We start from the raw sequence: 71695 nt of genomic DNA, 5'->3' as shown, positions 1-71695 counted from the left end.
CAAATATGGTGATCTTACCATCATATAACGGCACACAACAGCTCAAACACGATCATACTTCACAGCAAACACTTATAGACACAGAACAGAGTACTTGACAGGTCCTAATCTAGCGTCAGAGTGGTAAGGCGCTTGCCTAAACCTGGGGGCAGACTCACCAGGTCCAAAAGCAGTATTCAAACGCTTCCTAGAGGCCATCACATCAGTGAGATATGCATAAAAGTAGTGTTTATCAGCCTCCTAGAGGCCAGCACAACCAAGAGGATCAGACATAAACAGAGGGGAGCGATGGAGCAGCTACACCTTACTGGCGAGGATCAGCAAAAGGTCCCTCGGGTGCCTCTTGTAGCCAAAGACGCTGGACACAGACGTCTCCTTCCTGAAGACGACGACCTTGAAGCCGTCGTCGTGAGGTGTGAAGACGAGCGTGTCGTCGACGTGTAGCAAAATCCTGGTGCAGAACTCGCTCCAGGTAAAGGCAATGGCATGCACAATCACAAACATGCAATGGCAATGGCAATGACATGCATAAGCTCAAGCAGTAATGCCAATGGCATGCACGATCACAAACAAGTAATGACCATGGCATGCACAATCACAAACAGGCAATGTCGCAATGACAATGGACTTGACATTAACACAAACAGACAATGGCAATGTCATGCACAATCACAAGCATGCAAGCCAATCATGGTGCTTGAGCTCGGCATTGCCAGCTGCTTGAGCTTGGCATTGTCAAGTGCCATGGACTTGACATTGTCATGTCCATGATGGTTCTTGACCTTGGCATTGCAAGCATAATGATGTCTACGCACGCTTCTATTCCTGTAGACAGTGTTGGGCCTCCAAGAGCAGAGGTTTGTAGAACAGCAGCAAGTTTCCCTTAAGTGAATCACACAAGGTTTATCGAACTCAAGAAGGTAGAGGACAAAGATATCCCTCTCAAGCAACCCTGCAATTACGATACAAGAAGTCTCTTGTGTCCCCAACACACCTAATACACTTGTCAGATGTATAGGTGCACTAGTTCGGCGAAGAGATAGTAAGATGCAAGTGATATGGATGAATATGAGTGGTAATAGCAATCTGAAATAAAGATGGCAGCAAGTAAACATGCAATGGAACAGTAAGTAAACGGTGATTCGATGCTTGGAAACAAGGCCTAGGGATCATACTTTCACTAGTGGACACTCTCAACATTGATCACATAATAAATAAATAACTTCTCCTCACTTGTGCTACATACACTCTCTTGTTGGATAACAAACACCATTCATTGTGTAGGGCTACAAGAGCTCCCTCAAGCCGGAGTTAACAAGCTCCACAACATTCGGAGTTCATATTTAAGTAACCTCTAGAGCATAATAGACCGTTGCAAATTAGACCGAGTACTAACATAGCATACACACCGTCACCAATAAGCTATGAAAGGGGGAATAGATCACATCAATACTATCATAGTAATAGTTAACTCCATAATCTACAAGAGATTACAATCATAACCTACGCCAAGTACTACATGATGCACACACCGTCACCTTTACATCATGAAGGAGGAATAGACTACTTTAATAACATCACTAGAGTAGCACATAGATTAATAGTGATACAAAGCTCATCATATGGATCTCAATCATGTAAGGCAGCTCATGAGATCATTGTATTGAGGTACATGAGAGAGAGATTAACCACATAGCTACCGGTAGAGCCCTTAGCCTCGAGGGAGAACTACTTCCTCCTCATCATGGGAGACGGCATCGGCGATGAAGATGGCGGTGGTGTCGATGGAGATGGTTCCGGGGGCAATTCCCCGTCCCGGCGGCGTGCCGGAACAGAGACTTCTGTCCCCCGAACTTGGCTTCGCGATGGCGGCGGCTGCGTAACTTTTCTCGTCTCGTGGCTTATTGTTTTAGGGTTTTCGCGACAGAGGCTTTATATAGGCGGAAGGGCAGCCTCGGAGGAGTCCTGGTGGAGCCACACCATAGGGGGGCGCCCCCCCTTGGCCGCGCCACCATGTGGGGTGGGGCCCCCAGGGCTCCCCTCTGGTCCCTCTCTGGCTGTCTGGAAGCTTTCGTGAAATATAAGACCCTGAGCATTGATTTCGTATAATTCCGAGAATATTTCCTTTGTAGGATTTCTGAAACCAAAAACAGCAGAAAACAGGAACTGGCACTTCGGCATCTCGTTAATAGGTTAGTTCCGAAAAATGCATCAAAACGATATAAGGTGTGAACAAAACATGTAGGTATTGTCATAAAACTAGCATGGAACATAAGAAATTATAGATACGTTGGAGACGTATCACATAAGCACATTGCAATGAAACATATGTACATTCAAATGTACAAGCGACAAGGAGATTGAATGTACTTACGATTGGGTGGATCGCCAGCGCCCTGCTCTGAGGAGGAAGAGGAGAAAATCCCGGTGGAGGAGGTGGCGGCGTAGCCGGTAAGTAGGTCCTCAGCTCCGGTCGTGGTGCAGCGGTCGGGAAGCTGGGCACCGATGGTGCTGACGTCTGGCGCCGAGCACGAGTCGGGTGAACCCCGGCGGCGGCGGGACGGGAGGCGCGCCATAGGGGCAGGCGGACGCGGCATGCCCCATAGCATCGCCGGCTGCATCGGGGTGGACGCGAACCCCGTAGGGGGCTCCATCTCCCTGCTGGAGCTCGGACCACCGCCCGCCATTGCGGCCGCCCTCGCGGTCGGAAACCCTAGTGGGTACGGGGAAAAAACCCCCGTCCCCAACGGATCCGCCTGTCGAATCCCGGCGGCTCGAAGAGCCAGGACGGCGGCGCTCCGGGTTGCGACACCGGCGGGCCTCATGCTCGCGAAAGGTGATGGTCGATTCATCACCGGCACGCGGCCGGCATCGATCTGAGCCCCGGAGTCGCCGCCACCGGCCTCGTACTCGCGGACGAGGCGCATTACCGCCTCGGTGGACCTGGTTGCGGACGGCCGTACGGCTGGATCCGTCGGCGCTGGAGATGATGGCGGAGGCGGAGGAGGCGAGGAGGCCATGGCGGCGGTTGATGGGACAGGGCGATGCTGTCTGTGCCAGGAGTGAATGGGGAGAGAGAAGACTGAACCGGTGAGTGGAAGTGGGGAGCGAGGGCCAAGGCAACGCGGTGTCTCCCGCGCTTCTCCACGCGTGCAACCTTGCACGCAGGCGTGCAAAATCCACGACAACGGGCCTGGCCCCGGAGAAACTTCCGATTCGGGCGTTGCTCCAGTGCCTGTCCCAGGGGTGCTTTGAAAACCGGTTGGGCCGAACCTCTTACAGGCAACCAAACGGGCCGGTTTTTGCTGGACCGATGCGAGCCAAAGGGCTCACAGCCTACCAAACGCACCCCTAGCAATTCCCTAACTCCCCCCCTTTTTTTTTTGAAATCAACTCCCTTTTTTTTGATTTGTCAGGCATCATCGAATGGGTCCAAATACGGCAACTTTTAGTGGTCCACAGCCTTTCAGGATCAGTTTGATCAATCGCGGACCAGAAGTTCTAAGCGGGCTAGATATCACAGCCCAACAAATCGGGTTGGGTAATATTTAAGCATTCACAAAAAGAAAAAAAGGCCTTACGTCCTTAATTTAGCCCAGGGGACCTCTCTGCACCGCACCACTAATGAGGACGGACCAATTTCTGCGGGGTTGGTGGGCGAAAAAGACCGAGAGCAGATTTGGTGCACCCAGGTGCCAGTGCTCCCGATTCTTGTAATATTTAAAAATTATACTTATGTGTTTTAAAAAATCATAAATTTTATTCCACAAATACAGACACATGTTCTGCATACTCGTGTAAATTTTTGGTAGAAATTGCCTTGTATTTTGAGCTCAGGAAAAATAACAAATTTGTAGGGCTGGAAACTTTAGATTTTTGTCAGAAATTTGTCTTTTTCGTAAGGCTCAAAATACAACATATTTTCATCCAAAATTTACAGAATACCTTCAAAATGTTTATAAATATGTACCCATTTAATTTTAGATTTTTTGGAATTACAAAAATATGTTTTTCAAATACTGGGATCACTGGAGCTCATGTACCAAAGAGACTTTTCAAAAAAGACCCCCATTCTATATACCTACCTACTAATAAAGGAAGGAAGGTTTCTCGGGAAAACCTATACACCGACCAGGTCGGCAGTTACCACGCGCCGCACACCCCCGTGCGCGGTATGGACCGGCCTGGTCGGCCCATTAGCGATTTTTTTTTCTGTTTTCTGTTTTCTGGTTTCTTTTTTTTTATTTCTTTTTTTCTTTCTTATAAAATAAAAAATGTTCAGAAATAAAAATGTTAAAAAATGAAAATGTTTAACTTTTTAAAAAATGTTCAGATTTGGAAATATTTAACTTAAAAAATCTTCAATTTTTAAAAATTGTTAAAATTTGAAAATCGTACTAACTTAAAATCGTTCAAACTTAAAAATCGTTCAAACTTAAAAATCGTTCAAACATGAAAATTGTTCAAATTTAAAAATCGTTCAAAATTAAAAATCATTCAAATTTGAAAACTGTTCTAATTTTTTTTAAATATTTTTAAGAACATTCGTATTTGAAAAATGTTCATGTTGTGAAAAAATATATTTTTTCCGAAAATACTCGGATTATGGAAAATAAAAAAAAGAAACAACAGAAAAAAAAGGAAACGAAACAAGAAAAGAAAAACGAAAAATTACCTTCTAGTGGGCCGCGGCCCACCTACCCACCGCAGCCACACAGGGAGTGCGGTGCGAACCCCGCGCCGACCTGGTCGGCAAACAGGAGCTCCCAGGTTTCTCCCCATTTTTTTCCGTCCGTTTTGGAACTACCCCCAGTTTTCAGTTGAATTTACGGAGCAATGCCACCGCTTATGTAAAGTACCGATTCGCTTCCTTGTCGCACAAAACGATCTCGCTCGTAATCACCCCGTCGCCTGGTTGTGATCATTGGATTGCAGATAATAAATCAAGGAAAGTTCTTTCAAGAAGGGGTCAAAGTATTCTCCGAACTGTTGATGAATTAATAAACCCTATTACTGGTGAGTGGGATGAAGAATTGATTAGGGAGAATTTGCTTGCTATTGATGCTGAGAAAATATTGAGGATTCCGCTCAGCGACGCTATGACTGAGGATTTTATTGCATGGAATAATACAAAGACATATTCTTTTACAGTTCGATCCGCTTACTATACTGAGTGGTATCACCAATTTGGGAGTACTCTGATAATCCAGTATGGAAACAGGTTTGGGACTTGGCAGTACCGAATAAAATTAGAATCTTCATGTGGCGATCTTTGCATGGTGTGGTACCTGGACGCTCGATCCTAGCAGACAAACATATCAAGGTGCATCCAGAGTGCCCTGTGTGTAGAAGAGGAGCGGAGGATATGCGACATCTCCTGTTTACCTGTGATCGCGCTACTGAGGTTTGGAGATCAATGGGGCTGTCTGATTATATTAAGCAAGCGGCAATTGGTGAACGATCAGAGTCCACTATTCTTGAGGATTTACTCTGTCGACAAGCTAGTAAAACCTCAATTCTGGGTAATCTTCAAATTAAAGAAACCATAGCTGTTGCTTGTTGGTATCTATGGTGGCGAAGAAGAGAGATAGTAAAGGGGGAGAGAGTTGCAAAAGCCAGACAATCAGCGTTTGCAATTCAAGCTTTAGCATCTAATTTTATTCCTGCAGCTTCAGCATCTTGTATGGCGCGGGATATCTCATGGAGTAAGCCTCCTCGGGGAGCATATAAACTGAATGTTGATGCAAATTTCCATACTAATGGTAGAGGCGCAGCCGGGGTGGTGTTGAGGAACGACGGAGGGGAGGCTATAGCTGGACTCGCATGCCCATTATCGCATGTATATGATGCAACTACAGCTGAAGCACTAGCTCTATTCAAAGGACTGGTTTTCCTCCTGGATATAGGTATCACAAAAGTAACCATTGAATCTGATTCTCTGGAGGTGATTAAAGCATGCAATGCCGAGGTGGAAATTTGGAGTCCCTATTCGGCCATACTTTATGACTGCTTCTCAAAGGCTCAAGAGTTTGATCATATTGTTTTTATCCATTTTATTAGAGAGGCTAATCAGGTGGCACATGAACTAGCTAGATTTGCTTTCACTAGTAATTCTGTAGTTAGATGGGAAGAGTCCCCTCCTAGTTTCATTCTACCATTAGTAAACAGTAAAATGGGTCTAGCTAGGAGCCACCACAGCGGATTGAGATCCTCAACCATTGGATCCTGCTTCCGAACGGTATAGATCTTCGGGGTGTCACCAAGCGTTACCTTTGTCACTCTTCGGCGGTGTAACCTCGTCCTAGCAGGCCAGTCTAACCTGACTGGGCTGCTACTCCACAAATCAACCTCGAGGTTTTCTCGTCGATCGGGCCAAAACGTTACGTTATGGGCCGCACAGGAGTGAGGGCTCAGATTTGTTTTGCGGGCTGCTATTGCGTTGTCTTCCAAGAGCTTGACGGTGGAGCTCCCTGTTAGTGAAGGTCATCAATGCCGGCGGCAGAGACATGTCGATCAACCTTCCGGTTTCTTGACGGCAGTTGTGGAGGACTGGAGGTGCGTTACTTCCTGTCAATATCCAGTTTCTATATATGCTTCTCGTCGGTGTATTATCCCCTCGTGCTTCGTTCCTTGGTTACCATGCTGTCGGATCCTGGTGGCGTCCCGACCCTCCTTTCGTCCCCTCGTGCGCGCCACCGGCGTAGCCAAAGCTATCAAATCCATCGAGGTGCGTTCGGGTGGCCTCTGCCAGTTGCCCTTTGCCTAAATAGCGAAAGCCTTCTGTAAGCCGATTAGATCGAGGGCGTCCTTCTCATTCTGAGACTTATGCGTGCAGATAATCATTCTTGTTTCGGTGAATCGGAAAGTGAAATACTTGAGATGCGATTTGGTTGTTTGATTTGGATGCAGGTTTGTTGCTCAGAGGTCCAACCTGGCAGCCAATGCCACCACGCGAAGGCGTCGATCTCACACGATCAGCGTCCGTGCTTATATGCTTGTATTAATTCAGTACGGATCTTCAATTTTGGTATTCACGGGCTGCTACATAGTGATGTCCTTGCCTGTATTGTTTGACCATCAAGTTGGTTATTTGGTAGGTGACATGCTCAACGTGGAAGGGTGATGGGACTGCTGTGTCCTGAATCAAGCAGTTTACCAATCACAGATTATAACAAGAGGTCATAGATGGAGGTGCTTATCATTTTAGATGTCTCCTCTTTCTATTTAACTGATATACTGTAACCCATTTACTATGTTTATTGGGACCTAGGAGTGGATAAACTTTAAGTGTGGAACACATTAAATTGTTAATATTTTTGTTGTCACTTTTCGCGTTGGCACAGTCTCAGTGGTTGTTTTTATTACAAAGTTGCCGGTGCTATCACCCCTTCTATTTCGACATGTACTACAGTGATGTTGATTTTCACATCTAAGAGGTTCTTATACTAATACACTGATGTTGCTACATATCTCGGCTGGCATATCAATTCAATCCTACTTTTCAAACGATTTATTTTGGCAAATCAGGCTGTCCATGTGCTCCATATGTATATATTGGCTGGAATGAATAGATCATGATTTACTTATTATTTGCTTTCATCCACTTAGCCGCTCATGCCTCTTGTGGTTCTTATGCATTATTCCAAGGAGATCCTGTATATAAATGTTCTGAATTATGTCTCAGTGTAGTTATTTGACAGTCTTTCATTATAGAATTGTGTTCTTGTACCACTTGCACCTTGACAATCAACAAAACATTTTCTGGGAATTATGCTTCTGATGGTAGATCCCTGAGGTCTCCTGAAGGTACAACACTTATCCTAAAAGTACAACCGCTTTGTTGGAAGATGATAAATTGTGGGAGTGCTTTACTGCTTGTACAATTGTGCAGTGAATGGCACTGTGCTGCAAAGGCGTTTTGGATGTCCTTGCTAGAGACATAGTTCATCTTTCTTCGGTCGATGATCTTGTATATGGCTAGAGTTTGGACCTGTTGTTTTAATTTCATTTTATTTTCTAACCCAATCTTCTTATGTCCTTTATAGATGGAATTTGTCCTTGCATTGAAGGATAAGAAGGGGATACTTTCTTCCTTTGGTGTCAAAAAAGTACATACCGCAGATATATATACCATACCTATAAGAATAGGTATTGATCTCCTCATCCTCTATTTTCTTTTGTGTTATGGAAAAAGGTGGAAAGAGATGCCGAGACGAGAATTATCCAATCTGCCACTATACCTTTTGGTTTGTTTGAAACTTCGTGCAGAGAATTTTTCTTTAATATGAGGTAATGAGTTCACCGCCAAGCACATATGACCCAAACCTGTTCAATTGGTATTAATCTCCTCATCCTCATACTTGTATCTGATTTTTTTTTTCATAGAAAGGAGTAGAAAGTAGTGCCACCTGATTTTGGAGAATTATGTAACCTGCTACTGTGCGATGTGGGTTTTGCTTAAATTTATTTCCGTGTATTTACCAGTGTGATGTTCAATGTATATAGTTTGATACATGCTACTGTCAGGTATCTACAGCTATCTAGACAGCTCCTCTTTCTTGAAGTGACCATCACTTGTCTCAACAAACCTTTTGGTATCTGATATAAATATCGGAAATTTTCATTGATTTACTATTTGTAAATTACTTACATATGCAGTTACACTTTTATATACGAAGATCATCGCATGTCTTCTAAAAGTGAGCAGACAATTTGGTGAATCATGGGAATTAATTTCCATTCTTGGGATTTAATCCCCACCGAGCGACATGGTAAGTTACAACAAAGCAATCCCTGTAAAATTTCTTTAATGTTCCTTGGCTGATTTGTAGCACCTCTTTTCATCTTGTCAGGAGCTCAAGAAGCTATTTGCGAGCACTTAAACGTCATGGCTGGATCATCTGGCTAGGTGCATTGCTTTGAGCACTTAAAATTTCAATTATATCTATAAAAAAGGTTGTGCTATGAATTGGCTATACTCGATTCCGATGGCTTTATACTGAATTGTAATAAATTTGCAATATGTGCATATGATTTATGACTGTACATATGTAACATTAATTTGACAGATGAATCTAATAATGAAAAAAAACTAAGTTAATATTTTTTGTTCCATTTTTATAGATTTTTAATATTTTCATAAATATGGACGGGCGCCGCAACGCGCGCACATCTGTTCTAGTTTGTACTGAAGGATATACTTTGTACTGATTTAAGAGCAGTAGGTACCAGACGCACTCTTTTCCTTTCAGGGTATCTAAGGGGGCTGGAAGGTTTTTAATGAGGCGGCCTGCTGGCTCAGGTTAATATATATGATGTTTCAAAAAAAAAAAACCCCCCGTCGCCTGGTTGTCCTGGGTCCAGCAGCCCAAACGTGTTCCTTGCCGAGAGCTAGAGGGGCCGCATGCATGGGCCAGAGTCCAGACATGCATGTACAGACAAAGCCTTTTTCTCGTACGGAACGCGGGTAGGACTACCTGGAGGCCGATCTTCACGAAGGGAACCTCGTCCCGCGCGAGGAACCTGCGATCGACGCGTGTCAGCTTCTCAGCAGACGACCGAGCGCACGAGTCGCGCAACGTGCGGGACGGAAGTACTTCTCCTGCGCGCATACGACTCTAACAAACCTACGGAAGTACAACTCCCGCACGACCAGCGCGTACGCCTCTACGAGCTTTGCCTGACGCGAGCATAGGCTGACTCCAACGTAACACATGCAAAATAGATCAAATTCAACGCAGAACTAGCTAGTTTGGCCTCCACTTTTAGGTACTTCTCCGGCTCACCGAGTACAGTTACACGCACGCACAGGTACAGTCGCGCATACGAGGAGGTACAGTCGTGCACACGAGTAGGTACAGTCACGCACAACACACGAGTACAGTTGAACACACATGCGAGTACAGGTACAGTCACGCACACGAGCAGGTACAGTCGGGCACACGAGCAGGTACAGTCGTGCACACGAGCAGGTACAGTCACGCACAACACACGATTACAGTTGAACACACAGGCGAGTACAAGTACAGTCATGCACACGAGCAGGTACAGTCGTGCACTCGAGCGAGTACAAACGCGCATACGAGCAGGTACGATCGTGAACACAAGCAAAGTACATATACGTAAGTACGATGGCACACACGAGCGAGTACGGTCCCGAGTAAGTACAGTACGATCCCGCACACGGACGAGTACAGACTACCGAGTAAAGGGAAAAACTGCACCAAACACACTAAAAACGAAGTACTTATCAGTTGAAACACGAGTACAGTTAGGTACACATGACAGGTACAATCATACTACTATTGGAAGTACGAAAAAAGTATCTCCAAACCTATCAACATGGGATCTAGTTTTGAAGATCTCGACGCGAGGATCTCAAAAGTGAAAACGGTTCGCAATTTGGACTTACGGTTCTCAAGATATTTCATTTTGAAAAAATGAATCTAGAAAAAAAAGGGAAACCGACACAACCCGGCCTTCTCTCTCCTCCCCCATCCCCACCTTGCTTCCCCTTGCGACACGTGGCGACCAGGGAGACCACTTCCCATGGATTTTCTGGCACCACATCGCGCCACTTGTCGCGTGCGGAGCGAGTTGTCTTCCCTTCGCGAAGGTCGGCCTTTTTCTAGAGTTTTCCTACGGAACGCTCAGCTTACTATGGGCTTTGAAGGATGACGAAATCACAGACGTGTCATGCTGGACCTATGCACAAATATTGGCGAGGTGGATCCGTCTAAACTCTAGCTACAAGTATATTATGACGCCTGATCGATTCGAGACGTGGCAGTTCACGACAACAAGGAGAAAAACGCAAATCTAAATTAACTGATCTCTCAACACGGTGATGAACGCCTCACCTACCGCCCTACGCTAAGACCTGCTTCCTATATAAGCAAGGTGCCAGGTCTACAATATAGACTCATGGACGAACACATGAAGACCAAGACAAAACCAAGGAGGCATGTGTATCACGCCCGTGGTGTCAGTGTCCGGCAGGCATGTCGATGTCGTCGCCCGTGGTGCCGGTGTCCGGCATGCCTGCCGGCCGGTGTCGCTCATGATGCACACCTAGCTAGAGGCGGATTCGATCTCATCCGGACGAGCCGACAAACATCGAGCACACGCAACGGCAGCGAGACTACCACGGCGGCTGTCACGCCCCGAAACCGGGCCTGGACGAGATAGCCGCCGCGCGCCTATAAATCGAGAGGCTTATACTCGCGTAAGGCTAAAAATGCAGGCTTAAACCAGCACAGTGGATCTCGAGAAGCTCAAATACAACATTTTATAACTTTATTTATAATTTACACAAGAATTAGAACTAAGTTCTCTAATTTGCTTCCCACCCGCTGGTCGTGCCTAAACCTCCGCCGACAAGGTCTTTTTCGATGACGACATCTGTGTCTAAAAAAACATAGGGGAGCTGATGAGTACGACAAGTCATACTCAGCAAACCGATTATACACAATCATATAAGTTGTAAAATAGAAATGCTTTTCGAAAAACAACAACATGTGCTTAAGGTATTAAGCAATTTAAAAACGCATGGTGCCACACATGAAAGTAAGTTTCCCTACCCGGGAATCACAGGGGTGAAATTCACACTTTTACACTCTACAGAGGGGTACTCCGACATCGACAGCCTCAACTAGCACCACACAGGCGCTAGAGGAGCAGAGCCCTTTGGCCCACTAGAACCCGGACACCTGAACCTACTGATGTCGATCGCTCCTACGTATCCATCATCGACACGTTCCACAACAGGGCCGTCTCTAGATGAGAACTCAGTCAGTCCCATACCTGAACTGTGACCGGTACAATATGTTTACCTTCGTAGCACCAAGTTTTCTATTATCAAACAATCATTTTCTCAATTGATGAATTTCTATCGATATTCGTGCTAAGGCCCGATTCGTATCGGTGGCTCCAGCGGATCCATCACCGTATAACGACACCGGCACATTAGCACACATATCTCAACATAGTTCTCGCATATCTCATATCAAATAACAAATCAGCAAAATCTATTCTACCAAAATATATGAGAGGGTATAAAGCAGCTTGCCTTGGTCAGGAGTATATCTTCGTGGTATTTGATAAACCGAAACGACTATACTCTCGACAGCACTACCACTAATCTCCATGTCTACACGTCGACTCTCCTCTACAGCACCATCGCCTCCAGATACACTTAGGCCACTACCTCTCACTAACTAGCTAGATCTCATCTCTCTCTGGTTTGCTCTATATTTCTTTCTCTAGTGTGGCCGATCGATACATCAAGTAACAGTAAAATGGAACTAACTAGGACTCACCACAGCGCTTTGGCGTTCAGGACCGTCGGATCAGCTCAACCAATGCTCCAGATCAAAATATTTAATCCCGAACCGTCGTTAACCTCGTTTACTTCTACAAATCGCAGTTAATGGGCCAGCCCACCGTAACAGGGCTGCTACTCTGCGGATCAACTCAGGCTATTCCTGGTTAATCGGGCCGTGAAGAGGTCATATGGGCTGTATTGGATTATCCCATGTACTATTATTTTTTTCGTCATCCTCCTCGAGTCCTCGTGGCCAGCAAAAGAAACCAAACGCACCCGTTCGCCGTTCTCCCTCGCTCTACCCGCCCCTTGCCTCGCCCGCGTTTTACCTCCGCGAGCGATTCGTGCTGGCAAAGAACCATTGAACCATCTCTCTCAGTTTTCGATCGATTTAGAATAGGACATGATCCCCCCCACCCCACCCCCCCCACCACCACCACCCACACACCCAACCCAATTCGTGCGCTTCTTCTCTGGCGCCGGCGTGATGCAGATGGTTCGCAGGCAGCAGAGTGGGTTCGTCCATGCAAGACTGGGACTCCTATATTCTCCTGTGGACCCAGTATTCTCCTGTGGACCCAGTCCACCCTCAGAGCAGCGCCTCCTATTTCGTTCGTGCAGGCGGCACTGTAATCATGGTCAGCAAACTGAAACCGCTGGCGGCATCGCAATCATGGCGGTACAAATTTCGACCCTCGCTCTTCTGTAATTATGTCTATTAAGATCGTAGTTATTGTCAATTTTTCTTTCCTCAGATGTAATGTGCAGCTAGCAGTCTTCTTTCTTTACCCCTTCCATCTCGTCTTTGGCCTCCCACTGTTCTTCAGCAATGACCTTGCTTAGGGTTGCTTTTCTGTCTTCCCAATATATTTCTTCTTCTCAGTAGTTCCATGACACCAGTATTAGGTACCGATTTGACTTGCTGTTGTTTGTTTCAGGGATTGCCGTGCTCGTTCGTTTGGGATTCAGAAACTGCTAAGAGCACGTGTGTGACTTTCAGCTATGACCATGGGACAGGTACAATCCCATGACACACTTCAACATGAAGCCATTTCTTTTCTGTATTCATAACCCGTGTATATCATAGGATATACCTTAATAAAGTAAAAAATGACAAAACATTCACTTGAATGGGAAAAGTTATGCATTGGCACTGTCCTATTGCCCAGGCTGCTTCCCCATCTCACCATGTAAATTGCCGACCTCTGCGCCGTTGACATACATATGAAACTCGTGTTTAAAGGTCGTAGATAGCTGTCCAATTTTCATACGGTTATATTGTTTGTTGGATGAATTCACTGAAGACGATGGGTTAAACTTGTACATTGTCAAGGAAAACTTAGAGAGTGGATTACAAGAGGTGAAGTCCGTTGCTCACAGCCAAGTAATGGTTTTAGGTCATGATTTTCCCCTACTTTTCCATTAATCTAGGTGAAAGAAGGCCACATCACAGTGGCCTATAAAAGTCATATTTGGTTGTTTATTGAACCTTTATTGCTTCCATGTTTTGCAGCTAATTAGCATCTTGTTGGCTGATGTTCAATCAGTGCTAGAAGTTATGGAAGATATTGGCAAAAATGTCCTCGAAATGATGTCTAATCAACATTCATGTGTTTTGTCTGAGTACCGAACTCCATGACGTTTGATCAAATACGAAATTTTAGGTAAAGGCCATATGTTCCTTGCCATGGTATATTTCAGCTCTCAGATTCTATTATGTGCTTATATCCTGTCACTATTCAGGGAAGTTCATATGGCTACACTGATTCAAATTGGGGTCCATATGTGTTCTCTCAGGCGAGTGAGGGCTGGATCTTGTCCTCTGCTCTTTATTTTGAATTGTTGCACTGAAGTTAGGATTTGATCTTGCCCCGAAACCAATCCAAAGGACCATTTACTGCCAATATTGAGCAACCAAGTAACCTGAAACAGCACCAATGGAATATATAATTTATTTTTCTGTCGTGAGTGATGCTTGGTTTGTATATCTCGGAGATGATCTTCGATAAGTACTAGAAATTCACTCTTTCGTAACGCTCGGGGTAAAACAAGCAATATTTTTATCAGTTCCTTTTAGGAGTAATCATTTAACTGTTATGTAGGTACTATTAAGAAATCATGCCACATAGCACTCTGAAAGAAAGGAGCTTTGGCTGTTGGACTCACTGCATCAGTTCACAAGTATGCAGTACCACGAGAATGGACACTTGCGGGATGTGCACCAGTCGTGTTAACAGAGACATATGCCTTATACTGATGAGTTTGGTAAGATAAACGAACAAGATAGATAGTAAATACGCTTCAATGTATAAGCATTTAAATTTCAGAAGTTACTATTAATCTCTTCTCCTCTGAATTTTCCAGTGTACTGCATGTATTCGTTGGAGGCATGGAGCCACAAAGCATTAGCCTGTGATAGTGCAACCTTGGATGTACTGATCCATGTTTGAAGGTTGTAGCTTACATCACTAGAGGGCAGTGCCATATTTCCTAGAAAATTTCGTTGGATTCAAATTAAGAGCTATGGCATATGACAGCTTGAAGAGGGCCACTTTCACACAAGTCTTGAGTTGCGTGTTCTGATCCTTCCTGTCACTCATGGCAGGCAGAGATCATGTTTTGGTAAATTCATGGTAGATTTTTGCTAGAATAGCTGGTCCCACAAACGTTGGATGGATGTATTGGATGCATGCTAGGTGTAGTGCGCGGTTGGAAAATCATGATTCAGGAAACTCATGCCTGTACATGGACTTTGTTTCTTTCCTCTTATTTTTGTATGTGAATTAACTTCAAGTCAAACCGTATGGTGGTCGTGTCAGTGTTGTTTTGGCTAGCTGAAAGTAGATAATCTGGGATTGCTATATAGAAGATCTTGGACAAGCCTATTGTTTAGTTACGCTGAATAAGTGTAGGCTTTTATGCAAGCAGTAATTGTTAAATGATGGGTGACTCTCTTTTGGTTAACTCCCTAGCTATTGTAAACAACCGCCAGGTTATCCGTGTATAAACCAACATCTATAATAAATTGGTAGGCAACCAAAACAATTTAAAACTGATGTCTATATATAAAGTCAATTACTTCTTGACACCGCTGCCATTGATCCTTCCTTAATTCAAGCACCCAGTGCAATCTTCTTAGACCGAGTTGGAGAGAACAAACAAGCTACTGTGGTAACAAACATATCATTATAATTAGAAAACCATCACTCACAAAAATTTCGACATTGCGAACACACAGTCTTTATTATTTACCATTGATAACATATGGTAACTGAGAATCATAATATACTATCACCTTTCCACTGACAATACGCTCACAGGCCACAAAGGTCAAAAAGACCAAGAAAGCAAAAAAACAATTGTAGCCCATTACCCCCATATAAAAATACTACATCTCATTTTTTTAACAAAATATTAAACTGTCCATATGGTCTCTAACCATATCTATAATTCTCTCACATATGGACGGGCGCAGCAACGCGCGCAATCATGGTGTAGTGTGTATGTAAAGCGAATTGCAGTGTGGTGCAGTGCGGCGCAGTGCCGAAGATCTAGCTATTTATAGGAGGGTTACGGCGGTTGGTCTAACTAAAATATCTGAGCCGGCTCTAATGAAATATCTCTAGCCGACGTCCTGGAGGTATCCAAAGTCCAAACGCGACATGTCCTACAACCTGCACTAACATGCATCACATCCTACAACCTGCCTAACATGCATCACATCCACGCAAGGGCCAGATTATGACTCAGCCACTAGTGTACTGCCAGCAAGGTATATGCACACTCTAAGTCCCAGCCACGTTGCCTTGTCCATGCATACTTGAATCAGGCCGACGTTGCATGGATGCAAAACTCCACTTCTAATCTTTCTTCCAGGTCATGCATAGATGTTTCTGTTAACCACTTCTAGCTACTAACTTAATCGACACGCATTTGCAAATCAAGTCCTATTGCCACTTGGATTAACTACACAAATTTATCTTGCATGCAAAGATTAGCAGCCTAATTAAATACTAGAGATCAATTAAAAATATAATTAGTAGGAAATTACCAGGCACTTAAATTAATAAATTACTGAAGATTTTGGGTTGTCACAGCGGCTGTCGCTCGGCCATCTATTCTTCCCATCCCTACTCCCTAGACTACTCCATGCTGGTTGACGCTTGACTGAGAGATGCACGACCTCTTTTTGCCCTGCGATTGTCTAAAGGTGCCTATCTTGTAGGTGGTGGCCGGCCTCTGAAGGGGATGTCATAGACGGATTGGCTCGTCTATAGTAGAGGTGTTACATGTCCGCCCGCCCAACAATCACAGTGAACCTTGGGTGCTCCTACGAGGGACTGCGAGGCCAATAAGCCATCCCGTCCTGGGTCCTTTTGCTTAGCAGATCGAGCGCAGGACCGTTGCAACGCACGAGTATGTGTGCTAGTATTAACCAAAATGTCTTCATCCACACGTAGGCTCAGCAGCCCACGTTCGATTTCGCCGCGTGTCACGGTCCCACATGTCAGCGCTCGTGTGCAAAAATAGAGCCACAGTCAGTGACTAGTAGGCCCCGCGAGGTTTGGTCGAGCCCGACTAAAAAAATGGCGTATTTCACAACCATCAATTAGCCGGCCCATCTTGAATTTGTGCGCGGACGAGCATGAGCTACCTAGCAATGGGAGGTGCTGTGTGCCGACCTGGTCGGCACGCACCAGGCGTCGCACACCCGCCAGTGTTTGGACTGGCCCACTATTCCTCTCACCTCTCTTTTTATTTGTTTTTGTTTTTTCTTTTTCTTTTCCATTTTTCAAAATTGAAGTATTTTTAAATTCAAATTTTTAAAATCTGAAATTTTTAGATATTTTAGTTTTTTTAAAAATCTGAACTTGTCAAAAACGTAAATAATATAAAATTTTGAACATTTTTTAGATTGAACATTTTTCAAAATTTGAAAGTTTTTTGAATATGAACATATTTTAAATTTAAACATTTTCGAATACAAATTATTTTAAATTTGAATGAATTTCTAATTTGAACAATTTTCAATTTTAAATATTTTAAAATTTAAGCATTTTCTAAATTTGTACTATTTTTGAAATGAAAATTTTCAAAAATAAAAAAGAAACAAAAAGAAACAAAAAAGAAAAAGAAAAGAAAAAGAAAAGAAAAAACGAAAAAGCAGAAAATAGAAATGAACGGCAAAATGGGCCGACCTGGCCGGTTCATACCGCGCCGGGGTGTGCGGTGCACGGGTTTAACGGTCGACCTGATCGGTGTATAGGAATTTGCCCCTAGCAATTCCCTAACTCTCTGTCTTTTTTTTTTTGTTGCTTTGTCATGCATCATCGAATGGGGACTAATAAGGCAACTTAAGTGGTCCACAGCCTTTCAGGATCACATTGATCAATCGCGGGCCAAAAGTTATAAGTGGGCTAGATATCACAGCCCAACAAACCGGGTTTGGCAATATTCAAGCATTCCCAATAAGAAAAAAAAGGCCTTAGGGCATCTCCAACCGGGCGACCCAAACGGACGGCCCAGCGCGTCCGTTTTGGGCCGTTTGCGTGCCCGCCCGGACACGCGGACAGCGCCCCGCGTCCGCGTGTCCGTTTGGGTCGCACGCGGCGCCCAACGCGGCGACCCAAAGAGACGCCACGTGGTTCGTCTTCGCTGCGCGGCGCTGCGCCATGGCGAGGCCTCGACGGGACAGCCATGGCGGGAGGTGGAACGCGCGGGAAAGATCCCGCGCGCACCAAGGTTCCCGCGCGCGCGAAAACGCCATTGGCGCGCGCTCGCGCCCAAGTTTCCCGCCGCACCGCCGGCTATAAAGACGGCGGCGGTCTCACCCGCACCGCATCACCGTTCTCTTCCCCTCCACCTTCTCCGGCGCCATGCCGCGCACCCTTCGGTCCACATGGGCCAAGCTCTCCCTCGCCGCCCGGCCAGGTTCCCGCGGACGGACGAGGAGGAGCGCGCGGACTCGCGGTGGGTCGCCGACGACGAGGCGCTCCGCGTCGCCGCCGAGGCGGCGGCAAAGAAGGCCGGTGACGCGGAGACGGGGAAGCGGCGGCCGCGGAGGGCGGCACGAGACCCGGACGGCCGGGTACGCGGCCGTGGAGGAGGGCGGACGCCGCGGAGGAGCCCGTCGCCGCGGAGGACCTCGCGCCGGCGAACATCAACGCCGCCATCGAGGAGCCGTCTCGCCGACCTCACGCGCGTGACGAAGGAGCACGAGGGCATCCGGCGGGCCGGCCGCCGCCGCCAGGCGACCTCCTCGGCCGGAAGAACGAGCCGCTCGCTATGCGAGCGGCCCGTGACCTCATCCGGATGCCGTCGCCCGAGCGGCGCGCCCGGGAGGATGCTCGCGTCGGCGGAGCGCGGCCGGCAAGAGCGCATGCGCCGGCGGCAGGCAACCACGAGGCCCGAAAGCCGGCCGCGTCGGCCCGGAGGCGCGCACCGCCGTGGAACGCGCCGCCCGCGGGAGCTTGAGGTATGCGGGAAGCGGATGGTTCCGCCTCGGAGGCGGAGCCGCGAGCGCGCCCGAGCCGCGGCCGGCGGAGAGGAGGAGGATGATGCCCTCCGTCCAAGCCGCCGAGGCCCGCGAAGCCGCCCGCGCCGCCGCCGACGCCCGCGCCGCCGCCGACGCGCCACCCGGCCCGTAGAAAGCCGGAGTGGAATCCTCACGCGTACAGGCCGCCCGCGTCGAGTGAAATCCACGGCCCCGACGGCGAGCCGGCGAGGAGTCGCCGGCGAGGCCGCCGGCCCCGTACGTATAGGATAGAAGTAGTAGCTAAAAAAAAAATGTAATGAGTTCTATTTAATGAAATATATTATTTATGCCTATGACACGCGGGCCAGGGGCGGACAGCGGGCGGACGCGAGCGACCAGCCTTTCGCGTCACGTGCCACGCAAACCCGGCCAAGATTTGGGCCGGGTTTGCGTTGCTCCGACGCCGCGGGCATCCGTTTTAGGGATGGGTCCGCCGCGGCCGGGCTTTGTCCCGACGGACCCATCCGGACGCGCGGGCGCGGGATGGGTCGCCCGGTTGAAGATGCCCTTACATCCTAAATGTAAGCCCAGGGGACCTCTCTGCGCCGCACCACTAATGATCACCGACCAATTTCTGCGCGGTTGGTGGGCGAAAAAGACCCCAAAATTTCTCCACCGACCCGTAGAGCTCAGCAGCCCACCGTTCGATTCCGCCGCGTGCGGAATCGGTCCCACACGTCAGCGCCCGCGTGTAGAAACAGCGCCGGTAGCATTAGCACGTGGTGGGTAGGATTAGCCTGCAATGCAACGCCCACCAACCACGCCGGAGCCACGGTCGCTGACAAGTGGGCCCCGCAAGGTTTGGTCGAGCCCGACTAAACCCCCCGCCGCACCCACCATCATCGTCCCCTCCACCACACCTCACGAACTCGCCATTCGCCAGCACAGACCTGAGATCTCGCTCTCGCCCTGCCCCGCGCGCCGTCGTCGACAGCAGCTGAGAGAATGGCGGCCAACGGCGTGCTCCTCGGGATGGGCAACCCCCTCCTCGACATCTCCGCCGTCGTCGACGAGGACTTCCTCGCCAAGTACGCGGCCCGATCTCACTCGCCCTCAGCGTTCCGATCTGTGGTTATTTCATTTTTTTGTTTGTTTCCGTTTCGTGTTTGTTTCTGGATCCGTCTGGCTTAGTTTTGTTAGGCTCGATGGGCATGTCGTGTCGGCTCATCAGATCCGAGACGACAAAAATGCTTCGCGAATTACTCTAGTACTAGCATATGCAGCACGCAGCGCAGGAGCAGAGGCCGAAAATTACGTTGTCACTGATACAAAATTATGTACTAGTACTAGATCAATCAATCAGTTCAATTATCTCGTCAGTCTGCCGGTGATCTCTCCGGGCTCCGATCCCCCCTGACACAGTTCTCTACTCTTCCACTCAGTTCGCCGAATTTGTTAGTTTAGATCTCTAAATTCCTGGGACTTGATATGCTCCGTAACCATAACCGTGTCCGATTGACGCTGGAATGCCGGATCCCTGAACGACATAGTGCTTTGGTTTAATTCCATACTGCTGCTTCAGAGCATACTGTGGCCTGTGTACTTGTGTTGTCATCATGACTGTGCTGACATGCTTTTCTCTCCTATTTTAGGTATGACGTCAAGCTCAACAATGCCATCCTCGCTGAGGAGAAGCACCTGCCCATGTAAGCATTTCATATCGGCCCTGGATATTCCAAAGTTTTTTTTATTGCGTACAATTGCACTAGTTTCTTACTTCATAGCGCGATTCTGGCAGGTATGACGAGTTGTCCAGCAAGGGCAATGTTGAATATATTGCTGGAGGTAATGCTTTCTCAACACTGAATGTGCTAGTATTTCTTTTTCTCATCCTGTTGTTGAATTTTCTGACTGTTTGTATCTGAAAATCCTTTTGATGTTCCAGGAGCCACCCAGAACTCTATCAGGGTTGCCCAAGTAAGCTCAGAACCCACGAAAACCATGACCACCCAAAATATTTTGCCACACCTGTTTGTTTACTCTATTTAAATCATGTCATTGCAGTGGATGCTTCAAACCCCTGGTGCAACTAGTTACATGGGCTGCATTGGAAAGGACAAGTATGGTGAGGAGATGAAGAAGAATGCGCAGGCTGCAGGAGTTACCGTTAGTTCTTTCATCCTGCAATTTTTTATCACAGTAAATGTTCTGCTTTGTTTGTTAACTGACTAATGTGGCCTTGGTCTTGTTACGTATCTTCCAGGCTCATTACTACGAGGATGAGACTGCTCCTACAGGCACATGTGCTGTCTGTGTTGTTGGTGGCGAAAGGTCTGCAACCTTTGATCATACCACTTACCAGCTATTGTTTTTCCTGCTACTCTGTGGCTTCAGAATTTTATAAAAGGAAATCAATTAGTTTTACGGTTTATATTTGTAATGTTTAGTTGGTTACTACTTTGTTTGATTAAAACCACATCAGTATGCTCTGATCCTGAGTGATGATAGATTATATCCATCCACATTCTCTATAATTGTTAATAATTATCTGTGCATCTCACTTTAATTAGGAAGAAATGTTTAACACTTGTGGTGCTGAATTATCCTGTGATGCATGTCATTAGTTCAATGAAGTTAAGTTCCTCTAGACATCTTGTCAGTTTTTGGGCTACCAGTGATGTGTTATAATAAGCGAAATGAACAAAGTTATTTATTTTGAGTAAAACACTTACTGACAAAAAGAAAAGAAATGCCATATAATTATTGAAACTAAGACAGGCTTAAACACACATTCCTTTGTGTCTATTATTTCTTAGTTATGTGCAAGCATGTATCCTGTCCTTCTACAGCATTTTGATCCTAAGCACCTATCTAAGAATATCTGAATTTTTTTCTGTCTGTGGCCAGGTCATTGATTGCAAACTTATCTGCAGCGAACTGCTACAAATCTGAGCATCTAAAGAAACCGGAGAACTGGGCACTAGGTATTATATTTGTTTTGAGCTCTTGTAAACCCTTAGCTAGGATTATGTTCATCATTGTTTTATCGGGGTTTGCTTGCGTACTGTATACATACTCTGAAGCTCAAATTCTAAAGATGTTCGTTATGCTATGTATATTGAGCAACTTTAGGGTGTGTGTTCAGATGATGCTTAGAAATAGGTATGTCAAGCATGATCCAAATGAAGACCTGATTCAAACAGGCCTGGTTACAGCTGTATCACTAATTCAGAACAACACCAGTGCTTTCATGTTTGGGTTTACCTTTGGCAACGCTAATCTTCTGTCATTGATAGTGAAGAAGACCTTTTCTAACTATCACCATATATTTTTTTTTTGTTTCTGAAATGAATGACTAATAGAGATAGCAAGTTGGAAATTGTAGTTTAATGGTACATGACGTTTACTTAGCTATATTATCTTAGTTTATTTGATAACTTATTTCCTAACAATTGTCACATTTGTTGCTCACAGTTGAGAAGGCAAAATACATCTACATTGCTGGCTTTTTCCTCACTGTGTCCCCTGATTCTATTCAGCTTGTTGCTGAGCATGCTGCTGCAAACAACAAGGTAAAGTCTAGAGCAAAATTTCTCCCTGTGAAGTGGTAGCTAGTGTTTAATTGGCTGTGCTGTTTCCAGGTTTTCTTGATGAACCTCTCTGCTCCCTTCATCTGTGAGTTTTTCCGTGATGCCCAAGAGAAGGTTCTTCCGTAAGTATTACCTGCTCTTCCGTGATGCTTGATGTTTTGGACATTAGTTGAGATAATGTATAGCAGCTTAACTCAAAATGCATCACCAGTGTCCACTCATGTCAAGATATTTTCCAACTTTTACCAAATGCTAATCCTTCAGTCTATTAAAGTTTGGGGTAGTTCATGGAGATTTTGTGTCCTTTGTTTAACACATGTTTTGTGTGTATTACCACTTTAGGTATGTGGACTACATCTTCGGAAATGAAACTGAAGCAAGGATCTTCTCTAAAGTCCGTGGGTGGGAGGTAATTACTCATTCTTCGCACAATATTTTCATATGGTTATTATTGTTTTGTTGACAAATTACATGTGTAAATTTGTAGACTGAGAACGTTGAGGAGATCGCTTTGAAGATCTCACAACTGCCTCTGGCTGAGGGAAAACAAAAGAGGATTGCTGTGATTACTCAAGGTGCTGACCCAGTAGTTGTGGCTGAGGATGGGAAGGTACATGTTATCTTCAGTATTATGCATGAACAGTTGGATTATAGGCAAACCTTTTTAATCATACATATTAGTCATGGAAACCTGCTGGTACACAACTTCTTGTTTGAAAGTATATATGCTTGTTTTGTCCCATTTTGTCCAATCATAGGCTGGTAGGACTCATAGGAAGGACGGCTAGTTCTTTCTTTTGAGCAGACTAGTTGTTTCCCTAACAATATGTTTACTTATTCAAACATGCCACATTAGTAAGCAAGTAAAGCAATCTGTTTCCGTAACAATTTGTTTGCTCACTCAAACACGCCGTATCAGTAAGCAAATCTGCTTTGTAAGCAGAATGGTAAAGCAATCTGTTTTACTAACAGTTTGTTTGCTTATGCAAATGTCGCCTCGGTAATTGTAATTGACGGATTAATGAACACTTGGTGTCGCCTCGGTAATTGTAATTGACTGATTAATGAACACTTGGTGTTGCCTCGGTAATTGTAATTGACCGATTAATGAACACTTGGAGCTTCATACAGAATTTAGTTCATTCAATTTATGTGAAGATATTATGCTGAACATATTTTTTTTGAGAGTAATGCTGAACATATTTATTATCCACGAATAGGTGAAAACATTCCCTGTGATCCTATTGCCCAAGGAGAAGCTTGTTGACACCAATGGAGCAGGTATGCTTTTCTTCTGTGTTATTTGTCGATATTGTTGTCCACTCTGTCAACTGTCAGTTTAAAAGGACCCTGCTTAAACACTAGATATCTGTTCTATGATAGCTGTTATCTACTGGCACGCCTACCAACCATTTTCTTCTTTCATTTTTCATGCTATCTGAAATATTGAAAAGGCCAATGCAAATCTATCTTTTGGTAAACAATGTTGTGCATTAGCAAAACAATGTTGACATAAGCTAATAAAGTATGAATTCCTACAATAGCAAAAAATAGTATATCTGGATCACTTGTAACGGCACTGATTGATCATCAAATATATAATAGAGCTGTTTCAGTTGCACAAGATATGCTACTAGTTAAGTCACAACTCATAAGCAGCAGTTACATATAACAAATACAACTCTTTGTTATACAATTCTACAACAACAACAACAACAACAACAACAACAACAACAACCACGCCTTTTAGCCATGGACAGCGGTGCGTGGAAGTTAGCTATCCACTTTCCGGAACCATGACTTGGCTTCGAGATCTTTTGTTATACAACTCTACTGAAACATATTCATTTCTTGGTTATATTGATTAAAAGTGCCACACAAACAGCAGCATGATTTGGAATTTGGACAGTGGGATTCAGTTAAGATTTGTTTGCTGTCCCTGACTAGCTACCCTCCATTTCTTATTAGGTGATGCTTTTGTTGGAGGCTTCCTATCTCAGTTGGTTCAAGGGAAGAGCATTGAGGACAGCGTGAAGGGTGGTTGCTACGGAGCAAATGTTATCATCCAGCGTTCTGGCTGCACTTACCCTGAGAAGCCTGACTTCAACTAGAACAAATTCAGCGGCGTTACGGAAAGCAACACTTAACCACTTAATGGTTCGGCCTGTTTTCCCTGTATTGTGTTGAGGCTTTCCATCTGATCCGGCCTATATTTTTTGGCTGTGATATCTGTTACATTCCTATGTATGGTACTTTTATCATTTTTATAAGGCATGATTGCCATTATATGGTGTGTTTGTCATATCCGTCTGGCAAAGCGTGGCCAATTTGGCTGAAAATATATGGTCGAGTCCAGTCAATTTTTATTGTCGTGTTTGCTTTGGCAAAGTACTTCAAAGCATGCATGGCTAATGTGGCTGAACATAGAGTGTATTGTGGATGAAGAAAAGAGTCAGGTAACTCCTCACTGTCACCTAGAGGATGAGTTTTTTTTTACAAAAAGCTAACAATTAATATACATATGAGACCAATTACTCCTCACTGTCAATACATCGAGGATGCACACAGTCTTATTTTACATCAACGGCGAGCAACAACCATGGGTAATCATCTTCTCTATCTAAATAGGGGACCCCGTTTCTCTGCCCTCACATGTGCCCACGTCACCTCCTTTTTTGTAGTGCTACCACAAAGCGTGTCTGGCTTGGTTTCGTTTTCTATCCCCAGTTTCCGTTTAATCTTCAACTAAATGTGACACACCATGCAGTCCTTTACTTCATGCAAACAAAATGCAGCCCATTACTCATCCTCTTCAATGCATAACTTAAGGCCCACCTCTGTTATTCTTCTTTGCAAACAATAACAGCCATTAATTTCATTAATTTCTCAGATCTGATAGTGCGTTCTCTTCTCTCCCCCAAGATCAAGAAACGTATAGATGCATGAGAAGAGTCCATTCAGATTTCCCCCATTTAAACTCCGAGCTCAATCAACCTTCTCCCATCGTCCTTAGTATCGGTGGGTGTCTTCAACGTTTTCCTCTTCCTCACTGCTTTTCAAGCTTGCCTAAATTTCGACCGGGTGTTGTATATGCGATCAGATTTCGCGATCAGATTTTCTATCTTATTACTTCATATGATTTTGTTCTTTATAGATCTGCAGTACGCCACCCATGGACGCCCCGCCTGCCCGCCGCCGGAGCCATGCTCCTCGCTCAACTATTCCTGAGTCCAGGTTCTCCCGTATCCAATGCCACATACCAGCACCAAGAAAGAAGACTGAAGCACACCACAAGCTGAACATGTGAAGTGGCGACTCCTATCTAGCTAGCATCCAACACTCTTGTAATATCGCCCCTGGTACATCTATTATATATTTTTTATTCTGTAGTACTAAAGGAACTGCACGCGTTTAAGTGGACCATTAATTTGATGTGAGGAATTTTTTGTTCGGAAATTTTATGTGAGACATGCTTCTGTAGATGTAGATGCAGTGTGATTCTCTGCCTATTTCCCTTCTATTTTCACGGCAATGTGTTCAAGAAAAGGAGAAGTCATATATTGGATACTCCATGGCATTTGTACTTTTTCATGAAGTAAAGTGGGATGATGAAATTAATTATTATTGTGGATCCTAAATTTCTAATGTGACATATATTCTATCACTTTTCTTATATTCCAGGTAGTATGGCAACTTAGAAAACTGATGAACCATACTGAAACAAGTTTCTGCATTGTCTGTTTCCTAGACTAGGATTGTTTAGATAATATTTCCAAGATAATCTATAGGTTAGACAAATTGAGAAACAAGGATGCTATTTAAGGAACAATGGAAATTGTGGTTCAATGGGTGCTCAATGACTTAGCATGTGGAAATGAACACGTATCCTGCTCAACATAGGTAATTGCCATACTGTAGATGTTTCCCTTGCAGTTTTGTTGCAACAAAACATAAGCAGTTACTCGCTTTTCTGAGTTAATTACTTCATCTTACTACTGATCTGCATTGATTTCAATATCCTCCCCCCATGGTTCCATGATCTTTAGACATTGCCTCATAATGCATTGGCATGGGGACTAGCATATCCTAGATGTTAATAGTGTCCAGACTAAATTTACAACACAAACCAAGGGTATATATGTTTTTGTACCTATCAAAATACTTATCGGTGAGCATCGCATATCTGAAATTAGTGTATGATATTGACTAAATGGGCTTAATTTGTAAGGTTGAGTCGGAATCTGCCAATGGTTAACTTAATTTTATTTTGTACTACATTAGTGTTGTTTCAAGCTCTCTACTTTCTAAATATATATGGGATTCACTTGCAATGAATAAATAAATATAGTATATGGGATTCATTGCAGCTTTGCAAGGTGAAAATCAGCATGGTATATTTTTAGCTTAACTGATACACCCGTTACTAAATATGCATTGTTCTTTATTTTACCAATTCTACAAAGATATATCGACATATTCCGCAGCAACGTGCGGGGTATTATCTAGTTTGACAACATACGGACTTCGATAATGATTCTCCGAAATAACACCTGCAATAAGGGAATGTCAAACATGTGTTTCTATCTCGGAAAAAAACCCACTTCACCTTAGATCATGGATTTCCACCCTGAAGATTAGCTCCGAGTAACTCCAAATTAACGATTCCCTCAACAAGCAGGATGGTGTGAAAACACCGCCATTAGACCTAGCATTTTCATCCCGACGCTAAAGACCGGGTACTCGAGAAAGAACCACCATAACGAGGACATATGTGTCTTGCCACCACACTTGCCGGCCCAATGAACATGATATGCACGCACACGATCCTCATGTAGACACTACCATGCCATCGTCATCAGGCACGCGCGTAGCTCACATGCTGTTTGACGAGAGAAAAAGTTCATTGGCACCATCAATTTCTAACACTAGGGAAGGTTTGGCGGCCCCGCACCTATGTCGTTACTAATGGATGGTGGAAGAATCTAGGCATGGGCGATCAGCCCAAAGGAATCCACCACACACCTTCACATGCATGGAAACAACGCCTCGCACTGGCATGATTTGGCGCCACTAACACGTATGCCAAGGGACTCTGCGAAGTAGGTCATATGAAACCCCTCATTCGTAGGGAGTCTGGATCCATGGCTCGCGCAGTCACGTCACTGATCAACGGTATCGAATTTCTTCCATGCAGTGCCGCATTCAAGCCATACCACAATTATTGGTCTCTGCTACGCACCGCCATTGCGCATCGTACTGCCCGCATGTCTCGTGCCGCCGTTTTAGCCAACCACCGCCCCTCGAAGCTATGCCTTGTTGGTGCCACTAAGTAGCCCTGTCGCCCCCTTCACCAGCAGCCGTGAGGCCTCACCCCGTGACAGCCTCTGGAGACGGCGACGAGAGGGGAAAGGCGGCGGCACGATCTAGGTTAGTCCCTGGAGTGTACTTGTTAAGACCCGACGAGCTCTCGGTGTATGGTATTCCTCGTCTTATATAGGATGAGTTAAAAGCAAGTATTTCATTCTTGACTGTTGCAATTTCAAGGTGTAACCTAGCCACCTTCTCTCGTCCTTTTCTTTTCCTCTTTCGTAACTTCATCTACTCCCTCCGATACATATTACTTGATGCTAAAATTGATATATCTACAACTAAAATATATCTGGATATATCTTTTTTTTTTGAAACCTAGCTTTTCTGCTGCAGGGGAAGCCCCCGCAGCCCTTTATTAATCAAAACTCAAAGTACAAACTATATACATGGTATGTACAAAAAAGAAATTACAAGAATGAACAAATCCATGATGACAAAGAGTCAGCAATAGAACCTTTCACCGAGAAACATTGCCGAACCAGTTTAAGGTCCGATCACATTGAAAGTGATTCGTTTTGTCAAATATTTGACCTTCATGAAACTGTGACATATCAAGCTTGTGGGATGTAGCGCCTCTGGTAAAGTAGGAGGATGAACAAAGTATGGCAGCTGCACTTTTAGTTTGGCATGACGTTAGAAACACCCAGTTTGCGGCAAACCGTGCCTCTTTGCACAGGGAAGAGCATGTATCTAGAAGGAGCAAGCGAATGATTGGTTTCAGCCTAAGACTAGTCACAATGGGGAGTAACTTAGACTAGTAACGTATGTCATGCATGATACCACATATAAGTTACTACCTCTATAGTGGGTAGTAACTTATATATGGTGTCATGCATTGTGTCATTTACTATGTTGTAGACAAACTTCAGAAAGAAACCCTACTGGTTGGTTTGGTTGTCCCCCGGCGGTGCCTGGGCGGGCCTCGGTTCAATCTTGCCGATTCTACCTAGACATGGCTCAAAACGAAGGGTAAGACCAAGTGTTCTTATGTCTTGGGGTGTGTGATGTTGTGGTAACATAGCTAGTTATTATCTCACCCTGTTTCTTCATTTATTGTCATGAATAAGACAAATATTCTTATTATTAAAAATCTTGTCATTTCGACATAGTCATAGCGACCAAATAACGGCAATTTCTCTCACCCTAATAAGTAGTTTGAACCTAAGATCGACATTGTTGAGCCAATTGACGAATATTCGCAACGCTTCGTGGTATGTGTAAGATAGAACATATTTGTATAGTTGACCATATAGATCTAGCAAATTTACAGTGAAAGAATAAATACTTTATAGTCTCGTCATGGTGATGCAATCAACATGTTTTACTTCCCTGCCAATTGCATTTTATAATTTTATCTTTGATGATAATTACCCCTCAACAAATATATATACCAGGCAAACACCTTCGTTTTAAGTTTGCTTTTCATCTTCCATTGTTTTTTTATTATAATCAAGTGATACATTGGGTTGGATTAAAGATTTGTACCGCCACATAAATTCATCGAGTCCCTACATCAAATGGATAAATTTGTCCAAGCGTTGCAACAAAGCATTGTAATATTCTTGTCTATGATCAATGAGATTTCTTCTAAATGGCACATTTGATGGAGAAGATTCCATCACCCTCTTCTTCTAAATGATAGAATCCAGACGTTTTCTTGTTAGAGGCTTCGATGTAGCAACCGTCACGTCACTTGCCTTTCCTGACATGCTCCATGAAACCTTAGAGCATCTCCAACATGCGCGCTAAAACAGCCGCGCGGTACAAAAATTATCGGTTTGGCGCGCGCGGGCGCCTGCGCGGAGCTCTAGCAGACGCGGGAAAAAGGGGCACGCGCTAAAAAAATTGTCGCGCCCGCGCGTTTGCGCTATTCCGCGTGGGAAAGTTGTCGCGTGCGCTGCCGCACGCGCTATAAACGCGACACGCGCGAACGCAGCCAACCGTCTGAACTTTCCACGCGCCACTCCACCTCTCTCTCTCTCCCTACCGCTCTCCCTCCAGCCGACGGTCCGCCTCCGCGCCTCCGTCGAGATACCTCCGCACCGCCGCCCCGCCTCCGGCTACCACGGCGTTCGGGCGTGGCCGAGCGGCCGCTTCGACGCGGAGATCCGCTCTGGCGACGAGCGGATCCGCCTCGGTACTTTCGACACCGCACACGAGGCGGCGCGGGCGTACGATGCCATCGCCTGGCGCCTCGGACGCTCCCGCCGGACTATGAACTTTCGCGATGTCTGGACGCGGGAGCAGGCGGAGCAGCTCGCGCCGTCCCCGGTCATCACGCGCGAGCAACAGCGCCGCCGACGGGAGCTCGAGCAGCGCCTCCTCATCGCCGAGCGCGACGAGGCCCTCCGCCTCGAGTGGGCGCGCCAATTCCTCGAAGGCGTCGCCGCCACGGAGGCCTTCTACGCGCAGAAGGAGGAGGAGAAGACGGCGGCGAAGGCGAAGAAAAAGGCGAGCCGCGACAAGCGTCGGGCGGAGTCCGCGGCGAGGAAGGAGGAGGAGAAGAAAAACGAAACAGGACCGTCCAACATCATCCTCTCCTCCTCCTCCTGCTTCGAGTGGACTTCGACGCCGGTGTCGGAGACTACTCCGAGCAGCCACTCGTCGGACTACGACTGGGAATCGGAGTAGGATTAGACTAGTTTACAATAAAATGTCGCGATGTATCGTTGAACTTTTAATATATTTCCTATTTTCAATTAAAATTTCATGTTTTATTTGAATTGTTTGATTTATTTTGAATCGAGAACTATCGAAGTAGCCGTTCTGGCCGCGCCACGCGCTGCAAAATGGCGCGCCCGGCGAAGGAGCACTTTTTTCGCCCGAGCACGCGCGGCAAAATGCCGCTTCCAGCGGGGCACCTAGCACCGCTGCGCGCGCTATTTGTTTACAGCGCTCTGGAACCTACGTATAGCGCGCCGATTTTTCCAGCGCGTGTTGGAGATGCTCTTAGATATGGTCTTCCAGGTCGGACGATAGCTACGTCATAACCTGCATGGGCTTTAACGGGCTGTAAGAAAGCCCAAAGAGATCTTAAACCCATCTCTAAACCCCCACCAGGTCTGGTCTTCATCTCGATCCCCATTTCCGTCTTCCAGAACCTTCTAGGCCTCCCTCCCCGCTAGGGTTCCGATGGCCGCCGCCATGGCCCGCAAGCTGCTCTCCCCTTCCAACTCCGCCTCCCGCCTCCTCCTCTCCCGCCACCTCTCCTCCCCCACTCCCTCCACCCTCCGCCGCGCCCCGGCGGCGGCGGCGGCGATGTACCTGCTGCGCCCGCCGGCCGCCGCCTCCTCTTCCTTCCTCCTCCGCCTCCGCGTCGCTGGCGCCAGGGGCATGGCGCGGCGGCCCGGCGGCGACGGGTACTCCCCCGCGCGCTCCGGCGGCGACCGGGCGCCCACGGAGATGGCGCCGCTCTTCCCCGGCTGCGACTACGAGCACTGGCTCATCGTCATGGACAAGCCCGGCGGGGACGGCGCATCCAAGCAGCAGATGATCGAATGCTACGTACACACCCTCGCCAAGGTCCTCGGAAGGTACCCGCCCCTCCCCCTCTCCTCGCCGATGATCCGGTCGAGCATGCATCGCTCTGCGCTTATATGTATGCCGGGGTTGATCTGATATTCTTCTGTCTTTGGATGTGTCCCAGCGAGGAAGAGGCCAAGAAGAAGATCTACAACGTTTCGTGCGAGCGCTACTTCGGGTTTGGGTGCGAGATCGACGAAGAGACGTCCAACAAGCTCGAAGGTTTATTAAGCCAGAGCTAACATGTTTCTCCTTCCGCTAGTGGAATTCCAGTGTGTCTAAATACATCTGGTCGATTATGTTGTGCTGCAGGGATTCCTGGTGTCCTCTTCGTGCTCCCTGATTCGTATGTTGACCCTGAGCACAAGGACTACGGAGGTAATTCTGGCTGTATTACATTTAATAATCTGGAGTCATCTTCTGGTGCCTTTCTTTGCTTGGTTGTTTAAACATGACATGTTAATTGAAAAAAACTTCCTGTTGGTTTGATGCGTTTTTTTCCGTTCCTCTGAGATTACGACTTCCTACATAGATGACCATTTTATACCAGTTAGAGATTTTAGACTTGCAGTACATCTATCTTGCTGTTGCTGTTTAAATGCTACTGTTGTAGTGGGGCTATTCAGCCTATTGGCATTATCTTTAATTTGTTAGCTAATGAACTCCTTGCTGAGGTTTTCTTGTGGTCATACACGTGGGTCAAGTAGTTATAGTTATCACGAAACAGACTCCCTCTTTAATTACAACTTTTGGTGCTCTAATCTGCCAGTGAGTGATGACTGTGTTCTGAGCATTTGTATGACACAGTATTAATTAATGAACAGTATAAAGTGGTTTCAGCATTGTGTATAGTCTGATATTGATTGGTTTCTACCTTTTGTGTTATGTCTCATCTTGCTTGTAGTTCCAGAACTCTGTATGGTTTCACTGTTTTGCTAATGGAATCGGGGAGAGACTCCCTCTTAGTCTTAAAAAATATTTATAAGTTTCTTCAGCTGTTCACCTTTGTTCTCTAGTCAATCTGGCTGAATCAATGAAGTCTAATGAGCGATTCTTGCATTGGTTGCTAATGGAATAATGGTTTTGGTAGCAAGAACTTATCATGAAACATAATCCATCTTTAGTTATCATGAAACACACTGTACAATGAGTTATATTGTGGTCATATACGTGGGTCAAGAAATTATCATGAAACAGACTCCCTCTTTAATTACAACTCTTGGTGCTCTAATCTGTCTTGGTGAGCCATGAAAGTGTTATGAACATGTGTATGACCACAAGTTACGACCGCTGGTGCTCTTTTCCATCTCGGGTGAGGAATGAAGCTTAACACACAGTATCAAGTGATATGAGTGTTGTCTATAATGCAGTAATGCACGATATAAAAAGTGGTTTGGGCATTGTTTACAATCCGATATTTGTAAGTATTGTCAACTGTTGGCATTTGTTCTGTAGTCAGTCTGGTTGAATCAATGAATTCTAATGAGCGGTTCTTGCTTTGGTTGCTAATGGTTTACTAGCGTGTCTTTTTATATTTTGTACCAATGAAATGGCGTAAAACATTATTTACGATGATGAGAGTGATATCTCTGAAGGGCGGGCCTGGTGCAGCGGTAGAGCCCCACCGCCTGTGACCGAGAGGTCCTAGGTTCGAGTCGCGGTCTCCTCACATCATGGTTCAAAAAAGCGTACGCCTAGGCACGCTTAAGCGCACTGAGCGATGGCCTTCCGCTTAGCTTCTGGCCTGAGCGTTCAATTAAGCGAGCCTGGGAATCTGGTCGTGCTATTGTTGGAATCTGGTAGAGGAAACGGAGTAGGGAAGGAGGGGTGGTTGCATGGAAGGAGGGGGTGAGGGCAGGGAAGGAGGGGCGGAGGCATGGAATTCATGGAAGAGGAGGCAGCAGCAATGCCATTGCGGCTGTCGATGAGTGCCTGAAGGGAGCAGGTGAGAGAAAAAGAGATAGAAGAGAGTAGATGGGGACAATGAAGATTAGAGAATATGGATGGTTCAGATTGAGCTAGGTAGGCTAGGGTTTCATATGGGCCTTACTGGGCCAACATTGCCTTACTAGGCTAATATTGAAGGAATATTAGACCTTATATGCGCTGAAAAATGCAACCGGCTGCCCCTCCTGGTGTGTCCGTACAAAACGCTTAAGCGCGCCGCTTAGGCGGTGATTGCTCTAGGCGGTGGCCTACCGCTCGCTTAGCGCTTACCGCTTTTTTGAACCTTGCCTCACATTGCACTTTGTGAGGGTAAGGCTTGCCACTAACACCTTCCCCAGACCCCGCACAGTGCAGGAGCTCTCAGCACTGGGTACGTCCTTTTTAGAGTGATATCTCTAGTGTTACGTATTCTGTATGGTGCTTTTACCATATCAAATGGAAGTTGGCATTTAAGTCGTATATACACTATTTCCGTTTGAGCTAGTAATGTAAAACCTTAACTAGATTTTCTCGTCTAAGGTGATTTTGTTCAAGGTGCATTTCTATCCTTCGCACCACACCACTATCTTTGATAGGACAACACCATGTCCCACTATTTTTTGCCATGTAATTTGTGTTGTCCAACAGCCATCTGCTGAAGCTAGTGTTTTCACTCTGTCTTGGTTTGCATGCAACTGTACTGTTAATTAGTTCACATACCAGTCAGTTGTTCTAGACATTGTCATATTGATGTAGCTCACGTTGGCATCCACTATGGTCAGTGACTCAAAAAGCATGCTGTCTATTCCTGATGTTTTTGTCGTCATGTGCAGCCGAGCTGTTTGTGAACGGGGAGATTGTGCAGAGATCTCCAGAGAGGCAGAGGCGGGTGGAGCCTGTGCCGCAGAGGGCGTCGGACAGGCCGAGGTACAACGACAGGACCCGCTACGCGCGGCGGAGGGAGAACCAGCAGCGATGATGATGTCTAGCTGCAACTACGAGGCTCGCCCGAGCTCCTCCTCCGCAGGCGCTTGCTGGTTTTCTTCTCCTAATCCTGATGAAAATGTAGTCTGCGCTTGTGCTGCTAGTCTGTTTCATAAACACTGCTATGTGCTATCTGGACCGTCAGTTCGGTAGTTTTTCCCTCAGCTTGTTATGGTTTGGATGAATGATTTTTAGCGAGATTTGTGATGTATAGTTACGGTTTGAACTCTGAAGAGCCAAACTGGCATGTAGTTCCTTCATTCCTGGTGTGATATGACACCTCCCAAGAAGCTGTCGGCTGCGCCCACTTTGGCTCCTGTGTCACGTAGTTCCTTTTTGTCACGCCATTTCCCTTTTATGCGACCAAAAAGAGGATATGTGTGTTACAGATTAACAAGGATGCTATATGTTTCACTTTCAAAGAGCCCTGGCCATCAATGCCGCCCATCAACCAATTTCAACCGACTCATGTCCAAGCTTCATGTACTCTGATTTATACCAGCAGCTAGTTGGCACAATCATGCAGTCTTATAGACTGACACAAATAGACCTCGTTCCAACTACAGCCTCGGCCTACCACAGACAAACTGAACTGGAGCTACATACAATCTCACAAGCATGGCCTCCAGGATTCACAGGATTTTCAGCAGCTGTGATCCAAAGGTAACAAACTCATAGGAATAATCCTACGGAGTACGAACTATCAGCATCACATGGGATAGTGCAATGATACAGCCATTGGTGAGCCAGGCTATGGCGATGGCTGAACTGTACAACACCATCGGAGTCATACACACGAGCTATAATTGCAGCATGCAATTCACGTTAACTAGGCAGAAAGCTACATGACACACGGGAGATAATCCATTCCAACGATAGTCCCAGCCTACAGAGTCTCATATGCATATAACTAACAACAGTACATCATGTTAAAATACACCAGAGGGGAAAACAGATTGCACGCAGACAGCAAACTAAGCTGGCACAGGAGTTTTTGGATAGCAAAGACAGCGAGCTCCTGGACAGATCTATCTCCTCACGGGTGGCGCACCACCCCGTCCTCCTCCAACGGGAGGACCACCTCCACGACCACCAGCAGCCTGCATCAAATGGTAGGGAAAAGGGTTAGAAACTTCAACCGGATCACTGGTGAATCAATTATTAGATTGTGTTACCAAAAAAATCTTACTAAATACTTGAAAGCTAAAAGAAGCATTGCTACTGTTATTTTTCAGTTGTTTGATAGCCAACTGTGTAAACCCGTGTGTTTCAAGTTCCTATGAGTTTGTTACCTTTGGATCACAACTGTGTAAACCCGTGTGTTTCAAGTTCCAACTAGTTAAACATGTAGCATCCTATAATGCTTTTGAGAGAAGATTTCAAGTTAGGTAGTTCAAAATTTGGATAAACTGTTAGAATCACATTGTAGTTTCCAGAGATAAATGATATCAGGTTCCCTAATTACCTTGGATAAAATGTTGTAGGCAAAAACAAAAATAGAGGGTAATTCTGAACATATGCTCGCAGTTTTGGCTCATCACACTATTAATCGGCAGCTACACAAGGATAACAGGGTACTGGCATGCACCTAGTCACCCAGACAACAACAATAATGCACCTAGCTAGGGGAAGGTCTAACAATTAACTGCAGATGAAAGATAGAAGCTTCTATAAAATAATGCTGACTGCATTATTCAATATACATAGCAGGAAGCGATTCTTATCAACCAATGTAAAAGAGTTGCAAGCAACTCTCATTTAGCCAAGAGCTGCCTAAGAGGGGGTACCATTAACAGTACAAACGCAAACTCCTGAATTGAGATAGTAATCACATGGTTGTTAGCATTAGCCATTAACAACAAAAATATATCTTACATCTGACCTGCTCTTCTGAGAAAGGCACTGGTTCTTTTAACAAAGTAACTAAAGATGAAACAACTCTTAACAAGGCAGTGGTTCTTTTAACAAAGTCACAAAACATGAAGCAATTCTGAAAAGGCAATGGCTCTTTTAAGAAAGTCACTACTAAACGTGAATCAACTCTGAACAATGCACTAGATTTTGGCGAAATTAGACAGAGGAGTGTTGAACATTAACAAGCAATGAAACGTAGAAACTTGTTTCCCTCGACGGTTACCGGACCGCACCCACCAATGTCTAAGAGCGGCTACATTCTTATGTACAGCCCAAAGGAGATACTCTCCACAGATATGAAAGCGGTGGGCGTGCCTAGTTATTTCTTACGATGCAGATTATTGCAAAGATGTTCTTGCATGTAGGAACATTTTTCTCTGTGCCATGGGCGCTCCTCTTTTGAATATAGAAACGATAGTTCTCACTATTCAGAAGCATGGTTGACAACCTAAAAGGACGTACCCAGTGCTAAGAGCTCCCGCACTGTGCGGGGTCTGGGGAAGGTGTTAGTGGCAAGCCTTACCCTCACGAAGTGCAATGTGAGGAGGCCGCGACTCGAACCTGGGACCTCTCGGTCACAGGCGGTGAGGCTCTACCGCTGCCATGGTTGACAACCTATCACTCCTAAATGCAGATGTTTTTTTACAATAGAACCAACTATCACCAGCTCCATATATATAGATAGATAGATAGATAGATAGCAACCCAAGACTGTTTGTTCCAGATATAAATCTCTACTAACAAAGAGATGTTACAATAGCACTCTCTATCTTAATAAACCAAGTTTAATCGGGCGAAAGTGAAAGTAATAAGTGAGGAAGCAAGCATTGGCTTACCCGAGCACGCATGGCGACGGCGCGCCCACGGCCAACACCGATGGCCGACCCCTTGCCCTGCACAAGGCGAGGAAATACAAGCAGTTAGACATGTAGCTGAAGCAAATAGGAAATAGTAAGGGGAAATAAAGGATATGGGTGGCTGCAGTTTACCCTTATCCTGGCCTCAAGGCGCTTGAACATGGGGGCGTTCTTGAGCATGTCGGGTATGATCATGAACCTGACCCTGCTCCCCCTGATGAAGACGTGCTCCAGCTGCGACACCTTGCCGTCCTGCAAGACGAGGAGAAGAGCCGCATCTCAGTCATGAGTCGAGGAAAAAGCGGAGCCGGCCGATCCGGGCGAGGGGAGAAAGAAGAGGTGTACCTTGGCGGTGAAGGTGATGTTCTCGATCTGGCAGTTCCAGTTGTCCTCGCACTCGATCATGGAGCCCCGGTAGACCTCGCCGGTCTTGAGCTCCACGGTCACCACGTGCCCCGCCGCCTCGTGCAGCAGCTTCACCGGGATTCCCAGGCTGCGGCTCATCTTGTCTCGCGAGCGGAGAGAGAAACCCTAGCTTTTTTGAGTTTGGGGAGAAGCCGCCGGCCGCGGATGGGAGAAGAGGAGAGCGGAGGTGGAGGCGGCGGCGGCGGCGAGCAGGGGGAGGGTTTCTTCGGTCCGGTTTGGAACAGGCTACAACAACACTACATAATAAGCCGGGCGGGTCCAGCCCAGCCAAAAACTACATGCTCCCAGCCCAGCCCAAATCTATCGCGCTTTCCGGCCCGAACTAGATTTTCCCACCACCACCTCTACAGAAAAAAACTGTGTCTGCTGAGTTGTGATATTTATTACTAGTACTTTGCCTTTCCTAAATAGAACTAACTAATGCCCCTCGAAAAGAAAACTGAGCACAATCTGCCAAGTTGGCATCTTATTACTTGAAAATTCTCCATTTGTACTCAATCAATATAACCAGAGGCGGCAAGGCCTCGATCAATTTTCTGGTGAACTATCACAACTCGTTTGCGGGGTATCTTCCGGGAGCAATGAAACACGGCTTTCTGTTTCTTCTTGGGTGGCTAACGTCGACGCTGGTTAGGACGCAGCTTCAAAGTAGGGAGGACTCGGGATCATCATCCGCAGGGACGGAGCCAGCTTTCCACCTTGAGGGGGGCAGAATAGTGTTGTAAAGTTCATGAGGGGGGCAGAGTTAGCTAAATCAACAAGAAATTAGAGTTTTAGTGAGTAGTGTTCCTCATAAAATCCAAACCATGGGGGTGGCTAAGCCCCCCCCCCTCGTCCCCCCTTCTCTCCGTTCCTGATCATCCGAGACCATCACGATCAGGTTATCCTCTCTGAATGGAATCTTATTCCCTTTTGTGCAAGCGCGGAAGAGGCGGAGATCCTGGCTTGTCTTGAAGGACTTCGGCACCTGATACATCTTCCTCGGTGGCCAAAGATCCTGGAGTCGGATTGTCTACCAGCGGTGCAGGCTATTTCGTCGGAAGCAATTTCCAAGTTGGCCTCTAATCAAAGAAGCAAGAGAATTACCAAACATATTTTGAGGCATCGGCGTCTCAAAGGTGGAACACGTGAGCAACGAGGCGACACGTGTTTTGGCACAAATAGCAAAATCTGGTGTTAATGGTATCTTATGTGATTCAGTACCTGACTGTGTTTGGGATCTGGTCACTATCGATTGTAATAATCTTGTGCCAAATTAGTAAAGCTCACGTTCCTATAAAAAACCCAGAGTCAGAGTAGGGATTTCTCCCGTCTAATCGGGGGCTCTAATCTAGTTAAATATTATGTTTAACCCTTGCATGTTAGCACGAGCCACTTTATATTACATACTAATAGACCTAGTCTCACGAACTTCCGAGGCAGATTGCAAAAGACATAGCTTCAATTACTTCGCAAGTGCTTCCTCGCGCTATGTGTTGTGCATGCAGCAACTAGTACTTAGTAGCTAGGTAAAACAGTACGCGAGTCGGAGTAGACAAGAGAAAGGGAGTGAATAAACATGGATGCCACATGCGAATGGGCCCAATCAGGTAAAGAAGAGAAAATAATATGTCATTGTGGCATCCAACATCCATCAAGGCATTTCCTCTTTCCTTACAACTCCACAATAAATAAAGGGGATGAAGGGGCAAGCAAAGCAAGGTTCATGGATTGTGCTAACATCAAGCAACCAATTCTAGGACTCAGTGAGAGCGAGTGCACACATATGCACTTGATCCAACTCTCAAGCGACATAAATGCCTCGAATGTGGTCGTTGCTACTAGCGCTTGTCGAATGAAGCGTCCTAGAGGAGTAAAGGGTAATTTTACCCATAAATGTTATTTTAGTTTATGATGACATCAGAGCTAAAGTGTGGACTAATGGTGACTATATAGGTTTTAGTTCACATACGAAGACCATGTCTCCGAGTGAAACATGTCACAAAACAATGAAATTGCATCATTTTGACCCCGGAGTGGGTTTATAATAAGACTTAAATATTTTTAAGTAGCTAGGGACGAAACGACTGCATGTGGGCGGAAAACTTATCCTGCGATCCTTTATATGTTATGAATGCATGTTTCGTTCGTTGAAAAAGCAAGTGCTAGTTTCTAAGTTTTCCGGCTTGCTCACTTGACCTTCCACGAGCCGGAAGACCTTTAGCCGGAAAAGCTCGCCTGCGGCGACGAAGCCCAATGGCAATCCGTCAATAACCGCGGAAACAAGCCCCCAGCCAAGGTGCCGGAAGTCGCTACCAGGAATCCATGAGTTCGCAACCGAAAATTTATCCACCAGAAAACTTAAGCTTACGTCCTAAAGGACGATTTTGAAAATCACAACTTTCATACACGCCTAGGCGGAAATATCCAGCTCTGCGGTTTTAGTCGGAAAACATACATGATCTAAAAATGAACAAGTAAAGGAGGTAAAAGACTCAAAGGGTGAACCATATGCTTTATTTCATTGATCATGTATAACTATTACACAGTATGTAATTCAGAAAAATTGCTAAGTGTGGAAAGGGCGTAGCTGTGCTATATTCCAGGGACGATCTATCTTATCGTAAATGTCATCCGGATCCTCTCGTTTTCGTTTCCGGTACCAATTTGCAGGTCTATCTTTTTTCTTGCGGAAATTAACGAGGTAGTATGATCCATTGTGTAGCACTTTGCTGATGACAAAGGGTCCTTCCCATGGAGATTGCAACTTATGCTCTTTCACCTGTCAAAGGCGGAGGACCAGGTTGCCCACTCTATACGAGCGATTCCGAACTCGACGGCTATGGTAGCGTCTGAGTTTTTGCTGGTAAATGGTCAGCCAAATTCCGAGCTTCTTCGATCAGGTCCACAGATAGCTGTGTGGCCTCGTCAGCTGTATCTTCGCTGTAGGCGGAAACTCGCGGTGAGTCGTGGATGATGTCAGAGGGGAGCACTGCTTCAGCTCCGTATACTAGGAAGAAAGGGGTGAACCCTGTTGATCTATTAGGGGTAGTTCGTAAACTCCACAGAACAACATCTAGCTCTTCTGCCCAAGCTCCGGTTGCGCGACGCAGCGGTTCTTCAAGGTGAGGCTTGACTCCGGCTAGTATGAGACCATTGGCTCGCTCCACCTGTCCATTGGACTGCGGATGCGCCACAGATGCTAGGTCAAGTCGGAACCCTACGTCCTGACAATAATCCTTGAGTTCTCCTTGAGCAAAGTTTGTGCCATTGTCTGTGATTATGCTGTGTGGGATGTCGTACATCACTACGAGGCTGCAGACGAATTTTAGTGTTGTAGCACCATCGGCTTTTCTCACTGGCTTTGCCTCGATCCACTTATTGAACTTATCAATAGCGATCAAAAGATATTCAAAACTGCCAGGAGATGATTTTTTCAGCTTCCCAACCATATCAAGCCCCCAGACCGCAAACGGCCATGTGATAGGGATGGTTTTGAGCTCCTGAGCTGGAGCACTTGGTTGAGTAGCGTAGTACTGACAGCCTCGGCAGGTTTTCACTAATTTCTTAGCATCTTCTTTAGCTGTGAGCCAGTAAAATCCTTGCCGAAAAGCTTTTGCAACGAGGGATCTGGGAGCGGCGTGATGCCCGCAATCACCAGCTTGAATCTCTTTGAGGATTTTGATGCCATCCTGATTTGAGATGCATTTCATAAACACCCCGTTTGCGCTTCGTTTGTAGAGCTGTCCATCAACTATCGTCTAGGATCTTGCTCGTCTGATGACCTGTCGTGCGAGGACCTCATCCTCAGGCAACTTATTGCGGTCCAAAAGGTAGTCCAGGAAAGGCTTAGTCCAAGCCGGAGTGATTACCATCACCTCCTTAGACGGAGAAACGGCCACGTCTAGGGGTTAGCGCCCTTTACCGAGGGTATCCGTAAGTGCTCAAGGAAAATTCCGGGCGGAATGGGTTTCCTGCCGGATTCGAGCTTGGATAGCATATCAGCCGTTGTGTTATCATCTCTCCGGACGTACTTGACTTCGTATCCGAGGAAGCATTTGGCGATCTCATCAACTTCGTCTCTGTAAGCCGCCATAACGGAGTTTCTGGCGTTCCAGGTTCCGGCTACTTGTTGTGCCACCAGGTCGGAATCTCTTTAGCATATGATGTGCTTGATCCCAATTTCCTTAGCGATGCACAGACGGTGTAGTAGAGCCTCGTATTCCGCCATGTTATTTGTAGCTTCGAAGTGAATCTGCAAAAACGTATTGCAGTTCTTCTCCGGTAGGGGACTTCAGGGTGACTTCGGCTCCTGAGCCTTGATGCTGCTTGGATCCGTCAAAGTGCATGACCAAGTTTCAGGTTCCGGCTCCAGATCTGCATCCGGAGCTTCTGTCCAATCCGCGACAAAATCTGCCAGGATCTAGGACTTGATCGCAGTCCTGGCTTTGTAATTGACGTCGAAGGCAGATAATTCAATGTCCCATTTTGCTGTGCGTCCTGTTGCGTCAGCATTGTTAAGAATCGTTGACAGTGGAGCCTTGCTCACGACTGTCATGGGATGCTCTTGGAAGTAGTGTCTCAGCTTCCTGCTACCTAGGAATACACCATAGGCTAGCTTCTGAAAGTGAGGATATCTTTTTCTGGATTCCTTCAGTACCTCGCTGATGTAATAGACTGGCCTCTGGACTCCATATTCATGACCTTCTTCCTTTCGCTCCACCACGATGACGAGGCTGATGACTTTATTGGAAGCCGCCAGGTAAAGGAGCATCGGCTCTAACTCTTCTGGAGCTTCTAGAATAGGTGGGGAGGTGAGTATTTCCTTCAAACCCTGAAGTGTTGCATCTGCTGCGTCGTCCGAGACAAATTTGTCTGTTTTCTTCAGCAGTTTGTATAAAGGTAGTGCATTCTCGCCAAGACGGCTAACAAACCTACTGATTGCTGCAACACAACCAGTTAGTCGTTGCACATCTTTGAGACAAGTTGGCCTTTTGATGCACAAGACTGCTTTGATTTTTTCCGGGTTAACTTTAATGCCTCTATGAGAGACGGCGAAGCCAAGGAGTTTCCGGCTGGCACGCCAAAGACGCACTTCAGCGGATTTAACATCATCTTGTACCATCGGAGGTTCTCAAAGGTTTCTGTGAGGTCGCTGATCAAGTCGGATCCTTTCCGGGTCATGACCGCGATGTCGTCGATGTAAGCGTGTACGTTCCAGCCAATTTGATCCTTCAAGCACCGCTGCATCGTACGCTGGTAGGTGGCACCTACATTTTTCAAACCAAAAGGCATGGTGACATAGCAGTAAGTGCCGAACGGAGTGATGAACGAGGTCGCCTTTTAGTCGGACTTCTTCATCCGGATCTGGTGATACCCGGAGTATGCGTCAAGAAAACACAGAAGTTCCGCCCCTGCCGTCGAATCAATGACTTGGTTAATGCGCGGCAAGGGGAACGGATCCTTCGGACAATGCTTATTCAAGCCGGAGTAATCGATGCACATTCTTAGTATTTCAGAGTTCTTTTTGGGTACAAGGACGGGGTTTGCGACCCAATCAGTATGGATAACTTCTACTACAAAACCTGCCTCTAGTAACTTTGCTAGTTCCATTCCTATGGCGCGGTGCTTATTATCTCCAAAGCGTCGCATAGCTTGCTTCACCGGTTTAGCCCCCGGATTTATGTTGAGGTAGTGCTCGGCGAGTTTCCTAGGTACTCCGGACATGTCAGAAGGTTGCCATGCGAAGATGTCCATGTTAGCGCGGAGGAACTCGACGAGCGCGTCTTCCTATTTGGGGTCCATGTTGGCTCCGACCGACACCTGCTTAGAGCTATCTCCTTCGTTGAAGTCGATTTTCTTGATGTCTATCGCGGCCTTAAACGAAGTTTTCTGTTCGGAGATCTGCTTCTTGGTGATATGGATCTCTTTTGGATCCACCGCAGCTCCTCTCCAGATATCACAGATTCTGCGAAGGCGGCTTTGCCTAACTCGCACTCGTGAGCTTTCTTGTAGTCTCCGGATATGGTAATCATACCATTGGGACCCGGAATCTTGAGCTTGTTGTAGATGTAGCACGCTCTTGCGTGAAACTTGTGGTAGGTGGGCCTGCCGAAGATGACGTGATAGGAGCTCTTGAAGGGCACGACCTCAAATGTGATCATCTCTTCACGGAAATCGTTAACATCGCCGAAGGCCACGGGAAGTCTGATGCTGCCAAGGGAATTCGCCTTTTTACCTGGAACCACACCATGAAATTCAGTGGTGCTGTGTTTGAGCTGTTCCTTGGTAAGGTTCATCCTCTCCAGAGTCTCCAGGTACATGATGTTCAAGCTGGCTCCGCCATCCATAAGGAACTTGGAGAAATCATACCCATCGATGCGGGGACTTACAACCAAGCCATAGCACTCCTTCGGAATGATGGTAGGATGATCCTGCCTATCAAACATACACGGAGTTTCCGACCACCCGACATACTGCGGCACAGCCGGAACTGTGACGTTCAGGATCCGGAGAGCTGATTTGCTGGCGCGGACTGTTGGAGTTCTGAGGAAGGTGTGATACGCACCCGCACTCTTTTTGACGAAGGGGTTGGACTTGTTAGCTGCGGATCCTTCCTTGGGATCCGTCAAAGCATCGTCCTCGTCCATCGCCTCGGAACTGTCTTCCTCTTTGTCCTTGTTTTTGCCCTTGCCTCCTTTGCCGCGTGGGCGGTGCTTGCGGGCTCGCTTGTATCGTGCTTCCGGGTCAGTTTTGAGATCATTGACCCACTTGCAGTTGCGATTGGTGTGAGAGGACTTGCCAGTAGCCGGATCAATGTGGGCTAAGCAAGGCATGTCTCTGTATTCTTCGTAAGTTTGGGGAGCGTGGGTTCCGGCAGCGGTGACCTCGTCACCACGTTGCTGGCCCCTGCCTGCTCCGCGGCCGCGGCCTCTTCCGCCTCCTGGACCTCCTCGTTGGAAAGCCATGGTGATCAATTCGAATACGCCGCTTCTCTAGTCATCAGGGGGATTTTTCCGCTTGCTGCCGCTGCTGCTGCCGTTATCACGGTTCTTATTTTGTTGGTGCAGGGGTATGGCTGTGGCTGCGAGATCTCCGCCTGCGTCGTTGATGGCGCGTGACTGAGCTTGATGGAGTGTTGATTCCAACCCAGTAACGGCACCAAAAAAGCAGCTGCTTGTGACGGTAAAGCACACGTCCGTTGAGAACCCCAAGAGGAAGGTATGATGCGTACAGCAGCGAGTTTTCCCTCAGTAAGAAACCAAGGTTTATCGAGCAAGTAGGAGATGAAGGCCACGTGAAGGTTGTTGGTGAAGGAGTGTAGTGCAGCGCAACACCAGGGATTCCAGCGCCAACGTGGAACCTGCACAACACAATCAAGATACTTTGCTCCAACTTAACAGTGAGGTTGTCAATCTCACCGGCTTGTTGAAAACAAAGGATTAAACGTATGGTGTGGAGAATGATGTTTGCTTGCAAAGAATAACAGAGAACAATGATTGCAGTAGGTTGTATTTCAGATGTAAAAGAATGTACTGGGGTCCACAGTTCACTAGTGGTGTCTCTCCAATAAGATAAATAACATGTTGGGTGAACAAATTACAGTGGGCAATTGACAAATAGAGAGGGCATAACAATGCACATACATATCATGATGACTACTATGAGATTTACTTAGGGCATTACGACAAAGAACATAGACCACTATCCAGCATGCATCTATGCCTAAAAAGTCCATCTTCGGGTTAGCATCCGCACCCCTTCCAGTATTAAGTTGCAAACAACAGACAATTGCATTAAGTACTGTGCTTATTGTAAACAATACAAATATCCTTAGACAAAGCATTGATGTTTTATCCCTAGTGGCAACAACACATCCACAACCTTAGAACTTTATGTCACTGTCCCAGATTCAATGGAGGCATGAACCCATTATCTAGCATAAATACCCCCTCTTGGAGTTACAAGTATCAACTTGGCCAGAGCAACGGAGAGCGTGCAAGATCATAAACAACACATATATGATAGATCGATAATCAACTTGACATAGTATTCCATATTCATCGGATCCCAACAAACACAACATGCAGCATTACAATAAGATGATCTTAATCATGATAGGCAGCTCACAAGATGTAAACATGATGGCACAATTGGAGAAGACAACCATCTAGCTACTGCTATGGACCCATAGTCCAAGGATGAACTACTCACACATCAGTCCGGAGGCGAGCATGGTGATGTAGAGCCCTCCGGTGATGATTCCCCTCTCCGGCAGGGTGCCGGAGGTGATCTTCAGAACCCCCCAAGATGGGGTTGACGGCGGTGGCGTCTCTGGAACTTTTCTCGTATTTTGGCTCTCGGTACTAGGGTTTTCCGATACGAAGGAATATATAGGCGAAGAGGCAGCGTCGGGGGAGCCAGGGGGTGGCATCCCCATAGGCCGGCACGCCTGGGGGCATGGCCGGGCCGCCCTGTGGGGTGGGCCCCTTGTTGGCCGCCTCCGACTCTTCTTCGATGTTCTGGAATCCTCCGTGGAAAATAGGACCGTGGGCTTTTGTTTCGTCCAATTCCGAGAATATTTCCTGTGTAGGATTTCTGAAACCAAAAACAACAGAAAATAGAACTGGCGCTTCGGCATCTTGTTAATAGGTTAGTACCGTAAAATGCATCAAAATGATATAAAGTATGAATAAAACATGTACGTATTGTCATAAAACTAGCATGGAACATAAGAAATTATAGATACGTTGGAGACGTATCAAGCATCCCCAAGCTTAGTTCCTACTCGCCGTCGAGTAGGTAAACGATAAAAAGGATAATTTCTGGAGTGACATGCTACCAACATGATCTTGATCAATACTATTGTAAAGCATATGAGATGAATGAAGTGACTCAAAGCAATGGTTTATAGTTTGCTAACAAAAAGATAATGACTAAACAACTGAATCATATAGCAAAAACTTTTCATGAATAGTACTTTCAAGACAAGCATCAAAAAGTCTTGCATAAGAGTTAACTCATAAAGCAATAGATTCTTAATAGAAGGTTTTGAAGCAACATAAAGGAAGATTTAAGTTTCAGCAGTTGCTTTCAACTTTCAACATGTATATCTCATGGATAATTGTCAACACAAAGTAATATGATGAGTGCAATAAGCAAGCATGTAAGAATCAATGCACACAGTTGACATAAGTGTTTGCTTCTAAGATTGAAAGAAGTAGGTAAACTGACTCAACATAAAGTAAAAGAAAGGCCCTTCGCAGAGGGAAGCAGGGATTACTCATGTGCTAGAGCTTTTTATTTTGAAAGCATGGAAACAATTGTGTCAACGGTAGTAATAATTCATATGGGTTATGTATAAAACTTTCCTATAAGTTGCAAGCCTCATGCATCGAATACTAATAGTGCCCGCACCTTGTCCTAATTAGCTCGGATTTCCATGGATTATCATCGCATTACATATGTTTCAACCAAGTGTCACAAAGGGGTACCTCTATGTCACCGGTACAAAGTTCCAAGGAGATAAATCGCATTTGATTTCTCGATTTTGATAGATCTCAACTTAAGGACATCCATACCAGGACAACATAGAAAACAGATAATGGACTCCTCTTTTTAATGCTTTAAGCATTAAACAATAATAATATTTGAGGATTTGAGTGTCCAAGCTGAAACTTCCACCATGATACATGGCTTTGGTTGGCGGCCCAATGTTCTTCTCTAACAATATGCATACTCGAATCATTTCAACTCATGGCAAATCTCCCTTACCTCAGACAAGACGAACATGCATAGCAACTCACATGATATTCAACAAAGGTGTGACAGGTTGATGGCGTCCCCAGACAACATGGTTACCGCTCAACAAGCAACTTATAAGAACAAAGATACACAAGCGACATATTCCTTACCACAATAGTTTTTTAGGCTACTTTCCCATGAGCTATGTATTGCAAAAACAAGGAATGAATTTTTTTGAAAGGTTTTAAAGGTAGCACACAAGCTATTTACTTTGGAATGACAGAAAAATACCACATAGTAGGTAGTTATAGTGGACACAAATGGCATAGTTTTTGGCTCAAGGTTTTGGATGCACGAGAAGCATTCCCTCTCAGTACAAGGCTTTGGCTAGCAAGGTTGTTTGAAGCAACACAAGTATGAACCGGTACATCAAAACTTACACAAGAACATATTGCAAGCATTATAAGACTCTACACTGTCTCCCTTGTTGCTCAAACACTTTTACCAGAAAATATCTAGACCTTAGAGAGACCAATCATGCAAACCAAATTTCAACAATCTCTACGGTAGTTCTCCACTAATAGGTTTAAACTACATGATGCAAGAGCTTAAACATGATCTACTTGAGAGCTCAAAACAATTGCCAAGTATCAAATTATTCAAGACAATATACCAACTACCTCATGAAGCATTTTCTGTTTCCAACCAAATAGCAATAGATGCAGCGGCTTTCAGCTTTTGCCATTGAACATTAGAAGTAAAAGCGAAGAACACTAGTGTTCATATAAAAAAGCGGAGCGTGTATCTCTCCCACACAAGCATGTTAGGATCCGATTTATTCAGAGAATGAAAATAACAAAACAAAAATAAAAGCACACAGACGCTCCAAGTAAAGCACATAAGATGTGATAGAATAAAAATATAGTTTCACTAGAGATGACCTGATAAGTTATTGATGAAGAAGGGGATGCCTTGGGCATCCCCAAGCTTAGACGCTTGAGTCTTCTTGAAATATGCAGGGATGAACCACGGGGGCATCCCCAAGCTTATACTTTTCACTCTTCTTGATCATATTATATCATCCTCCTCTCTTGATCCTTGAAAACTTTCTTCACACCAGACTCAAAACAATCTCATTAGAGGGTTAGTGCATAATCAAAAATTCACATGTTCAGCAAGGACACAATCATTCCCAACACTTCTGGACATTACCCAAGGTTACTGAAATTTAATGGAGCAAAGAAACCCGCTCAAACACAGTAAAAGAGGCAATGCGAAACAAAAGGCAGAATCTGTCAAAACAGAACAATCCATAAAGACGAATCTTTTCGAGGCACTTAACATGCTCAGATGAAAAATCTCGAATTGAATGAAAGTTGCGTACATATCTGAGGATTACTCACGATTTTTTTCAAGATTTTACGATGTTCCTACAGAGAGAACAACTCAAATTCGTGACAGCTAAAAATCTGTTTCTGTGCAGAAATCCAAATCTAGTATCAACCTTCTATCAAAAGACTTCACTTGGCACAACAATGCAATAAAGTAAAGATACAAAGGTATTGCTAAAGTAGTAACAAGCACCTTGACTCAAATATAAAACAAAAATTGCAGAAATAAAATAATGGGTTGTCTCCCATAAGCGCTTTTCTTCAACGCCTTTCAGCTAGGCGCAAAAAGTGTAAATCAAGTAACATCAAGAGAGGAAGCATCAACATCATAATTTGTTCTAATAATAGAATCAAAAGGAAACTTCATTCTCTTCCTAGGGAAGTGTTCCATACCTTTCTTAAGAGGGAATGGTATTTAATATTTCCTTCTTTCATATCAATAATAGCACCAACGGTTCGAAGAAAGGGTCTTCCCAAAACAATAGGACAAGATGCATTGCATTCAATATCCAAAACAACAAAATCAACGGGGAAAAGGTTATTGTTAACCGTAATGTGAACATTGTGAATCCTCCCCAAAGGTTTCTTTATAGAATTATCAGCAAGATTAACATCCAAACAACAATATTTCAAAGGTGGCAAGTCAAGCATATCATAAAGTTTCTTAGGCATAACAGAAATACTTGCACCAAGATCACATAAAGCATTACAATCAAAATCATTAACATTCATTTTAATGATGGGCTCCCAACCATCTTCCAACTTCCTAGGGATAGAAGCTTCAAGTTTTAATTCCTCTTCTCTAGCTTTAATGAGAGCATTAGTAATATGTTTTGTAAAGGCCAAGTTTATAGCACTAGCATTAGGACTTCTAGCAAGTTTTTGCAATAATTTAATAACTTCAAAAATATGACAATTATCAAAATCAAAACCATTATGATCTAAAGCAATGGGATCATTGTCCCCAATACTCTGAAAAATTTCAGCACTTTTATCACAAACAGTTTCAGCAGTTTCAGGTAATTTTGCATGCTTTGTAGTAGAAGTAGAAACATTGCCAACACCAATTATTTTACCATTGATAGTAGGAGGTTTAGCAACATGTGAATCATCAACATTACTAGTGGTGGTAATAGTCCAAACTTTAGCTACATTATTCTCTTTAGCAAGTTTTTCTTCTCTTTCCCACCTAGCACGCAATTCAGCCATTATTCTAATATTGTCATTAATTCGAACTTGGATAGAGTTTGCTGTAGCAAATGACTTAATATATTTAGTTTCATTAGGCATAACTTTCAATTTTAAAAGATCAACATCAGCAACAAGACTATCAACCTTAGAAGCAAGAACATCAATTTTACCAAGCTTTTCCTCAACAGATTTGTTAAAAGCAGTTTGTGTACTAATAAATTCTTTAAGCATGACTTCAAGACCAGAGGGTACACTCCTACTATTGTTGTAAGAATTACCATAAGAATTACCACTATTAGAAGGATATGGCCTATAGTTGTTGTTACCAAAATTATTCCTATAAGCATTGTTGTTGAAATTATTATTTTTAATGAAGTTCACATCAACATGTTCTTCTTGACCAACCAATGAAGCTAAAGGAACATTATTAGGATCAACATGAGATCTACCATTAACAAGCATAGACATAATAATATCAATCTTATCACTCAAGGAGGAAGTTTCTTCAACAAAATTTACCTTCTTACCTTGAGGAGTCCTTTCAGTGTGCCATTCAGAGTAGTTGATCATCATATCATCAAGAAGCTTTGTTGCAGCACCCAAAGTGATGGACATAAAAGTACCTCCAGCAGCTGAATCCAATAGGTTCCTTGAACAAAAATTTAATCCTGCATAAAAGGTTTGGATGATCATCCAAGTAGTTAGTCCATGGGTAGGGCAATTCTTTACCAAAGATTTCATTCTCTCCCATGCTTGGGCAACATGTTCATTATCCAATTGCTTAAAATTCATAATGCTACTTCTCAAAGATATAATTTTAGCAGGAGGATAATATCTTCCAATGAAAGCATCTTTACATTTAGTCCATGAATCAATACTATTTTTAGGCAAAGATAACAACCAATCTTTAGCTCTTCCTCTTAAGGAGAAAGGAAACAATTTCAGTTTTATAATATCCCCATCTACATCATTATACTTTTGCATTTCACAAAGTTCAACGAAATTATTAAGATGGGCAGCAACATCATCAGTACTAACACCAGAAAATTGCTCTCTCATAACAAGATTTAGTAAAGCAGGTTTAATTTCATAAATTCTGCTGTAGAAGCAGGTGGAGCAATAGGAGTGCATATGAAATCATTATTATTTGTGCTAGTGAAGTCACACAACTTAGTGTTCTCAGGAGTATTCATTTTAACAATAATGAAAATAAGTAAAGCAAACCGAATTAAATAAAGTAAAACAAGTAACTAATTTTTTTGTGTTTTTGATATAAAGAAAGCAAAGAAGACAGAAAATAAAATAAAGCAAGACAATAAACAAAGTAAAGAGATTGGGTGTGAGAGACTCCCCTTGCAGCGTGTCTTGATCTCCCCGGCAACGGCGCCAGAAAACGTGTTTGATGGCGCGTGACTGAGCTTGATGGAGTGTTGATTCCTACCCATTAACAGCGCCAACAAAGCAACTGCTGAATGGATCGTAGCGATCAAGAGGGGGGGTGAATGGACGCTACGTAAAGTTTTAGTCTTTTTCAATTTTTAGTGCAACGAAAGGTAAAGGTGATAGCTTTAGCGATGGGGATGTTCCTACAATGATCCTAGACAAGTACAACAAGCAAAGGAATCACACAAGATAGTAAGAGTAAGGAGCGGGACAACCGGAGGGCGTGGAGACGAGGAGAGGTTTGTTTCCCTCAGTTCCTCCCACAAAAGGGAGTACGTCTGCGTGGAGGAGGTGCTAGCCTCACACAAGAGGCTAGACAGCCACACCACGAAGGAAGGCCTCACCTTCTTCCTCGAGAGAGCTCCACAAAGGTGCTCCCCTTCTCCACTAAGGCACCGGTCGAGGCGGTGATTCCTTCACAAGGTTGGGGCGAGATCCACACCACAAGGAGGCTCCCAACAACCTATGGGGCTAGCACAACACCAAGCTAGCCTCCATAGGTGCACTTCTTCCAAGATTCCACCATAGGAACTCTACCACCAAGATCCACTAAGGACTACCACGAATTGGTGAAATTTCTCTCGGTAGAACGATAGATCGGGGTCTCCTCCACCACTCCTCAAAGTATGAGCAAGATTGATTGGGTAGGGAGGGAGATCCACTCAGTTTGAGCGCAGCAACAATGGAGGAGAGAGAGAGAGAGAGAAGAGCTAAAAACGAGTTGGGGAAGAAGGGGCCTTTTTATAGGTCCCCTCAAATCCAACCATTATGTGCTGTTTTGGCCTAAGTGGTACTACCGCTTTGTGCAAGCGGTACTACCGCTCTGAGTTCGAACCCACACAGTACTTGTCCACATGGACACGGAGCGGTACTACCGCTGGCGGTACCGCTCGAGGTACCGCAGTAGGGTCCAGACCTTACTGGACTCAAAGCGGTACCGGAGCGGTACCGAAGCGGTACTACCGTAACGAGTTACGGTACTTGAGCGGTGCGTGGGCGGTACTACCGCTAGCAAGCGGTACTACCGCTCATGGTACCGCAAAGGTACCGCAACTAGTACTGTGAGACAATATCGTGTGCAATCCTCAGAGCGGTATCTCAGAGCGGTACCAGTAGGGGTAGCGGTACTACCGCTCCTGGTACCGGTAGTACCGCTATGGCTAAAACAGATTTTTCCTCTTTTCCTCTCCTACCATGTTACCTCACGACACACACACAAAACCAGAAAACCTAAGATCTACGCTTCAGTCTTCCGATCATAGTGTGTTCAGCGAGGGCACCGTACACCTACAAATCCATCAAAGACAATCTTTGTGCACGGTTAGAATTATTCAAGTGTTGTCAACAAACACACAAAACACGGGATATAGATCATGCTCTTTCAATCTCCCCCTTTTTGGTGTTTGATGACAACACAAGAATTTGCAATATAGCATAAGATATTATGATAAGGCTCTTGATTTGTAAGAAGCAGGCGGAGCTCCCCCTAGATGCGTGCATATTTGAAATATGCATTTGTATACAAATGCACGCATCCTAGAGAAACGACTCCCCCTAGATTCTACAAACCATGCTCATATGCAACACAGATTTTTGACAAGATGAATAGCATATGCACACTATGGAGGCAACACAAGAACATATAGGAGATTTGGGCGAATTTCATACCTTTGCTTTGAGAAAACCCAACCTCACAATAAGTACCTCCATAGAGTTGATGTAGCCAATCATGAGATAGATAATAAAGACCAATATAGGCTACCATGAATAAGTCTTAATACAAACCGGAGGATCGGGAGATCCACAAATAGAGTAGCATACGAATACGAATTAAGTTTCGAATAACTAGAGATGAAATATGATGCCAAGGCCGAAAAACCAAAAAGAAGCACCAAGCCCTTGGCATCCCCATGCAAATTCCCGTCCTAATAGACCGACTTCTCCCCTTTGGCATCGTAACACCAAAAAGGGAGAAGAAGCATACTACCGTCCCAAGGTGAATCACTCGTCGTCCTCATCATCATCATCGTCTTCCTCGTTGTTCTCCTCCTCATCATCATCCATCTCCTCATCCTCATCCCCGTCCTCGTCCTCTTCATCTTCAACTTGGCCCCTACCATGAGGTGGTGGAGAGGGACGAACTATGCGCTCGGGGATGGAGTCCTCGGAGCTTGACCAAACGAGCTTCGACTTCCACTCACCGGGAGGAGTGATGTTGTCCTCGGAACCCTCGGAGACAGGAAGCTGCATGTGCCTCATCATCGCCTTTTGGCGTTGGCAAATCTTCTTGTTGTCATGGTGAGCTTGATACATCCTATCTTCAAGGTCCCTCTTGAAGCAAAAGGACTTCTTGAGGCGAGCGGTGAGCTTGGCGAAGAGGCCCTTGGTCTTGACGGAGTTGGGCACGTAGTCGGAGTCATCACTATCGGCTTCGTCTTCGTCCTTGTCCTTGGGAGCTCCCTTGCCGAACCTTGGAAGATCATGGTTCTTGACAAGAGGACTCTTCTCCTTATGGATAGTGATGGGGTGACATTGCTCAAGAAGATTTCCACGACCTTCTTGCTCCCACTTGAGACAGATGAGCCTCATGATGTAAGGTGCATATTGAGGAAGCTTGCGAAGGAAAGCACAATCACGCATCTCATGCCAAATATAGTCCATGACATCCAATTGCTTGCCGCGGCCCCTCATCTCATGAGTGCGCACAAGAAGTTTCACAAGGAACCCATGCACTTCGTCATGGTTGGTGTGCTTGGGGTTGATGGTGCTGCGGTAGATGCGGTTCATGATGTCGTAGACGGGGAGGAGGTTCTTGGCACTTCCACACAACATCCTTCCGGGGATGTAGAGGTCGGCCATTTTCTGCTTAGCCATTGGCTTGGCCTGGAGGTGGATCCGGAAGATGTTGGTGTCATAGTCATTAAGCTCAAACCCAATGCCTCTAGCAAAAAATCCTACCACGTGGCCTCCATAAGATGTTCCATTGTCATCCACTTCAAGGAGCGGAAGCCTCCTTCATCCTCAAGAAAAACAACCGTGACGTAGAATTGGCATATGACCTCCTTGGAGTAGTTGTGAGAGAAGGTCATCAGCTGGTCAATCCCTTGCTCTACACATATCTCAAGAGCTTCTCCAAAATACTCGAGGTTGGAGTTGAGCTTGTCCATGCTAATAGAGTATTGAGGGCAGCAGTTGAACTCCTTGACCCCATAGACTTCATTGTAGATCCTCTCTTGGTTGACATGATAGAAGAAGGGATTGGGGCATTGACGAGCATTCCTTGGTAGCAAATACGGATTGGCCCCTCGTACCTCCAAGAATTGGGATTTCTTGAGATCAACCATTGATTTCTGAGGACCCTGAGCGGTCCTTTTGCCAGATGTTGCCTCCCTCTGACGCTTGGTGAGTCTAGCGGGAACGATCTCCTCTTGCTCATCTTCATCTCGATGACGACGAGAGGATGGCTTGACCTTGCCACCACCATGGGGCCTAGATGATCCTGTGAATATCAAAGATTTGGGAGGGAATAGGGGATACGTGCACAAGCCATGGAGTTAGAGATCAAGGAAGACACTAACAAGCAACATTGGTGAAACTAGTCAAAGCGGTAGTACCGCAACCAGACCCGGTAGTACCGCTTGGACCGGTAGTACCTCCTGCGAACAAGCGGTACTACCGCTCAAGCTCTGCATGATGAGGTCTAAGACCCCGTGTGTGGCCCGATCTTGCGGTTGACCCGAAATCCAAGGAGGGAGAGAGGGAGAGCGCGAAGAACACGATGAACACGAAGAACACGAAGAACTCACGCACGCACACCAACCCGATCCAATCGATACTTACCCCCGTGGCTCGATGGACCACGCCAATAGAATCAACCCGGGAGAGACGCGCGGTAGAATCCCGGAGTGAGAGATCGGTGAGGGAGATGAATCTAGGAGTGAGAGAGAGAGTGGGTAGCACTAGAATCTCACACTCACAAATCCAATCATCCAACAAGGGTAGCCTTGATACAAAGGGGATGAAACCCTAGGGAGACAAAGCTCAAATCCATGTCTAAGCCTAAATCATGTCTAAAGAGGTAAGGGGGCGACCTGGGGGCTTATATAGGCATACAAGGCGACCTGGGTCGAAAAGGTACGAGTTGGTGGGTCAAACCCGTGAAATCCGGTCACAGGGCCGGTTGGACCGGGCTCGGGACCGGCCCATCCGGTCCACAACCGGATCCCGGACCGGACGGTGACCGGGCGGGGCTTCGGGAGCCCCGGGATTGCTTCCGGATGGCACCGGTCGACGTTCGGTCGAAAACCGGCCAGGCCCGGTCAGGAGCCCGGTCAGACCGGGCCTGTGACCGGGTGGTCCGGTCAGGAGCCCGGTCAGACCGGGCCTGTGACCGGGCGGCCTTCCTCCTCTCGCCTCTTCTTCCTCTTCCCTCCTTCTTCCTTCATTCTTCTTCTTCTCTCTTCCTTGCACCATGGGAGTTCCTTCTCTCCGGTTCCTCGATGACTCTTGTACCTAATGACATGTAACACACCGACATGAGGTAGCATTCCATCCAAGGTATTGACGGGGTCGAGTGTCGAGAGGAAAGAGTTCACCTTGACGTATATGGCGGGGGTTTGTGTTGTTGGTCCACTTGGGGGACTTCTTGGCCATGGTGTAGCGTCGATGATAGGCGAGGTTGCACTTGTTGGTCTTGAGGCGTAGGTGTCCAAAGGCCACCCCGCATCATCTCCCCCCCTTGGGGAAGAGTCGTCCTCGACTCTTGTTCCTCCTCAACGATGATGTAGGCCATGATGGTGCTCCCATGTAGTAATGGATGGACAAAGTCGCGGTCGAAGAAGAACGTGGGGAAAAATAACTTGCGAATGGAAAGCTTGTGGATGCCAATTTGGTGATCGGCGAACAAGAGGCTCTCAATTAAATATGAAGCGTCAAGTCGTTTCTCCAAGAGGCATTTGGCAAAAATGGGAACCAAAAGAGTGTCGATGTATCCAAAATTTGGTAGGGAAAAAATTTGTGCATGTAAGAGTTGTAAAGTGTCAAAAATGTGTGGTGTAGCATTGTCCCAAACAAGTGGAACAAACAAAAGGCAAGTGTCGGCGGCAAAATTTGGGGCAAACTTGTTATGTGCAATGGCAAAGCGATGGAGACTTCGAACTTGGGAGAGTATGGTTGGCTTAAGCCGAGTATGAGTGTCCTCCAAGTGTGAAAGAATCCATTGCAATTGCCAAAGATGAAATGAGAAATCCAAAGAAGAGCAACTTTTTGTGTGACATGTGGCACAAGATGCATAAGGTGTCTCTCACATGTATGACATGGTCCTTGAGATTCTCGGAGTGTATGATGATAACATCAAGGCATACAACAATCATTGTGCCAACAAGATGTTTCAAGATATGTTGCATAAGAGGCAAAAGGGGCTATTTTTGGGGATTTTTTGGAAAATTTTCTAGGGACGAAATTGGGTGGGTGGAGGGTCAAATCCGCGGAAACCAAAGGCTGCTGATACCATATGATGAGGTCTAAGACCCCGTGTGTGGCCCGATCTTGCGGTTGACCCGAAATCCAAGGAGGGAGAGAGGGAGAGCGCGAAGAACACGATGAACACGAAGAACACGAAGAACTCACGCACGCACACCAACCCGATACAATCGATACTTACCCCCGTGGCTCGATGGACCACGCCAATAGAATCAACCCGGGAGAGACGCGCGGTAGAATCCCGGAGTGAGAGATCGGTGAGGGAGATGAATCTAGGAGTGAGAGAGAGAGAGTGGGTAGCACTAGAATCTCACACTCACAAATCCAATCATCCAACAAGGGTAGCCTTGATACAAAGGGGATGAAACCCTAGGGAGACAAAGCTCAAATCCATGTCTAAGCCTAAATCATGTCTAAAGAGGTAAGGGGGCGACCTGGGGGCTTATATAGGCATACAAGGCGACCTGGGTCGAAAAGGTACGAGTTGGTGGGTCAAACCCGTGAAATCCGGTCACAGGGCCGGTTGGACCGGGCCTGGGACCGGCCCATCCGGTCCACAACCGGATCCTGGACCGGACGGTGACCGGGCGGGGCTTCGGGAGCCCCGGATTGCTTCCGGATGGCACCGGTCGACGTTCCGGTCGAAAACCGCCAGGCCGGTCGAGAGCCCGGTCAGACCGGGCTCGTGACCGGGTGGTCCGGTCGGAGCCCGGTCGGACCGGGCTCGTGACCGGCGGCCTTCCTCCTCTCGCCTCTTCTTCCTCTTCCCTCCTTCTTCCTTCATTCTTCTTCTTCTCTCTTCCTTGCACCATGGGAGTTCCTTCTCTCCGGTTCTCGATGACTCTTGTACCTAATGACATGTAACACACCGACATGAGGTAGCATTCCATCCAAGGTATTGACGAGGTCGAGTGTCGAGAGGAAAGAGTTCACCTTGACGTATATGGCGGGGGTTTGTGTTGTTGGTCCACTTGGGGGACTTCTTGGCCATGGTGTAGCGTCGATGATAGGCGAGGTTGCACTTGTTGGTCTTGAGGCGTAGGTGTCCAAAGGCCACCCCGCATCACTGCACATCTAGATCTAGGTTGAGGACATGGCAAAGAAGTTCATAGTGTCACACATTGTTGCAAGCTAGTATCTCCGCACATGTAGAGCTTCCAAGAGGGCTTCTCCACCGCAAACCTCCATCAAACCCTAGCCTATGCATCTAGGGAGTTCAACACACCCTAGAGAGAGAGATTAGGGTTCATACCGGAGGACATGGCGGAGAAGAGGGTGGGGAAGCTTCTCCACGGAGGAGATTTGGCTGGCGGCGGCTGGAAGAGGAGATCGGGGCCGATTTCCTCGAGGTCTTGAGCTTGGGGGCGTCGTTGGCTTGAGGAGGATGGGGATTTGTGGTGATTTGGGGTAAATGCCGACCCAACCGGTACCTCTAGTAAAAAACGCAAGCGGTAGTACCGCTCGTAAAAGCGGTAGTACTGCTTACCGGTACTTGCCCGGTACCTCGGGCGGTAGTACCGCTCTGGGGACAAAATTCAGTTTCGTCAGATTGTTGCCCAAAGCGGTAGTACCAGCCTGAGATCCGGTAGTACCGGCCTCCAAACTCAAAGACACTCAGATTTTGGTGTAGACTTGTGCTTTTAGACTGAGTTGGCTCGAGAGATAGATAATGGCTTAGGATTAGATGACGAAACTGTTAAGGTACTACCCAACCAAGCTTGCAAGAATCAAAGCAAGAAAAAAGCCAACCTTGGGTGAATTTCCCATGAAGAAACAAAGAGAAAAAAAAACCAAAAGCAAATGAAGAAAAGAAACCAAAAAGAAACAAAAAGCTCCTCAAGGAGGAGGTTGGTGGCCGAAACCACCGTGTAAGAGTTTAGTAGTGTGAGGTCGCGTAGATGTATCTAGGACTCACGGCTACAACTCAACATTAAGCTCATTAGTCACTTAGTTGACGAATACCATATGTTTTGGATTTCTTTATGCATCATGGGGGGAGGGATAGCTCAATAAGTTTAAACCGCACTCCCCCTATGTTCATGCGTGCTTTACATCTAGACATGTAGCACAAGAGTGGTATAAGTACCCACTTTTGACACAATGTCCGGATGAGAAGCACAAAGGTAGAGAAGCAAACCTTGACGTTTATCGGTAGAGAGTGAGACCATTGTCTTGTCGGACTCATTAAGGAAGTGTTGATACTTGGGGTTGCTATACCGTTGGACCCCCTCATATCTTGCTTTTGAATATGTCTTGTACTTTTCTTGAGTTATGAAAGAGTCTTGACGCTTTAGCACTCCGGCGAGAATGGACCAAAAGGATAGATTCTTGTGAGGTCCCTTGAACTTCATCATGGTTTAGGTCCTCGCCTTGACCCTCATTGTTGTTGATACCGAACTTTAGGTTGTGGAAGAGGTGATCTAGCACTTGGTTGTCCAATGGAAGAGACTTGGCCTTGTGGTGTAGATGGCTCCACATGGGTGGAACTTCGTCCTTCCCCGGCACTCATAGAAGGTAGCTTTTGAGATCGGCGAGTGCCAACACCCATCCTTCCTATGGTAACCGGGGGAATTGCATCTCATTTCTCACAAGAAGCACTTCGCTTCCTCCAAAGAACTTTCATATTCATCAAATGAGTATCATCACACAAAAACACAACCACACAATAGACTCAAACTCCATCATCATGTTTGAGTGTCTCCAACTAAGGTTTGTCTCTCTCTCTCTCTTCCGGCAACCCCATGAAGTTGGGGTAAGAATATGGCTAGGAGTACGTAAATGATGGATTCCTTCTTTGCCAATGAAGATATCCAAAATATTGAGCTTGAACTCCAATCCATTGTTGCTCCTTCTTGCAAGGATCATGTTATAGAACTTGCATTGAACTTGTTTGACAACCTCCATGGTTCATTTTCTTCAACGCAATTCCTACAAAACACGATCTCTACACAAGGAAGCAAATTCCATTAGTCCTAGACCGTGGCCTCTTGAAGAGACTAGCTCCACAAGAGGACCACTACATGTTCATTATAGTAGGTGCAAAGACCCAAGAGTGTAAAGCAATGAACAAAGAGAACCATACATAAGAGTCTTGACAAGGTAGGATATCACCACCTTGTCAAGGCCCTAATACCTTTAAGCTTGCTCGTGTTGTCGTCATGGGGATGGTAGAGATAAAGAACTTGATGACGACAACGAATTCCTCGCTCCCGGTCATAAGACTTGTGGCTTCAAAACAACCACACAAAAAGCACCACCGAGAGCAAGGTCCTTCATGGATCAAGACTTGGAGATAGGAACCCATTTTTCAATGGGCCCTATCTTGATGCTCCTCTTCATCTTGATCCTCCTTCTTCTCTTCTCTTTTGGCTTTATAGCCACTCCTTCTTCATTGCAAGATACGTCATTGGCCTTATCTCTATTTTCAATGACTCCTTCCAAGTATTGCGCTTGAATTTGGAGTCTCTCAATTTTTGACTTCAAACGATTGACTTCATGAACATGATCCGGATGAGGATGAGTGATGTCGAGTTCTTGAGCCTCTTTCTCCTTGTTCACCTAGAAATGTTCCAACAAAGCTTCTTCTTGAAGAGAATTCATAGTCAAGAGTGAGCGCTTTTGTCTTTCCAAGGTGGCAATATCGTCTTCATGATTGCGACAAATATAGTCCTTGCTAGCCCGTTTATATTCCATCAAGGCTTCATCATACATGATCTTGATCACCATAAGTTTGTCATTTCTCCTCTTTAGAGTTGCGATTTCGTCCTCATGGTTACAACAAGTTTCCTTTCCTTTACTCAAGCGAAAGTACTCCATCAAGGACTAATTTTGCCTATCATTCACTTCAACTAGCTTGGCCTTGTGTCTCTTTAGAGTGGCAATCTCCTCTTCATGATCACAACATTGCACCTTCTCTTTACTCAAATGATAGTATTCCTCCAAGGCCTCCTCTTGAGTTGAAATGACTTTCAAGAATTTCGCATTGTGTCTTCTCAAGAAGCAAACTTCGTCAAGGAGCTTGCCACAACATGGATTGGGACCTTCATCTTCTTTCTTCTTAGTAAAGGTTGCGACATCCTTGAGTGACCATTCATGGCTTTCTTCAAGATAGAGCTTCTTCACCTTGAGCTCATCCACCCCACCAAGAGCATAATCTCGGTCCTTGATAAGTTGGGAGATGAGAGTGAGTCCTCAAGAACAAGAGCACTAGCCTCAAGAGACATACGCATGCACACTTCTTCCTCATAAGCTTGAGTGAGAGAGATAAGCTCTAATTCCTCCTTCTTCTCAAGCCTCTTCTTTTCCATCATATGGTCTTGATCTCCTAGCTCCAACAATACCTTTGCCACTAAACAACGAGAAGAGTTGGTGATGAGGTTCTCATTTGGGGAGTCGAGGGGAGAGAGAGTGGAGATGGTGATGGCGGACACTTCTCCCTCTTTCCCTTTGTCTTCACGCTCATCACCTTCATCGGAGGAGTACTCCTCACGTATAATGAAGGCTCTAGGCTTCTTGGTGGAGAAGATCTTGGTGTCGTCGTAGTTAGAGGAGAACTTGGAGGAGCCTTTGGAGTGAGATTTAAACTTGCTCTTACGAACAAGTTTTCCACCATTGTCTTCCCTTCTCTCATAGATACAATCCGCAACGAAGTGACTCTTGTCGCCGCAATTGTAGCAAGAACTTCCCTTTTGTTCTTCCCTTGGGCTCTTGAAGGAGAGATTAGTAGAATCACGAGATGAGTATCTTCTTGGCCTTAAGCTTCGTGTCTTGTTTCCACTCCAAAAACTCTTGGCGGCGAGAGCCATGTGTTCATGAAAGTTGGCTTTGAGATCATCCGGACCCCACTCAATGGGATCCTCATCGCTCTCGCTAGCTCCATGCTCCTTCATCTTCAATGCAAAGTTAGGCTTTTGGGTGTTGAGAGCGCGAGCAACAATATCTTCCGCATTCTTCTTAGATATGTCCAAGGCGATGACTTCACTAAGGACTTCATCGGATGTCATAGCACGGAAGGAGGCATTTTGGCGGATGGCGGTCAACTTTACTTCCTCATAGGGAAGAAGAGCATTGTAGAACTTTCTCTTGATCCAAGGGTCATCCACAAACGTTGCTCCAAGATCTTGCATTTGCACGGCGAGAGCAATAAGGCGCCGATACATCTCTTCGGGCGATTCTCCCTCATTCATGACGAAGTTGTCGGCCATGTTGTTCACTTCATCAAAACGAGAGCTTTGGATGCTCTCATTTCCGAGGAAGAGCTTGTCAAGTTTATCCCAAGCTTCCTTGGCGGTCTTGAGCGAGCGGATATGAGCGCGATCCTTGGGCGTGACGGCCATGTGAATCATGTTGATGGCGGTGGCGTTGAGTTGGTCATCAACCACTTCCCTTCTTGTCAAGTTCATTGGGTCTCGTGGTGAATATCCCTCCTCAATGATACACCAAAGCTCGGTAGAAGCGCTGCGCACATGAGAACGCATTAAGAATTGCCAATTTTCAAAGCTATTAGATTCAAGTAGCGGTGGTGAACCATGAGTCAAAATGCGAGGCATGGGTATTGGGACATTTACGGTGTAATCACTTGGTGGTGGCACCACATGATTACCTCTTAATTGTCCCGCAACCGGAGATTCATCCTTCCCTTTTGATGAGGTGTCAACATCCTCAAGATCCTTTTCCCGAGGTGGCTTTGTCGATTGCTTAACAAATCCAACAAGAGGAAAAGTGTTAACTTGTGGTGGGGGAACATCGACACCTCTCTTAGAATCTATGATGGGGTTTGGTTTTGGAGTAATCAACTCCATCATCATAGCCTTCATTTGAGATACAATGGATGACTCCAATTTCTTGAGGTCATCCAAAGTAGCCGGAGTATTATCGGCAATTGATGATGTAGATGATTGCTCACCGGGAAGGACTCCATTCACGTCCACCTCTTGATCGGCCATTTCTTAGGCGGTAAAGCCCGAGCAAGAAAACCTCGCTCTGATACCAATTGAATGGATCGTAGCGATCAAGAGGGGGGAGGGGGGTGAATGGACGCTACGTCAAGTTTTAGTCTTTTTCAATTTTTAGTGCAACAGAAGGTAAAGGTGATAGCTTTAGCGATGGGGATGTTCCTACAATGATCCTAGACAAGTACACCAAGCAAAGGAATCACACAAGATAGTAAGAGTAAGGAGCGGGACAACCGGAGGGCGCGGAGACGAGGCGAGGTTTGTTTCCCGCAATTCCTCCCACAAAAGGGAGTACGTCTGCGTTGATGAGGTGCTAGCCTCACACAAGAGGCTAGACGGCCACACCACGAAGGAAGGCCTCACCTTCTTCCTCGAGAGAGCTCCACAAAGGTTCTCCCCCTTCTCCACTAAGGCACCGGTCGAGGCGGTGATTCCTTCACAAGGTTGGGGCGAGCTCCACACCACAAGGAGGCTCCCAAAAACCTATGGGGCTAGCACAACACCAAGCTAGCCTCCATAGGTGCACTTCTTCCAAGATTCCACCATAGGAACTCTACCACCAAGATCCACTAAGGACTACCACGAATTGGTGAAATTTCTCTCGGTAGAACGATAGATCGGGGTCTCCTCCACCACTCCTCAAAGTATGAGCAAGATTGATTGGGTAGGGAGGGAGATCCACTCAGTTTGAGCTCAGCAACAATGGAGGAGAGAGAGAGAGAGAAGAGCTAAAAACGAGTTGGGGAAGAAGGGGCCTTTTTATAGGTCCCCTCAAATCCAACCGTTATGTGCTGTTTTGGGTACTACCGCTTTGTGCAAGCGGTACTACCGCTCTGAGTTCGAACCCATACAGTACTTGTCCACGTGGACACGGAGCGGTACTACCGATGGCGGTACCGCTCGAGGTACCGCAGTAGGGTCCAAACCTTACTGGACTCAAAGCGGTACCGGAGCGGTACCGAAGCGGTACTGCCGTAACGAGTTACGGTACTTGAGAGGTATCGTGGGCGGTACTACCGCTAGCAAGCGGTACTACCGCTCATGGTACCGCAAAGGTACCGCAACTAGTACTGTGAGACAATATCGTGTGCAATCCTCAGAGCGGTATCTCAGAGCGGTACCAGTAGGGGTAGCGGTACTACCGCTCCCGGTACCGGTAGTACCGCTATGGCTAAAACAACTTCTTCCTCTTTTCCTCTCCTACCATGTTACCTCACGACACACACACAAAACCAGAAAACCTAAGATCTACGCTTCAGTCTTCCGATCATAGTGTGTTCAGCGAGGGCACCGTACACCTACAAATCCATCAAAGACAATCTTTGTGCACGGTTAGAATTATTCAAGTGTTGTCAACAAACACACAAAACACGGGATATAGATCTTGCTCTTTCAGCTGCTTGTGACGGTAAAGCACACGTCCGTTGGGAACCCCAAGAGGAAGGTATGATGCGTACAGCAGCGAGTTTTCCCTCAGTAAGAAGCAAGGTTTATCGAACCAGTAGGAGATGAAGGCCACATGAAGGTTGTTGGTGAAGGAGTGTAGTGCGGCGCAACACCAGGTATTCCGGCGCCAACGTGGAACCTGCACAACACAATCAAGATACTTTGCCCCAACTTAACAGTGAGGTTGTCAATCTCACCGGCTTGCTGAAAACAAAGGATTAAACGTATGGTGTGGAGAATGATGTTTGCTTGCAAAGAACAACAGAGAACAATGATGGCAGTAGGTTGTATTTCAGATGTAAAAGAATGGTCCGGGTTCCACAATTCACTAGTGGTGTCTCTCCAATAAGATAAATAACATGTTGGGTGAGCAAATTACAGTTGGGCAATTGACAAATAGAGAGCGCATAACAATGCACACACATATCATGATGACTACTATGAGATTTACTTAGGGCATTACGACAAAGAACATAGACCGCTATCCAGCATGCATCTATGCCTAAAAAGTCCACCTTCGGGTTAGCATCCGCACCCCTTCCAGTATTAAGTTGCAAACAACAGAAAATTGCATTAAGTACTGTGCGTAATGTAAACAATACAAATATCTTTAGACAAAGCATTGAAGTTTTATCCCTAGTGGCAACAACACATCCACAACCTTAGAACTTTCTGTCACTGTCCCAGATTCAATGGAGGCATGAATCCACTATCTAGCATAAATACCCCCTCTTGGAGTTACAAGTATCAACTTGGCCAGAGCAACGGAGAGCATGCAAGATCATAAACAACACATATATGATAGATCGATAATCAACTTGACATAGTATTCCATATTCATCGGATCCCAACAAACACAACATGTAGCATTACAATAAGATGATCTTGATCATGATAGGCAGCTCACAAGATCTAAACATGATGGCACAATAGGAGAAGACAACCATCTAGCTACTGCTATGGACCCATAGTCCAAGGATGAACTACTCACGCATCAGTCCGGAGGCGGGCATGGTGATGTAGAGCCCTCCGGTGATGATTCCCCTCTCCAGCAGGGTGCCGGAGGTGATCTTCAGAACCCCCCGAGATGGGGTTGACGGCGGCGGCGTCTCTGAAACTTTTCTCGTATTTTGGCTCTCGGTACTAGGGTTTTCTGATACGAAGGAATATATAGGCGAAGAGGCAGCGTCGGGGGAGCCAGGGGGTGGCCTCCCCATAGGCCGGCGCGCCTGGGGGCCTGGCCGCGCCGCCCTGTGGGGTGGCCCCCCTGCTGGCCGCCTCTGACTCTTCTTCCATGTTCTTGAATCCTCCGTGGAAAATAGGGCCGTGGGCTTTTGTTTCGTCCAATTTCGAGAATATTTCCTGTGTAGGATTTCTGAAATCAAAAATAGCAAAAAACAGGAATTGACGCTTCAGCATCTTGTTAATAGGTTAGTACCGGAAAATGCATCAAAATGATATAAAGTATGAATAAAACATGTAGGTATTGTCATAAAACTAGCATGGAACATAAGAAATTATAGATACGTTGGAGACGTATCAGTCGTCATCGGCGGTGGTGTGTTCGCTGGTGATGGTGATCATGTCATCCAAAGTCAGCTTGTTCGCATTGACCAAGCAGGTGAGCTTGTGCCGCAGCAGTCCTCCCCTCTGCAATCCAACTATGAAGGTGTGCATAGCTGTGCGGTTATCGATATTCTCGCACTCATTCCTGGTTTGCAACCATCGGGTGAGGAAGTTCCTTGATGTTTCACCCTTCTTGTGGATACATGCCTGTAGGTCGCTTGTCGTGGCAGGCCTTTTGTAGGTACCCCTGAAGTGTCGCTCAAAAGCGTTCTTCAGGTCGAACCAGCAAAAGATCGAATTTTCCTCTAGGTACACTGACTCGGGGGCTACTCCCATCAGGAGCGCTGCCGCGCACCCGATAGAAAAATAACTTCAAGAATCATCGACATCATTTATGCTACACATGATCTACGACATGGACCTCGCCTTTGGAGATGATTATGCTTGGAGTTTCTACGCAAGTCTTCGACTTTCCTATAAACTCGGGGGCTACTGACATGGGCATACCCTTCGGGTACCCATTATTAGTATACCTGGCTCGGCCCAATATGGAGAAGACCAAATATGAAGAAGGTCCAACAAGGCAACCCGAAGAAGTAGTCGACTAGGACTTTTGTAAAACCCTAGGCTGGTTGCATATATAAAGCTAGCTAGAGCACCTGAAATAAGGAGGACAATAGATAGACAACATAGCTCCGCCTACATCGGCACCCTGTAAACACATCTATGATCATATACTGGATTGCTAGCAGCACGTAGGGATCCTCCACCGAGGAGACCCGAAGCTGGGTACGTCGTGTGCCTAATCTCGCTCCCGGAATCTCCATCGTCGCTCTCTCCCGAAACCCAAGTCTACAATACGTAGGCATTGCCGAGGTGATCCCTCGTCAATTGGCGTCGTCTGTGGGAATCGCGGCGACTGGATTTCGTTATCCGGGCGGGATACTTCGTCATCAACCTCAAGATTCCTTCTGATCAACAATCGCATCGGATCTACGGCAACAGTCGAAGGATATTTTTACTCAACAAACAGGCGCATCTGATAAGCTGCGCGCTGCCGTCGGCCAATTTCCAATTTTTTTCTTCAGCAGTATCGTCTTCGCACTCAACAAGACGTCGCGCTCAGGTTTGGGCCCGGTCGCGTGCTACAGACGCATCCATCTGTTTGCGCGTCATCTTGTTTCCAGCAAAGAAGAAAAGGGCTAATTTAACCAACCGTGAGCATGCAACGTTGGATCCTCACGTTGGATCTAATCCCTCTACATGAGAAAACAATGGATAACGCTGTGTGGCCAAGCAAGTCGATTTGGAGAAGTGGCGATACACACATGAACAACGTAATCAGCAATATACCTCGCCCATGTCATGGCGTACATCGGCTTCGGAGGAATCGATATCTCCATTGACCATCCGACACAAACAATCAGGTGCTATATTTCTAGTTAAGTACTATTCGCAAAATTTATTTGGATTTTTTTTCTTTTTAGTTTGTGCTATTATTTGCGTGTAGATTTCCGCGCTTCAACACAACTTTAGATCGGAACAAACTCCGATTACTTCGCCACATACAATCGCATGCTCGGGGGTTCGCTCGCCGTAAACCCGACAAACGCGCACTCGTCTCGCTCGGGAGCTCGACCTCCGCGAACTCGATGATTCTCTCCTCCATGCCGACTACTTCCACCGTGTCATCGGCTACGCTTCATCGGCTGCATCCGGCTCTGCTTCATCGGCTGCGCCCGTTTCGTCGACTCCATCTGTCGGACGACCTACTTCCACATCGACTTTGCCGCGGCCAATAATAAAGCTAAGTGTTCCTCTATCAAAAGTTAATTATTATTTACTTTCACTACGCCTGATAGACACTCGGGGTCTGCACATTACATCATTAGAGCAAATTCACCCAACACTGGGGTTTGTGCCATTACTTCGTCACCACAAATATACTCGGTTACTTGGTGAATTTCTTTTCTTCGGCTCTGGATATATCTTCTTCGGATAAGTGGAATTATTTTCTCCGGCTTCGTGAAATTATTCGGCTTAGTGGATTTCTTCGGCTCAGTGAAATTATTTTCTTCGGCTCGGTGGAATTATTTTCTACGACTTATGGCTTTATCTTCTTCGGTTCAGTGGATTAATTTTCTTTGGATTACTGGATTGGTTTTCTTTGGATTATTATTGGTTCACTTATACAATATTACCCGATGCGTTTCCGGCGGATGTTATCACCAGAATTTGACCGAGTCAGAGGTGGGCCGCGATCAAGATGGGTTTGAAGAAATATATATAGAAGGAATACGTGAATCGGCCTTTTATACCAAATTGGGCTTGATTGCCCGTGTATCTGTAACATATTAGATCGCATCTTAGTTTAGAAGTTAGAGTTTATCTCGTGCACGGTTTGGTGCACGCCCACATTAGAAAGTCCGCTGGACTATAAATATGTATCTAGGGTTTATGGAATAAACAACAACCAACGTTCAACCACAAACAAATCTCGGCGCATCGCCAACTCCTTCGTCTCGAGGGTTTCTACCGGTAAGCATCATGCTGCCTAGATCGCATCTTGCGATCTAGGCAGCACAAGCCTGCCCACGTTGTTCATGCGTTGCTCGTATCGAAGCCTTTTTGATGGCGAGCAACGTAGTTATCTTAGACATGTTAGGGTTAGCATTGTTCTTCATATTACATGCTTTCGTAGTGCAACCCTTGCATGTCTAGCCGCCCTTACACCTATCTTAGGTGTAGGGGCGGCACCCCGCTTGATCATAGTTTAGTAGATCTGATCCGTTACGATTGCTCCTTGTTCTACAAGGATTAGTTTAATATCTGCAATAGTTAGGCCTTACAAAGGGGGGGAAGGATCCAGCGGCACGTAGGGTGTCGTTCGTTGGCCCTAAGCAGGATGTTCCGAGGATCAACCTCGTGTTGGTTTTTAGGCCTTGTTTAGGATCGGCCTACGATCACCGTGCGTGGCCGCGAGGCCCAACCTGGAGTAGGACGATCCGATTATGCGGTGAAAACCCTAGATCGTCGTAGATCTCATTAGCTTTACCTTGATCAAGCAGGACCACCATATATTCGGACACCCCGTCCGAATCATGGGTGGATCGGCTCTTTGAGCCGATTCACAGGATAACCTGAGAGCCGATCGAGGCTCGTATTTAATGTTTACGTGTGTGCCCCGGAGAAACTAAGCGAGGCATCATCCACACCTTCCCGACCAGGTATAGGTCGGGTGGCACGCCTCTGTGATAAACATCGGCGCGTGCGACCAGGAGGCTTTGCGGGCCGTCGCTCTGAGGGACTGGGGCCAGCTGCAGCCCTAGTTGTTCCCGGCTCTACCGTGTTGACCGTCTCTGCCCGCCAGGGGGTTTCTGACGTCAACACATTCTGGCACGCCCGGTGGGACAGCCTTCGACATCCGCAACATCGCCATCTACATCCGAGATGGCGGAAGACACTCCGGTCACGTACGAGGATCTGCCTGATGAGCTCAAGAAGAAGCATGACGAGATCAAGGCAACCCTCGAAGCCGAACTCATCGGCTCCTTCCACCGAACCCGCTCCCATGGCGTCGGGTGGAAGGGTTTCACACTCGAAGGCGCACTCGATGGAGTGGACCTGTCCGCCCCGTCAGAAGAACCCACCAGGTCGCTGAAGTACGAGGATCTGCCCGAGGAGCTCAAAAGGAAACATGACGAGATCAAGGCAACCCTCAAAGCCGAACTCATCGGCTCCTCTGAGAAGACCCGGCCGCACGATGTCAAGCTCGATAGAGACTCAAGTCCGTCGCCTGGCGTCAACATGGTGGATCTCAGCCACTCCATAGGCCAGCCAAAGTTCTCCTTTGGTGTCAACATGGCGGGGCTTGCAAGCCGCCATGGCAAAGACGAAGCAGAAAGCAGCCACTCCGTGGCAACGATGAAGAGGGGGCCGATCCACGCGACCGGCCCCGAGATGATGACGGGCGGTGCCCGACGGGAGAGGGAATAAGACGCGTGCGGTATCGGCGTCCACTCTCCGAGCGCCTCCTCCACAAATATGAGCAGCAGCACGACCGAGCGTCGGCACTACGACGTAGATGATGAAAGGAATTGTCGGTCCGATGCGAGAGGTCGAGAGGTACCGTCGGCCATGATAGGAGCGACGACGGATACAATCGTCGCGCCGAAGGAAGGTCAAGGGGCAGGATAACATGGATAGGCACCGGGATTGCCCCTTCTTCGAACACCGCTTGGGATTCAGGAATGAGCCGATTGCCAACAATCGGCAATTGCCCGAATGCAACCGGAAAAAGAAGGAGGCAGCCAACGTGTCCGTGTTCGAGCGCTTGGGACCTCTCCCGCCACGCAGCAAACGAGCCGAGTCCCCTCGGTTGGAAGATCTCGAAGATTCGAAGACGAGGGAGAAGAAGAAGACAGGTACCACCGGCCAAGGTGGTGCCTCGACGGACTCAGCCGGCTCCCGAAATGCAGGGTTCAACGATTGCGCGGCCCGGAAGAAGCCGAGAGGTTATACTTGCATACATTGAGGAAGGCAAGGCCCGATGCGGCTGCGAAGGTTCAGCGAACCCTGGATGAAGAGGGTCGTCCACGAAAAATGGAGTGGCGCCCCAAGCAAAGGAAAGCCGATGATGAAACATCGGCTGGCACAAACATGGTGCTCGTTCTTCCGACAAAGCTCAGTGCTCCACGGTTACACGATACATCCAAGGTGGACGACAGCAAGCGCACCAACATGATAAAGTCAGAGATTGGGCTGGTTCTGTCTACCGGCCTGAACGAGTAGCAAGAGCACGTCAATGAGCAAACAGGGCGAGGCTGATCCTTGTGATAGGCCCCAAAAATTTATGAAGGAACTTACAAAACCTTCACCGAGCAAGCAACGTGGAGGCCGATTCCAGCAATCGGCCAAAATTATCCTCACCCACCATTCTGCCTGGGTTCAACATGTTATTCAACAGAGCCGATACCATCAATTCTCTTGACAGAATCGGCTCGGGGGGGCACCCAGGTGGATAGAACACGAGGATATGCAATAGAAGCGTCTCATCCTTTGGTGATGGGTATTGGAATATGGGGGCCGATGCACTAGTCGGCCGTAAAAAAAATTCTGAAAATTCGAAAATTTTCGAGCACAGCCGATGCAGCAGACATCGACTTAAGGATATGAAAAGCCGATGCATGGCCATCGACTCAAGAGGAATAACTGCTACGATCAGAGGGTTTAAGGGCTCAGATCCTCCCTCCAAGGACAAGGCCAAGAGCAGCCTGGACGTGCAGATCAGGTCAGGGATGGATTGTATGGGATCCACCAAAGGAAAGGAGCCGATCTGGCCGGCAAGAACTGAAGAAGCTCGGGGGGCAGCTCACCTTGAAGGTTCTCTGCTTGGAGCTACGTCATGTGTTAAGGCTAATATCGGCACATGTGGCTGATTCGCCTTCATTAAGGCTCGGGGGGCAGCTCGCCCTAAAGGTCGTTGCTCTGGGGAGCCGATTTGGTTGGAATCGGCTAGCCCTATGACACAACCGGTTTGGAGAGCGGTGTTCCGTTACGGAGTCATCGGTTTGAGCATCCAAGGCAGTTCCAGGGTCTTTTTAAAGCCGCTCGCTCAAAGATCAAGTTGCCGACTTACTAAGATCGGACTGTGCCATCGTCATCGAGCAGAGCTAGCTAGCTTGGAGGAATGGCTAAATTGGCCTGGCTCGCAGATTATCATCAAACTGATGCGTTGCCATCAGTCATTAAGCATGGATTAGGCCAGCAGTCGACAAGCTCAGCATGAAAGAAATCGGCGAAATCAAGTTAAGGGAATTCTTCATTAATATTGGGATTTCTTACAATGGGGAGCCGATTGATCAAGGAAGGAAGAACAAAAGAAGGGTCTATTGACCAATCTACTACTGCTAGGCCTATACTATTAGAGCCTAGTCTACGGGCCATCACTGCCCTCATCATCATCCTCAGAACTCTCATCGGCACTGCTGCCGATGGGCTCCTCGTCGCTACTCCCGTAGCCCTCTACGGGGGCTTCGTCTCCGTCTTCGTCGTCGCTGCTGTCGTCGTCCCACCACATGCGGAGGCGTTTCGCCGGCGGGTAGCCCTCGAGGG

At 46.3% G+C, this 71695-nt stretch overlaps 3 protein-coding genes across 3 annotated transcripts; 2 read left to right on the top strand and 1 right to left on the bottom strand.

Moving 5' to 3' along the window:
- Positions 1-19729: 19729 nt before the first annotated feature.
- Positions 19730-24689, top strand: LOC124692589 (adenosine kinase 2-like). The gene is made up of 13 exons (XM_047225990.1): positions 19730-19885; positions 20450-20503; positions 20596-20642; positions 20743-20774; positions 20862-20963; positions 21061-21128; positions 21705-21781; positions 22272-22369; positions 22439-22509; positions 22730-22796; positions 22875-22997; positions 23608-23668; positions 24356-24689. Exons 1-13 carry the CDS (start codon positions 19803-19805, stop codon positions 24496-24498), a joined length of 1026 nt encoding a protein of 341 aa, XP_047081946.1. The 5' UTR covers positions 19730-19802; the 3' UTR covers positions 24499-24689.
- A 6145-nt stretch (positions 24690-30834) lies between these two features.
- LOC124687689 (multiple organellar RNA editing factor 2, chloroplastic-like) lies at positions 30835-34496 on the top strand. The gene is made up of 4 exons (XM_047221449.1): positions 30835-31290; positions 31404-31501; positions 31592-31657; positions 34039-34496. The coding sequence occupies exons 1-4, from the start codon at positions 30890-30892 to the stop codon at positions 34182-34184; spliced, it is 711 nt and encodes a 236-aa protein (XP_047077405.1). The 5' UTR covers positions 30835-30889; the 3' UTR covers positions 34185-34496.
- Positions 34497-34931: 435 nt separating this feature from the next.
- Positions 34932-37584, bottom strand: LOC124687688 (small nuclear ribonucleoprotein SmD3b-like). The gene is made up of 4 exons (XM_047221448.1): positions 37306-37584; positions 37093-37212; positions 36940-36996; positions 34932-35289 (listed from the first exon to the last, which is right to left on the bottom strand). Exons 1-4 carry the CDS (start codon positions 37462-37464, stop codon positions 35218-35220), a joined length of 408 nt encoding a protein of 135 aa, XP_047077404.1. The 5' UTR covers positions 37465-37584; the 3' UTR covers positions 34932-35217.
- Between the last annotated feature and the right edge of the window lie 34111 nt (positions 37585-71695).

This window comes from Lolium rigidum, chromosome 2 (assembly GCF_022539505.1).
Source record: "Lolium rigidum isolate FL_2022 chromosome 2, APGP_CSIRO_Lrig_0.1, whole genome shotgun sequence".
NCBI lineage: Eukaryota > Viridiplantae > Streptophyta > Magnoliopsida > Poales > Poaceae > Lolium > Lolium rigidum.
The sequence above is the reverse complement of the archived record's forward strand: the minus strand, read 5'-3'. Positions and strand labels throughout refer to the sequence as shown.

What these genes read in the sequence shown, in the direction of transcription:
- LOC124687689 (XM_047221449.1), top strand. Translation starts at nt 30,890, where the DNA reads ATGGCCGCCGCCATGGCCCGCAAGCTGCTCTCCCCTTCCAACTCCGCC. An exon ending in CTCGCCAAGGTCCTCGGAAG is followed by an intron (nt 31,291 to 31,403) that starts GTACCCGCCCCT and finishes GATGTGTCCCAG; the next exon opens with CGAGGAAGAGGCCAAGAAGA. An exon ending in GACGTCCAACAAGCTCGAAG is followed by an intron (nt 31,502 to 31,591) that starts GTTTATTAAGCC and finishes GTTGTGCTGCAG; the next exon opens with GGATTCCTGGTGTCCTCTTC.
- LOC124687688 (XM_047221448.1), bottom strand. Translation starts at nt 37,464, where the DNA reads ATGAGCCGCAGCCTGGGAATCCCGGTGAAGCTGCTGCACGAGGCGGCG. An exon ending in ACATCACCTTCACCGCCAAG is followed by an intron (nt 37,213 to 37,305) that starts GTACACCTCTTC and finishes CTCGTCTTGCAG; the next exon opens with GACGGCAAGGTGTCGCAGCT. An exon ending in CCGTCGCCATGCGTGCTCGG is followed by an intron (nt 35,290 to 36,939) that starts GTAAGCCAATGC and finishes CATTTGATGCAG; the next exon opens with GCTGCTGGTGGTCGTGGAGG.
- LOC124692589 (XM_047225990.1), top strand. Translation starts at nt 19,803, where the DNA reads ATGGCGGCCAACGGCGTGCTCCTCGGGATGGGCAACCCCCTCCTCGAC. An exon ending in GAGGAGAAGCACCTGCCCAT is followed by an intron (nt 20,504 to 20,595) that starts GTAAGCATTTCA and finishes CGATTCTGGCAG; the next exon opens with GTATGACGAGTTGTCCAGCA. An exon ending in TGTTGACACCAATGGAGCAG is followed by an intron (nt 23,669 to 24,355) that starts GTATGCTTTTCT and finishes ATTTCTTATTAG; the next exon opens with GTGATGCTTTTGTTGGAGGC.